General features: G+C 43.5%; 2 protein-coding genes across 2 annotated transcripts; both read left to right on the top strand.

The window, feature by feature from the left end:
* The first annotated feature begins 3,470 nt into the window (after positions 1–3,470).
* Positions 3,471–9,409, top strand: LOC143403712 (intelectin-1a-like). The gene is made up of 7 exons (XM_076861853.1): positions 3,471–3,528; positions 4,986–5,087; positions 6,163–6,410; positions 6,734–6,892; positions 7,585–7,705; positions 8,721–8,824; positions 9,257–9,409. Exons 1-7 carry the CDS (start codon positions 3,471–3,473, stop codon positions 9,407–9,409), a joined length of 945 nt encoding a protein of 314 aa, XP_076717968.1.
* A 26,060-nt stretch (positions 9,410–35,469) lies between these two features.
* On the top strand, positions 35,470–53,653 carry Cd48 (CD48 molecule). Its single transcript, XM_076861709.1, has 4 exons — positions 35,470–35,673; positions 44,805–45,122; positions 49,139–49,405; positions 51,622–53,653. Exons 1-4 carry the CDS (start codon positions 35,583–35,585, stop codon positions 51,714–51,716), a joined length of 771 nt encoding a protein of 256 aa, XP_076717824.1. The 5' UTR covers positions 35,470–35,582; the 3' UTR covers positions 51,717–53,653.
* Positions 53,654–72,089: the final 18,436 nt, after the last annotated feature.

Below are 72,089 nucleotides of genomic sequence, written 5' to 3'. Positions count from 1 at the left end.
TGAACCCAGGACCTTGTGCATGTTTAGGCAAATACTCGAATTCTTTTCTATACCTATCAGCACTCCCTCATCTCCCAATAACTTTCAGCTCATAACTACATACAACTTAGCCTTAAACCAGCTCCCTCCTGTACCCCAACATAGGTTATATTGTAAGTGGAAAGTGCATTTAGCTGCCATTGCTATCTCCTGCTATTTTTCTCCTCTGCCCTCAACATGTCATTGCCAATGTTAAAATAGTCCTCACTGGTCCTACAGTTATCCTCTTAACTCCTCCGATTCCTGTTTTCTGAGGCATATGAAAATTCAGTGATGAAGGAAGTTGAGCTAAAATACAAATAAGACCCAAAGTGGGGAAGAGAACGACTGGAGAGAGCAAGTGTCCAGCATCCACACAACCGCCCTGGCCACCAGCTATGGGCTCACTGTTGCTTCCAGATGTCTGAATAGTTCAACCCTAAAATCCCATCCTGATAGTCTATTTATAAGTGAGTGAACATAAGAGAAGACACTAATATGTTTCAGCTGATGTGCAACAGAAAGAAGCCACACTCAAATTGCAGATGCATAAGCAAAAGAAATGGCTGCTGTTGTTTTAAGCCACTTCATTGTGGAGTGGATTGTTATGTAGCAATAAGTAACTGACACAACTCCCATGGTGTGGATTTTGACCTTGGTTGTCCAGCTGATGCAAGAGGACAGGGGTATTTTTAATGGGATTGTAGGGATGGTTTGCTTTATAAGGATCCATGTTGGCACAAGTGTGGAGAAGGGATTGAAGGGGGCCAATACTAGAGACAGAAGAGGGTTAGGTCTGAAATAGAGGCCAGAGAAAGCCTTGTTATATGATTCATCAGTGTTAATCACAATCCCAGATGAATGGTTTTGGGCAATCTGGACAATTATTTTCTCATTTTTATTTGTTGAGTTGGAATGTGATGGCATTTGAAGACAGGGTTTTTAAAGAGGCAATTAAGTTAAAATAAGGTAATTAGGATGGACTCTAATCCAATATGGCTGGTATACTTATAAGAAGAGGAAATTCGGACACACAGAAATTGGACCATGTAAAGACACAGAGAGGTGGCTACTACAGCTAAGGAGAGAGGCCTCAGAAGGAACTAGAGCTGGGCATGTGTACCTTCAACTTCTAGTCTCCAGTCCTGTGAGACAATAGGCTGGCATTGTTTAGAGCACCAGTCTGAGCGTGGGTAAAGGAAGCCCCATGGAGCTAGTGCCACATGTGAGCATCTCAGGCCAATGAGACATTAGGAACAGGAAGCTGGGGGACTCTGGAGAAAGCTTGTTTCTCCTGAAAAGGAGCCACAGGAAAAGATGAGCCCTCCTCCCTGGGCTTGTAGGTAATGCCTGGAATACCAGTCGCCATCTTGAACTCAGTCGTAGGATGGAGTCTGGTGGAGAGAAGCTAATGAGTCAGTTAAGCATAAATCCTACCCTCTTTCTAGATTTTTTACTTCATTAAGTGATATATTTACTTTTTGTTTAAGCCACTTGGAGACGGGATTTCTATTAATCACCACTGAATGTGTCCTAAATGATCGAGACCTTAACTAAACAAGTGTCAAGGGCAGTGGGATTTGGAGGAGGTGGCATGGGGAACCTAGTGCAGAGGAAGTAGGAGGTACAATCAGTGGGACACAGTCACTGACTGGATGCTGGGGGTTAGAAGGGATAATGTCCCTCAAGCAGGTCTACCATTTTCCTAGACTCTTAGGTTCAATCAATCAATTGTAGACTGTTCCATGATGTGTGTGCTACTAAAGATGAGATGCAAAATGATACTAAAGATGTCAAAATATGAAAAAATATATCTCAGAATTAATTTAAAAAGAACTAAAAGAAGTATATATTTTCTCTGTGTGTGTGCACACAGTTTTTCTGGGTTTATTTAAGTACAAATGAAATACACACAGGAGTCTCCTATTCATTTCCTTCACTGTGCAGCCTGGCATTGGAGCTGGTGGCTCTGAGGGCCAGTAGGGTTTCTTTTTTCACGATGGCTCTGAGGTTCGTGGAGGAAATGCTGTGAGCAATCTCACACAATAAGACTCGTTGCTCAGCAGCAGCATTTCCAGCTCTTTGACATTGGGGACCAGGAACTTCCAGAAGCCACTGGAAGCCTGGACTTTTCTTCTTTGTTGCTCCCATAACCAATGTTGGGAATCAAGCTGTGACCCTGGAATCTTCTCTGTACCCAGTTGTGGCTATCCCTGGGTTTCTGTTGGTTATACTTTTGACATATCAGCCTGACTAGAGCTGAATGAGCTTCTTGTTCCTCTTTTTGATGACCTTGGACTTTGTGAGAGGTCTGACTGTGATAATGCTGAGCAGGAGATTGCTGGTACCCCTGCAGGCAGTGCAAGGAGGGGAGAGGGACAGAAGTGGGCATTCCTTCATGGGCACTGTTTTATTTTATTCTCTCAATATCAATGAGTGTTTTGTGCAAATCTATACTACAGACTTAAAAAGATAAAAAATACTAACTTACTCAAAGAGAGGTTCACAATCTTTTCCTATGGGTTGCAATGTTATCAGTACTGTAATGAATTAGGGATGTGGTGTCACTGAGGAGGATCCATCACTTCGTTTATAAGCTGATGGGATTTGGATAACATTGGGACAGGAATGATATAGGAGCTTTGACGCATCAAAAGTTTTTTGGGTTTTTTTTTTTTAATGAATTCAATCCCAAGTTCAATGTGTAGTAAAGTTTCACTAGTTTCTGGCAAAATGAGAAAATTAACAACCAAATAACAAAACTTTGTATGGAACTACATTTATTGGAGCTAAAGACTTCTACTGATTCTGAAATGGTACCTTTCCTCTTTCATTGTTAAAGTTTCTTTTTTCTATGAAATGATGATGATAGTAGATATTTAATAGGAGGAAAAAGTTTTTACTTAGCAGGAAAGAAAGGCACAAACAAAACCCCAAATCAATACCAACTCTTGAGAGCCTCCCGTATTATTTTTTTTAAGTACACAGGGCCATGAAATCCACAAATCTAGGAACAATGCTAGGAAATGAGCTTTACTATTTGTCCTGCTAATTCCATCATCATCACTGAATATCTTTCCTGTCATAACCAGAGGCCTCACCTCCTTGGGCATCATGCCAGGGGAGGGTGAGTCTGGAGACCTGGGCTGTGCCCCCTGTGCTTTCTCCATAAAGGGCTCAGCTCTCACCTCTCATTAGGAGCCTCTGCAGAGAAAGACCCAGTCTCCACTCAGCTGGCAACTTCAGCTCCTGGCCCTGTGTTGGCGGAAGGGGTTTGCTTTCTGTGAGTTTGGGGAGCCCTTATTTTAGCTCAGGTCTGGTTTAGTTTCCAGAGATGTGTGGAGTTTAAAAAAAAAAAATCAGGGGAACTTTGAGTCTTTGTAAGGAGACAGGAGTAAAGAAAAAAAGGCAATCAAGACAGTGACTTTCATCTTGCTTTTTTTTAGGCTACCATGACCCAACTCGGCTTCCTGCTGTTCCTCATTGTGGCCAGCAGAGGATGCAGTGCTGGTGAGTGTCCCTGTCAGGGGCCCAGTTCCCCAGCTCACCTGCACACAGCTTTCAAAGAACACACACTAGGCAGGGCTGCTTCCAGGAAGGGGGACTCTCCTGAGCCAGGGATGATGTCTTTGAGAGGCACAGAGGCCACCTTGTTGCTGATTTCTGGCCTCTGGAGGGACCTGGTCTCTAGCAGTGAGAGTATTGCTAAGACCTATCCTGGGTCTGGTTCTTTGTCTCTGTGTGGTCCTGAGGGGACCCTAGTAAGAAGTGTGGCCTCTCTTCACTATTTCCCACTACCATGGCCTGCAGTGACCTTGGTAATTGTGTGGTATACCCTGTGCCCAGAGAATGTTCTCTTTATAGTCTTCTCTATATAAGAATAGCAATGGCATTTTAAAATCTGTAATTCTTTTAATTGTTATTTATCTATTCTTTTTTAAAAGAGAAATATCTGTTTCTTTCCAGAGTACTGGGGATTGAACCCAGGGCCCTCTACCACTGACCCACATCACCAGCATGTTTTATTATTTTGAGATAGGGTCTCACTAAGTCACCAGATCACAGGTGACTGGCTGAGAAAAGCATGTTTCTACATATTATCTCACTTGATCTTTACAAAAATACTAGTAATTAGCTTCATCTTAGGCAGAAGGAAACTGGGGCTCGGGTGTGGCAAGTAGAACCCAAGGACTGTCCCCTGGAAGCCTGAGCTACTTAGGCCTGCATCCCTCTGACTTGAAAGCTTGTGATGCTTCCAGCCCTCCAGACTTTTAGACTGGTTTGCAGAGTTGACACTCGTGTACAAGGTTCTTCATTCTGTGCCCCTGCTGGTCTCCTGGCTGGAGTCTCAGCTCTGTCACCCTCACCCTCTGCCTCAACCACCTTAAGCTACCTGTATTTCCTCCTCAAGCCGGGCTTTGCTTCATTCTTTTCTCCAGGTCTTTGGACATGTTTTTCTCCTGCCTTGAATTCTCTTTTCTTTCTTCCAACTGATGAATCATGTCTATTCTCTCAGAGTACACTGTAGTGTCACCAGAACTAGAAAGCCTCTGTCACTAGGTCATCCTACCCCAGACAACCCCCGGCTCCCTTCAGACTTCTCTATTCTCATCTCAGAGTCTTTCTCTTGTTCTCCTGAGCTTATCCTTCATTCCTTTTAATAAACTTTTCTGTTGGTTTTGGCACCTCCCTCTAGAGGTAAGTTCCTGGGGATGATTAATTTCTTTGAATGCCGGGTGCCCAGGGCAGGGCTTGGCCCAGCACAAGGTCCTGTGGAGGGAGGGAGGTAAACCTGTGCTGGATGCTGGCTCAGATGAGCTGATGGATGATGCTGGATAGCTCAGGGTCTTTCCACCCAGGCAGCGAGGCTCTGCCACAGAGGTGGAGTGAGTTGGGGATTAGTGGCAAGGGAAGGCTGGGTTTTGTGTCAAAGCAGCAAAGAGAATGAAACTCTGCATATTCTCTAGCTGTGAGCAATGCTGTTTCCAAGGAATGGACCTGGTCATCACTGTCTGCATCTCTGCCTAGAAGCTGCAAAGAAATCAAAGAGAAGTACTTTGGTGCAAATGGTGAGTAAGGAGCCCTACCAGGATTTTGTCTTCGGTGAATTTTTTTTTTTTAAAGTTCTTTTTTGATACTGGGGATTGAACCTGGGGCACTTTACACTAAGCTGCATCCTAAGCCTCACCCCCCTCACCTTTTTGAGACAAGGTCTGTCTATGTTGCTGAGGCTGGCCTGATCCTTCTGCCTCAGCCTCCTAAATTGCTGGGATCACAGGTGTGTGCCACTGCACCCAACTGTTTTTTTTTGTTTGTTTGTTTTGGATTTTAGTTTAAATAAATGTGGTAAAAGGTATATACTATATATAGGATAAGCTTTGTCATTTTAACCAGTTTTAAGTGTACACTTCAATGGCATGAATTACTTTCTCAGTGCTATGCAGCCACCACCACTATCCATCTCAAGAAAATTTTCGTTATTCCAAACAGAAATTCTATGTTCATTAAGTAATGAACCCGTATTCTGCCTTCCCGAAGGCCCATGTAGCTGCTGTTGTACTTTCTGTCTCTATGAATTTGCCTATTTTAGTTTCTTCATGTAAGCAGAATCATAAGGTAACTGTACTTTACATCTGGTTACTTCCACTTAGCATAGTGTTTTCAAGGTTTATACATATAGCATGAATAACTAATTGCTTTCTATCAGTTGTGGATAGATATATATGTCAATATATGCACAATATAGATTTTATATGATGTGTGTATACACACTATTTTATTTTTCTGTTGAGTACATCAGTTATTTCCATGAGTCCTGTGACTAATCCTGCAATAAATGTTTAGTGTTTGAATCCTGTTTTTAATTCCTTTGGGCATGTACTAGAAGTGGAATTGCTGGGTCATATGAAAATTCTGTGCTTAATTCTGAGAGGAACGTTGCTGAGAGCTTGGATAATTCTGTGTTCTGCAGTAGGTTGTGTTATTCAAACTTGGGGTGTTCCACTACACCCAGGGATGCATAGTGACAGGACTCAGGAGAGGAGCCCTTAGGCCATGTTTCTAGTTCCCAGAGCTGTCCTGGTCATGGCACTGAGATGGCATGAGCTCCCAGACAGGGAGGCTCGGGGCTGGTTCTCTCCACAGATGGCCTGTATCTCCTCCGGGCCAAGAATGGTGCCGTCTACCAGACCTTCTGTGACATGACCTCTGCGGGTGGTGGCTGGACCCTGGTGGCCAGTGTGCACGAGAACAACATGGCTGGGAAGTGCACGGTGGGCGATCGGTGGTCCAGCCAGCAGGGCAACAGAGCAGACTACCCAGAGGGGGACGGCAACTGGGCCAATTACAACACCTTCGGGTCTGCAGAGGCGGCCACCAGTGACGATTACAAGGTGGGTGCCACTGGGAAAGGGGAGGACCTGAGTGTGGCTGGGCACAGCATGCAGGAGGGGGGTTGGGAGGGGGGCTGTGGACATGGGGCTGGAGCAGAAGGGAGAAACAGTCACACGCCTCGCATCCCAGTTTCCTCCCACAAGGCCATGAGGCAGTGGGGTGGTGGGGGGTCATGATCTGCTGGAGGTGGGTATGTGTGAGCACGGCTGGCCATCTGTCCACCTGGAGCCCAGAGCTGTCAGCTCAGCTGAGGGAGCCCATGTGTGTCTTTTGCCCCTGCGGGACCTGGGCTGGTCAGTCTCAGTGTTGGTTGCTTTTCCAGAACCCTGGCTACTTCGACATCCAGGCTGCAGACCTGGGCATCTGGCATGTGCCCAACAAGAGCCCCATGCAGAACTGGAGGAACAGCTCTCTGCTGAGGTACCGCACCAGAACTGGCTTCTTCCAGCATCTGGAACATAATCTGTTTGGCCTCTACCAGGTACACAGGGCTGCTGGCTGGGACTGGCTCTCCTGGGTGTAGAGAAAGGCAGGTGTGTGAGGTTGGGCAGGAAGCACCTTTCCATGGCCCTTTCATGTTGCCTCATCCTAATTTGCTGATGGCTTCTGTCCCACTATCATCAGAAATTCTTAACCAGATGACTCATAATGGCAATGTGGGGGGAAACATGGGAGGAATGGAGGAACCTTAGATAGGGCAAAGGGGAGGGAGGGGCTCGGGGGTAGGAATGATGGTGGAATGAGTTAGACATCATTACCCTAAGTACATGTATGAAGACACAAATGGTGTGAAAATACTTTGTATACAATCAGCGACTTGAAAAATTGTGCTCTATATGTATAATATGAAATGAATTTCATTCTGCCATCATGTATAACAAATTAGAATAAATAAATAATTTAATAAAGAAAAAAATAAATTCTGAGCCAGAGAAGATAAGAGACCCAGGAGAGAGAAGATTTTGGGCGGGGGTGGGGAGGGAGAAAGGGAGGGAGTGCACCAGTTGGCCTGGTTGTAGGAGAAAAGCAAAAAGGAAAGATTCTTATTTTGCCTGGTTTTGAAATAATCTCATTTACTGAGAGAACATTGCTTTCTCTTAATAAATGATAGTAACTCCCCAAACCAAAACTATTGTCCTTATCCAATGATTTTGTTGTTGTTGTTCCTTGTAGAAATACCCAGTGAAATATGGAATAGGAAAGTGTTGGACTGACAATGGTCCAGTGATACCTGTGGTGTACGATTTTGGTGATGCTCAGAAAACTGCATCATATTACTCACCCAATGGCCAGAGTGAGTTCTTAATGCTCCTTGAACTCTTAATAGCAAAGGTGATAAATTCAGTTATGATAGGAGGTTACTTATTAACACAGCTCATTCTCTTCAATGAATGTTACATGTATTGTCACATTTAATTTGCACAAGTACCCTTGAGGACTATTATGAACCCCACTTTATGAATCAGAAAACTGAAGCACTGAGAGGTTCAGGAACCTACCTGAGATCACGGTGCACAGGCAGGAGAGTAGCATGTGGGCTGGGGAAGTTTGACTCCAGATTCTGTTCCTAGCTGCCCCATTATCAACCCCTCAGCAACTTATTGAGACCAAGATTCACGTATACAGGGCAAATGATGAGACAATTTTACTTTTATTGTGAGGGGTAAATATTTATTTAATGTTCATCTAAGTTTGGCGGCATCTCCTTTGTTAGATTGAGCCCTAGTCTATAAAGTTCAAAGATGTTGTAAATACATCTAGGATTTAAAATTTTAAAATAAAAGAGAAGCCAGACATCCTAGTGTCTGTCTATAATCCCAGATGCTCAGGTGGCTGAAGCAGGAGGATTGAAAGCTTGAAGCCAACCTGGGCAACTTAATGAGACCTGTCTCATAGAGACATAGAGAGGGAGAAGGAGAAGGAGAGGGAGGGAGGGAAGAAGGGAGGGAGAGGGAGAGAGGGAGGAAGGGAGAGAGAGGGAGAGAGAAAGAGAGAGAGAGAGAGAGAGAGAGAGAGAGAAACTAATTGCTGCAACAGGCCTTTTTACCTGTTTGTTTGTGATTTCCCAATATTGTTGAATTTCTCCATACAAGTGCTGGTGAACAGAGACCCTCTCTGAGATCCACTTCTTGAGTTCTGGGGTTGGGAAAAGGTTGGTGAAGTTTGGGGCTGGGATGCACCAGTCATGACCACAGATGTGCTGGCCTCTACTCTTGAGCCTCAGCCTGGCGTCCACACTCTCTGGGCAGCCTAAAGGAAGCTATTTCTGGCATCCTCCTTGAGTGCTGTTTTCTGCATCTCATTTTCAGAGGAATTCACTGCAGGATTTGTCCAGTTCAGAGTATTTAATAATGAGAGAGCAGCCAATGCCTTGTGTGCCGGAATGAGGGTCACCGGATGTAACACAGAATTTGTGAGTCTTTGTTGGGACCAAAGGGGCTTGTGAATGAGGCTGTGAGTGTGTGTATGTATGTGTGTGTGTGTGTGTGTGTAAGAGTGTGGTGTGAGCATGTGTGTGGGGGGGTGTAACTTCCCTCCTCCTTGCTGAGTCAGACAATCTATATGAGAGAGGGAGATGTGCCCCCTCCTAGGGAGCAGCACTTAAGGAATTCATGAAGGAAGAGTCCATCCAGGGAATCCAAGAACAGATATTCATAAAAGTTGCAGGAAAGTCAGGAGGAGATGGTGTGTCACTAAGCTAAGGGTTGAGAAGTCTCTGGGAGAAGATCAACACTGCCCATGGAGAATGGATGGGGACCACAGATCCCTCTGGATGTGGCCATTATTACCTTTGGGCTCATCAGCAGCCCTCTCATCACCACCTCCTCCTCTCCTTGTTTCCTAGCACTGCATTGGTGGAGGAGGATTCTTCCCAGAGGGTAATCCCAGGCAATGTGGAGACTTCTCTGCTTTCGACTGGAATGGACATGGAACTCATGTTGGTTACAGCAGCAGCCGGGAGATCACAGAGGCAGCTGTGCTTCTCTTCTATCGTTGAGAACTGCAGACTATGGGGCCCAGAGCTCTTCTCCCAGGGATGGGGTCCCAAGGATGGAGAACCACTTGCTAGGAGCCGAGGAAAGAAAAATAAATCATATTAATTCATGCATTGGTGTTTGTTGGTTGGCTTTGTGACACTGTGACCCTTTGTTGATCAAGAGCAACTTAGAGGAGGGAAAGTCTATTTGGGCTCATGGTTTCAGAGGTTCAGTCCATGGTGGATCAAGTCCATTGCTCTGGGCCCAAGGTGAGGCAGAACATCTTGGTGTGGAGGAGGGAAGTTACTCTACTCATGGCAGCCAGGAAGGAGGTAGAGAGAGAGTGAAGACAAGAGGAGAGAGAGAGAGGAGAGAGTGGGCTGGGGCCTCAAGAAACTTCTAAGACACACTCCCAGTGACCCACCTTCTCCACCATGCCCGACCTGCCTCCCGTTACTTGCCCAATCAAATTAGGATGAACTGATTGGGTTACAATGCCCATAATTCAATTATTTCACCTCTGAATATTCCTGAATTAACATGGGATCTTTGGGGAGAGACACCTCAGATCTAAACCACAAGTGTTTTATGAATTCTTTTCATGTAGGCAGTGAGCACTGTTGGAGATTTCAAAAGACCGTCAATGCCTCTGAACAATTCTACACCAAACACTTTTGCACTTGGAATGTTGGGGCTTAGGAATCCTGACAGGGAATATGTCATCCCCCAAAGCCCTTCAGGTCACTCTCTCTTTAAAATAGCCAGAGGAGTAAAAGGAGGAGGCTTTTTGTCGTACTCCTTGTTACCTTACCCATATGGATGCTCAGTTTGCATCTTCAACCCGAAACTCCTAAGGAAGAAAATAGTCTTTGGGGGGTGAATGAGGGTGCAACAAAGAAGGAGGAGATACCCAATATCCATATCTGGTGTCTGACAGCCTTGGTGGTGGGTTTCTCCTTAGGGAAGGATGGGCTGGCAGGCCTCTGAGGATGACTCTTCTAGGGTAGTGGCTAACCCTCCTGGATCCCATCTTCAGGGCCTTGTTCAAAAGGGGCCAGGTGACCCAATCATCCCCACTGGGTTATCAGTACAGGTGGGATGGATGACATCAGTACTGGCCCTCAATTAAATGTTAGGCATTTTAAAGCGGGGAGGGCTTTATTGGAATTTATAACTGGATATTCAAAGCAGATCAGGGACTCTGGAGAGTGAATATAATAAAATAAGGAAGTAATACACAGAGGGATACCTGGGCTGGAGGCCCTAGCCAGAGCACTCCCTCTGTGAGCAAAGTGGAGGGATAAAGGAATTAAAGGAACTGCACTTTTAGGAGCCCTGAGATGTGTCTGGGTATGGAGTGTTTAAAGATCAAGGACATTGCCTGGTTAAAATGCACAATATCCTTGTACGGGAAAGAAGCTGCCATCTCTCAAGAGAGCTTGCAGAAGACAAGGGAAGGAACGATTTTGCAGCCACTGGGTGGGGTCTGGCACCTGGCAAACCTGGGATGGGCCTGAAATACAGGTCCAGTTAACACACGCTGCACGACAAAGAGTGCACTTAAGTGACCAGCAGAAAATCAAATGTGGAGAGAGGTTTACACAGGGAACAACTGGTCATGAAAACCCACCCAGCTCTACCCCTGCCCCTCCAACTTGGCTGCTTGCAGGACAGGCTGGAAGTGAGGTGTCTGGTCATGAATTCAGAAGGGCAGGGACAGGAGAGATTGAGTTTGGAGACTGAACCCAAGACCAGGAAATGTCGGGGTAGGAGGTGACATAGTGGACTTAGAATTGAGTCCACTCCACCACAAAAGTGGAATCCAGGGGAGATCCTTGGGGTACGGTCTTCCAGAGTGCTCTGGCAATTCCTGGGCCCTGAAGGTGCAGATTTAAAATCTCCAGACCAATTGATATTCAGTGAAGAGCCTGGATCCTACATAAACCTAAACCCTGCCTCCAGGAATCCCACCAAAGGATTACCTCTCCCACTCCAGCAATCCAGTGGGTGGAGCATCATGCTCAAGAAGACCCCACCTAAAACTACTGAGAATCTGAGAACATTCTGTACTCTAACAGGAAGAATTCTTTAACTTTGCATTGAGATTTTCTCCCTCTCCCTCTCTCTCTCTCTCTTTCTCTGTTTAATTCTGACCTTAACAGTATGTGAACATTTACACATATTCATATTTGTTTTTTCTCATTTCTAGCATTTTTAAAGCCAGTTATTTTTATATAACCCTTTTTATAGAAACTAGGATGTTTGAAGGTATATTTTAGTTTCTCCTTTTTAAAATTTTTTTTCTTTTGTTATTTTTTTATCTTCTCTCCTTCTCCCTTATAATCATTATATCCTCTGTCATTTCTGTTCTCTCCCTTACCACCTTATGAAATTGTAAACTCTTTTGCAAATGTGCTGGTTTTTTTATTGTAGGCAATAACTAATCCCATCATTGCCTTTCATTGTGATAATTAACAGTGTTACAGTGGGAACTATTTGGTTTAATTCTGTATATTGTTTGCATTGGTGGTGGTTGTTTTTATCTCCCCCTAAACAGTGAGGTACTGGAAACCTTCAGGGAAGAAACTCTACTGCCCCAGAGCCATATGTTAGATGAGAAGACACACAAACAACATGAAAAAGCAAGGGAACAAATCACCTCAAACAAACCAAGATACTCTAATAACAGAATACCACAGTGGAAGAAATATCAGAGAAGGAGTTTAGAATGTACATAGTTAACTGATCTGTGAAGTAAAGGAGATATAAGAAGTGAAATTAGAGAGAAACTACAGGAAGTGAAATATCACTTCAATATAGAGATAGAAATTCTGAAAAAGAATGCAGAAATATTTGAAATGAAGTAATCAATCAACCAAACTAAAAATTTAATTAAAAGTATCACCAAAAGACTAGATTACTTGGAAGACAGAGTTTCAAGCAATGAAGACAAAATATATAATCTTGGAAACAAAGTTGACCATGAAGAAAAGATGTTAAGAGACCATGGATAGAATGTCCAAGAAATATGGGATAACCCCAAAAGACCAAATTTACAATTTATACAGATATAAACGAAAAGAATGCACACTTTTCAATGAAATAGTATCAGAAAATTTCCCAAGTCTAAAGAATGTAATGGAAAATCAAATACAGAAGGCTCATTGGACCCCAAATATAACAAATTAAAACAGACCCACACCAAGGCACATTATGATGGAAATGCCTAACATATAGAATGAGGATCAAATTTTAAAGGCTGCCAGTGAAAAATGACAGGTAATGTTTAGAAAGAAACCATTGTGGATCTCAGATATTTACTTCAGCCAGACCCTCAAAGCAAGGACAATAATCTAATACCAATCTCTGCAATAAAATGGATATCAACCAAGAATTCTATATCTAGCAAAATTAAGTTTCAGAACTGATGATCAAATAAAGACCTTTCATGATAAACATGGCTAGAAAGCCTGCACTACAAAACATTCTCAATAAGATATTTCATGAAGAAGAAGAAATGAAAAAAAATGGATACAAGCAAAGGGAGGAACTACACTAAAAGAGCAGTGAATAAATGGAGAAATTAATTCAAATTAAAAACTAGAAATAAACCAAAATCATCAGTAATAAAAATTATATCTCAATAATATGGCCTTAACTCATCAATCAAGAGATGTAGACTGGCAGATTGGATTATAAAACAAGACCGATATGCTGTCTCCAAGGGATTTATGTCATAGGCAATGACATCCACAGGCAGATGGTGAAAGGATGGGAAAAATATATCACTCACATGGATCTTATATACAATGGAGTTTCTATCCTTATATAAGATAAAGTGGACTTCAAGCCAAAGTTAATTAGAAGGGACAAAGAAGGACATTTTGTACTGCTTAACGGAATTATATATCAACAAGACACAGCAATTGTAAATATTTATGCCCCAAACAATGGAGCATCTATGTACACCACACAAACCCTCTCAATTTCAAGAAGCAAATGGACCACAACACAATAACACTGGGTGACTTTACCACACCTCTTGCACCAATGGATAGATCTTCCAAACAAAAACTAAATAAAGAAGCTATTGAACTAAAATAGAACAATTAATAATTCAGACTAAATAGACATGTATATAATATTTCATCAATTAACAAAGAACAATTAATAATTCAGACTAAATAGACATATATAGAATATTTCATCAATCAGTGACTGAATATGCTTTCTTCTCAATAGTACATGGATCCTTCTCTAAAAGAGACCATGTCTTGGGCCACAAAGCAACTTTTAGCAAATACAAAAAAAAAATAGACATAATACCTTGCATCTTATCAGACCATAAAAGAATAAAATTATAAATCAACAATAGAATAAAAAATAGAAGCTACTCTAACACCTGGAGACTAAATAATACACCATTGAATGATGAATGTATAGCAGGAAAAATCAGGGATAAAATTTTAAAAATTCTAGTTGTAAATTAGAATAGTGATACAACATATCAAAATCTCAGGGACATTATGAAGGCAGTTCTAAGAAGAAAGTTCATTGCATTGAGTTCATTCATTAAAAGAATAGAAAAGTCGACAAATAAATAACCTTAAATTACATCTCAAATCCCTAGAAAAAGAACAAATCAACACCAAAATCAGTAGAAGATGGGAAAAAATTAAAATCAGAAACTGAAATCAATGAAATTGAAACAAAGAAACAATCCAAAAAATTGACAATACGAAAGTTGGTTCTTTAAAAAAAATTAATAAAATTGATAAACCCTAGACAAGATAACAGAGAGAAAACTTAACTTACTAAAATTTGCAATGAAAATGGAAATATCACAATAGACACTACTGAAATACACATGATAATCAGAACCTATTTTGAAAATTTATACTCCAACAAAATAGAAAATCTTGAAGACATTAACAAATTTCTAGAGCCATATGACCTACACAAGTGGAATCAGGAGGACACATAAACAGATCAATTTGAAGCAATGAAATGGATGAGGCCATCCAAAGCCTACCAAGAAAAAAAAGCCCAGGAGCAGATGGATTCTCAGCTGATTCTACAAGACCTTCACAGAAGAACTAATGCTAATCCTCCTCAAATTATTCTATGAAATAGAAAAATAGGGAACCTTTCCAAACAAATTCTGTTTTTCTAACTATCAACCTGCTAGCAAACCCAGACAAAGACACATCAAGGAAAGAAAACTTCAGACCAATATACCTGATGAACATAGATGCAAAAATTTTTAATAAAATACTGGCAAATCACATATGGAAACATATTAAAAAGATATTGCACCATGATCAATTTAGGTTCATCTCAGGGATGTAAAGTTTGTTCAACATAAGGAAATCACTAAATGTAATTTATTATATCAGTAGACTTAAATGCAAGAAGCATATGATTATCTCAATATATGCAGAAAAAGCTTTTGACAAAATACAGCACCCCTTTATATTCAGAAAATTAGAAAAACTGGGGATAATAGGAACATATCTCAACATTGTAAAAGCTATATATGCTAAGCCCAAGGCCAGCATCATTCCAAATAGAGAAAAATTGGAAGCACTCTCTCTAAAAACTAAAACAAGACAGGGATACCCTCTTTTACCACTTCATCAACATGGTTCTGGAAACTCTAACCAGAGCAATTGGAAGAAAGAAATTAAAGAATTACAAATAGGAAAAGAAGAACTCAAACTATCCTTATTTGCTGATGACATGATTCTATATTTAAAAGACTCAAAAATCTCCACCATAAAACTTCTAGAACGCACAAATAAATTCAGCAAAGTAGCAGGATATAAAATTAATACCCATAAATCAATTGCATTCTTATATATCCATGATGAACCCACTGAAAGAGAAATTAGGAAAACTATCCCATTCCCAATAGCCTCAAAGAAAATTAAATATTTGGGAATCAATATATCAAAAGAGGCAAAAGACCTCTACAATAATAACTGCAGAACAATAAAGAAAGAAATTGAAGAAGACCTTAGAAGATGGAAAGATCTCCCTTGTTCTTAACATTGTCAAAATGGCCATACTACCAAAAGTGCTATACAGATTTAATGTAATTCCTATTAAGGCTCTAATGATGTTCTTCATAGAACTAGAAAAAGCAGTCATGAAATTCATTTGGAAAAATAAGAGACCCAAAATAGCCAAAGCAATCCTTAGGAAGAACAGTAAGCAGCAGGCATCATAATACCAGACCTTAAACTATACTACAGAGCCATAGTAATAAAAATGGCTTGGTATTTGCACCAAAACAGACACATAGCCCAATGGTACAGAATAGAGGACACAGAGACAAACCAAGACAAATTCAGTTATCTCATACTAGACAAAGGCTCCATAAACATGCATTGGATAAAAGACAGTCTATTCAACAAATGATTCTGGGAAAATGGAAATTCATATATAATAAATGAAACCAGACCCATATATCTCACCCAGAACAAAATTCAAGTCAATGTGGACCAAGGATCTAGGCATTAGATTAGAGACCCTGTGTCTACTAGAAGAAAAAGTAGACCCACACCGCCATCATGATGGCTTAGTACCTGAATTCCTCAGCAAGATTCCTAAAGCACAAGAAGTAAAATCAAGAATGGGATTGTGTCAAACCAAAAAGCTTCTTCACAGCAAAGGAAGCAATCAAGAACATGAATAGAGAGCCTGCAGAATGGAAGAAAATCTTTGCATCTGCACCTAAGATAGAGCATAATCTCCAGGATAGATAAAGAACTCAAAAAACTTAACAGCAAATAGCCCAATCAATAAATGGGCAAAGGAACTGAACACACTTGACAGAAGAAATATGATCAGTCAACAAATACACAAAAAAAAAATGTTCAATATCACTAGCAATTAGAGAAATGCAAATGAAAACTCCACTGAGATTTCATCTCACTCCAGTCAGAATGGCAATCATCAAGAATACAAGTAATAATAGATGCAGGCAAGGATGTGGGGGGAAACATCACACATTGCTGGTGAGACTGCAAATTGGTGCAGCCACTCTGGAAAGGAGTATGGAGTTTCCTCAGAAAACTTGGAATGAAATCACCATTTGACCCAGTTATTCGACCCCTTGGCAAATACCCAAAGGACTTAAAATCAGCATACTATAGTTACATGGCCTCATCAATGTTCATAGCAGCTCCATTCACAATAGCCAAGCTATGGATCCAACCTAGATGTCCTTCAACAGATGAATGGATCAACAAAATGTGGTACATATACACAGTGGAATATTAATTATGGGAAGAATAAAATTATGGCATTTGACAGTAAATGAATGACACTGGAGACTATTATGCTAAATGAAATAAGCCAATCCCCAAAAAACAAATGCTGAATGTTCTCTCTGATATGCAGATGCTGACTCACAATAGGTGTGGAGTGGGGGAGAGGACATTCATCAGATTGGACAGTGGGGACTGAGAGGAAGAGATGGAGGATGGGGGATGGGAAAAACAGTAAAATGAGCCTGACATAACTTTTCTTTGTTCATATGTGAATACACGACTGGTGTAACTCCATACCATGCACAACGACAAGAATGGGAAGTTATGCTCCAAATATGTATTATATGTCAAAACGCATTCTACTGTCATGTGTAACTAAAATGAGCAAATAAAAAAAAATGGAAGGAAGATGAGCCAGGCACAGTGTCACACACCTGTAATCCCAGCAGCTAGGGAGGCTGAGACAGGAGGATTGCGAGTTCAAAGGCAGCCTCAGCACTTAGTGAGGTTCTGAGTAACTTAGCCTTAGTAAAAATAAAAAGGGCTGGGAACGTGGCTCAGAGGTTAAGTGCCGTGAGATTCATTTCTGGTCCTAAAAATAAAAAAAAAAAGGAAGATGAGCTGTAAAGGTTCATTAGAGGGTCAGCTTTTTTGCTTCTGTGACTAAAGAACCCAACCGGAACAATTGTAAAGGAGGAAAGATTTACTTTGGGGCTCACAGTTTCAGAGGTCTCAATCCATAGACAGCAGACTCCATTCCTTGAGGTTCAGGGTAAGGCAAGACATCATGACAAAAGAATGTGGCAGAGGGAAGCAGCTCACATTATGATCAGAAAGCAGAGAACAAGGTCTCCACTTTCAGATACTAATATATACCCCAAGCCACACCCCAATTCCCGCCTCCTCCAGCCACAACCCACCACTTCAGTTACCTCTCAGCTAATCCCTATCAGGTGATTAATCACTGATTGGGTTACAACTCTCACAGCCCAATCATTTCTCCTCTGAACCTTCTTGCATTGTCTCATACATGAGCTTTGGGGGACATCTCACATCTAAACCATAACAGGGTGTGAGTGAAGGCTTATAATCATCTCTGAGAATAGGGAGAAGCAGCTCACCAGGTACAAGTACCTGGAGAAGGTACAGCTGAGGCTTGACATGTCACACCTGGAGTGCTGACAGTCAACAGCACTCAAATCCATGGCCTCCTCCACCTGCCTACACATCTTCTACAGTGTGGCTTTCGCTCCCACTGCACACCTGGATTTACCCTCTTAAATTTTTCACAACCTCCTAAACAGCCAGTGTAATGTAAATATACTTGGTGCTGTATACCAACTTCAGTCCTTATTTGTTTTGCAAACATGAACTTGCTTGGCTTATCGGAGCCTCGGTGTTTCCATCTGTGAAAACAGGACAATAACTGCCTACTTCTCAGAGTCCCTATGGAAAAAAAAAAAATGAGCCCACATATGCCAACCCCCTTGTTCAAAATTTGGCTCAAGTGCTTGTTAAACAGTAGCTCTTTTCCCTCAGTTCTGCCAAATCCTATAATTTTTCCTCAGCTTTCTTTATCTTCCTACTTTTAGAGTAACTGACAATATTCTTTTGTAATTTGGTGGTTTAGCATTGTTGGAAATAGTGTCCCACTATATCCACCCAACTTCCCTTTCTCAGGGGGACATCAAATGTGCTAAGTAGAGCCTGCATGTACTTGGAACCCATGCTCTGTCCCATTTAAAATTCAGGCACATGCAAATGGGCCGGAACTTGTGGACATCTCCATTCTAAATGGTTTTGAGTTTCATCAACTTTGAGGGAAAGTACTCAAAGAATTCTCAGATTACCAGGTAGTCACAGTCTAACTTCCCTGCTTGGGAAAAGCTATCACATCCGGCCACATCCACGGGCCAATTATTCTCCAAATGTAGTCTGGGCTTTTGTTATGCCGCCAGCCTTTTCATTAGGCAAAATGAGACATGAAACTGTATTTGTTCTTCCAGTTGCAATTAAAAAATGCTCAGAATAAAAGTACGTTGAATAAATAACTATCGGCATGTGTAAATACCACGATGATCAGATTGCCAGAACAGATGAGAGACCTCATTCAGTCAGAACAAGGAAAAGTAAAGAGCCAGCCAAGAGGAGAAAGGGTGCCAAATCACCTGGGGGTCGGGTGTCTTTGGAGCAAGAGCCCTAAGTGCCAGGAGCCTTATGGAAGAAAAAAAAAAATCAGGTTCAATTATGCTTTGGGAAGGCACCCACCACAATCTGGCTGCTGTGAGTCAGTCAGTCACTGGGGCTGGGAAACAATCCAACAGTGTCCTCAGAATAAACTGCTCAGCCACACCGGGCAAGGGTTGCTGTGATTTCCTTCCAGCTCACGGGCTCCTATGGGGAACTCTTATCGTTACAAGGTCTAGTGCCTGGACACATTCAGGGACTCCACTACAGCTGGGCCCATAAACCTTGGGACCACACAATGGTTATTCCATCTGTCACCGTTTTCTACAGGCTCTATTGTGTCTTGTGGCATATAACCTCAGCCTGTGTTCCACGTGCCAAAGTAATATTAGGCGTCACCTAATTGAATTTTTACCCTTGCCTAGTGGAGAGGTTTCCTTTCTCTCATCCATTGGTGCTGCAGAGACCTCCGTTTTATCTCTTTAAGAAATGGCTCACAGCTGGGAGCAGTGGTGCAAACCTGTAATCCCCGGGACTAAGGAGACTGAGGTATGATAATTGACAGTTCGAGGCAAACCTTAGCAATTTATCAAGACACTGTCTCAAAACAAAAAATAAAAAGGGTTGGGGATATAGCTCAGTGGTAAAGCTCCCCTGCTTTATTCCTAGTCCAAAAAAAAAGAAAAAGAAAAAGTGTCCCACAATTATCTCCTTAATTTTCAGCTCTGTCTTTTCTGTTGACTCTTCTCTGGCTGATAAATGGGTTCAGTGCCTCCATCCCAGAATTTATCAAAAAAAAAAAAAAGCTGGCTGGGAACAGTGGTGCACACCTGTCATCAAAGTTTACACGGGGATTGAAAGTTCAAGGCCAGCCTGGGCAACTAGTGGAGACTCTGTCTCAAAATAAGAAAAATAAAAAGGACTGGGGATGTAGCTCAGTGGTAGAGCACCCCTGGGTTCAATTCCCAGTACAAAGAAACCATTCCTGGGGACAGTGACAAAGTTCCCTACCTCTTTCTCCTTTCCCTCAGATTCCTTTCCTTACCTTAATCACCAATGAGCTTTAATCACATCCAGTTTTATTAAAAATACTTTACTTAAACAAACAGCATTTCAAGCAAGACATGGGCCAATCAGCAATAGCAATAAATAACCACACTATAATGCTCCCTCTGTGAACTACCAAATGTAAGAAGTTCCCAAAAACCCAGTGATGTCTTTATCTGATGCTCTAAACAGGGCCATTTAGTGTGATGGTCCTCACTCCAGGGACATTTGACAATATCTAGAGTCACTTTGGTCATTATAACTGGGGCCCAGAGTGTGCCACTGATATTTGTGGAAGCCTGGGATGCTGCTCACATTCTTCAATACACAGGATCTCCCCTCACGACAAAGAGTTAAGAATTATCCAATCCAAAGCATCAATAGTACCCCGTCTGAGAAACCCTGGTTTAGAGTGAGGCTGTCGACATTTCTTAAGCCAACTTGAATTTGGATGAAATAAAACAAAAGCTACAGAATTCTCACTCTTCAAAATCTAAACAGGGGTGGGGCATGGTGGCACACACCTGTAATCCCAGTAACTCAGGAGGCTGAGGCAGAAGGATCACAAGTTCAAAGCCAGCCTCAGCAATTTAGCAAGGTCTTAAGCAACTCAGGGAGACCCTGCCTCTAAACAAAACATGAAAAAGGACTGGGGCTATGGCTCAGTGGATAAGCACCCTGGGTTCATTCCCTGGGGAGCCACAGCCTGAGTGATGTCCTTTCCGTGATGTTGTCACTGGGTGGTCCAATTGTCTTTGTCTGGTGTCTGACACAGTTGATTTAGTGGGGCATATTTTGGTTTAAGGAGAAGAGGAGAACATTTTTTTTGTTTTTTTAAATTTTTTAATTTGTTCTCATTAGATATACATGACAGTAGAATGCACTTTGACACATCCTACATAAATGGAGTATAACTTCTCATTCTTCTAGTTGTACAAAATGAGTTTCCCCACCCAGTAAGACATTTGTGGAGAATGGTAGATGCGTGTTAGTTTCAAGAAATTCTTCCTTCTCTGGATTGTATTTTTTTTATCCTTTTGTTTTTTTGCAATAGTGGGGGCTGAAACAGGGGGTACTTTGCCTCTGAACTACATCTCCAGCCCTTTTTATTTTTCCCTTTGAGACAGGGTCTTGCTGAGTTGCTCAGGCTGGCCTTAAACTTGCAATCCTGTGGTGAGCCGCTTCTGCAGATTATGGTCGCCATTGCAGGATGGCGCTGGCTCCACTGTGGTCTGTAACAAACAACTCCTTGTTTGGGAGAGTTGGTGTATGGTTTTTCAGCACCCTGTGAGAAAGTTCCACGTGGCAGCTTCGCACTGGGGCTTGGGATGCTTTATTAAGGCTGGGAGGGGCATCCGACCAAAAAGGAATTAGAAGAAATATCAAGGGCCTGAATAAACTGCTGAAAGAAGATTCCTGAGTTGCGTCTTCCTTGCGGGCAAGGGGTCGCGACACAATCCTATTACTGCAGCCTCATGTGTAGCTGAGATTGCCACCACCATGCTTGGCTCACGTAAATCTTTCCCAGTCTCATTTGTATATGACTGTCCCTTTGCTGTCACTTAAATATTTTTACTACTGGGAGATTCCCTCCTTAGTTACCCTTTCACTTCACATATTCTTTCTGAGTGAGATCTTTCATGTATGTATATATGGCATGACTTCAGCCACAATTTGTATAGTGGTTGTTCATATATCTGGTATGCAGTACAGATCTCTCTCTCTCTCTCTCTCTCTCTCTCTCTCTCTCTCTCTCTCCACCCCAGATACAAATATTCATCTGTGTCTCAGACATTTTAATCTTTCATGTGTACTGGGTATTGAACCCAGGGTCAATTAACCCCTGAACTGCCCTCAGCCCTTTTCATTTTTTGTTCTGAAAGAGAGTATCACTGAAGTACCCAAGCAGGACTCAAACTTGTGATCCTCCTGCCTCAGCCTCCTTAGTCACTGGGATTACAGGTGAGCATCACTGCACCTGTCTAGACAACTTAATCTTAAAATATTCCAAACTGAACTTAACATATCTCATGTCCCAACTTGGCCCTTCTCCTGACTGCTGATTTCATTACCCAAGCCATTCCCTCCACCCCCCTAGACAACCAGTTATCAAACCGTGCTCATTCTGGCACCATCCCTTCATATCAACAGCTCTGCCTCAGGTAAGGGTTGATGGCTTAATTGTATTCTTTCAGTAGCTTTATAAAGCCTCCTTCCTTCCATCTCACTTTCCTCTCATTGGAGTATTCTTTCTAATTTATGAATCTGAGTATTTCACTCATCTGCTCAAAATCTTTCGATTGCCTCCCTCACAAGTCCTTAGTATGGAATTTAAATGCTTATTCATGTGTGCTACTAAAGATTACTAAAACTTTAATAATCTTGGCATGTTTTTTTCTTTATTTCAGTCACACTAAAATATCCTCATTTTCTGGAACTAGTAAAGGTCTTTGACTTCTCAGATTTTATAGGTGTTCACTCTTCCCAAGTAACACACTTCCTCTATTCTTCAAGAAAGCCACTCCTGTTTCCTGGTCTCCTAGAAACCCCCTGTGATCATAAACAGTTTGCAGTAGATGCCCTTTCTACGTGACTCCATGACCTTCCCATTTCACAACCAGTTTGCTTCTCTGCTCTTGCCGTGATGTTGAGAGTTGCACATAAGCAGGACTGGCCTGGATGTAGCTCAAGAAATATTCGGTAGGGGAGAGAGGAAGGGAAATAGGGAGAAGAAGGAAGAGAAGAGAAAAGGAGAATATAATTTCTGTCTCCATAAGAATGCCTCCCATTGAGGTCAAAGGTAATAAGGACCACGTGATTGCTAAATACAACGGACATACTTTTTGCTAACTTGGATTTATTGCAGGGTGACTAGCACCCTGACAGGATAGGTTGCTGCTCAGGAGGTGTGAGCCCCCTAAGAAATAAAAAGTCTGAAATAATTAGTAAGAAATAAAGAGAGAGCCAGAAATTATATATAAAAAGTGGAGCACCTGATGGGTCTTCCAGTCCTGATAGGAGCTGGAACTGAACAATCAAAAGTGACCCCGATTCTTTATTAAAGGGGAAGTACATGAAAGGCAGGGAAAGGGTTTCAGTCTTGGGTCGTGGTAGTCTTGGTTTGGTGCTGGTTTCTCAGTGTGGCAGGGGTCTAAGAAAACAGGTTGATTGACATTTTGGCAAGCCACACCCATATCCCAGAGGTTGTGTGGCTCCCGTGGGTCACCCCATCTCAGAAGCTGTGCTGAGCTTGGGATGGAGCAAGATAGGAAGCTACATGAACCAGCAGGGTTGCTGCTGAGAGTTCCAATACTAGGCTTTCCTGCCTAATGGCTTCAACATCATTTTAGTTCAACATCACACAGTTCACAGATGGCTCCTGGCATGGATTCAGTTTTGCAATGTTCCCTTGGCCTTTTGAGATATTGTTTCTCTGTCTATCCAACTGATCCTTCTCACTTTCCTTCTCAGAATCCTTTTCTTCAAATTTCTTAAACATTAGGTTTACCTCAGGAGGATACTGTCCTGCCTTGTTCTGTTATTTTACCCTCCCTGGGAATGTCCTCCAATCCAGTGCCTATACTGCTCTCTGCTGGAACCAGTGAGAGGCCAATTGGCTACAGTAGTGGCCATAGTCTTCGTGGGGTTTGAAATAGCTTTTGTTGTTCTTTGCTTACTAAAGCCTCAAATACTTCAGCAAGACTCCTGGCAGCATCCCTTTGGAAGACTCCAGACAGAAGGACTGAATTCTTCTCCCTAGGTTCTCCAACCTGAAGTTTCTCTTAGCCTTACCCTTTAGAATCTGGAGCCTGGAGGAGGCAGGTGTCCCTTCTGCATTCTAGCTGCTTGTTCTCAATTGTGTCTCCTGGGAGATATACTGTGTTCCTATCTTTGCTCTCTTTATTTTGAATAACTTTTATTGGAATGGCTTGGCTTATTCGCACTCTGCATGCACTCCCAAAGCAGTGTCCATTATGGGATTCAAGGTCCTTCTTAATCTACTTGGTTGTCTGTCTTCTTCTGTCCTTGATACCAAATGCCTGGTTCTTGTCCCTGATGCTAATTCAATAATGAGGTCAAGGTTTTCAGAAAAAGGGAAGAAACTTATTCTTTTGCTAGCACAGGAGAAACACAGGGAATTCCTGACCACAGACTGTGAGTCTATCAGGGACAACAGAGAGTTTTAAAGAGGGGGTACAAAGGATGCACCCAGCTGTGCCCTGTCAGGAGTCATGATTCATTTGTAGCCATTTCTTGGACCTTCTGGTGCCAGCCCTTCATTCCTGTGGTCCCTGAGCTGAAGGACAGTTAAACGCAGACCAAGATGGGAAAAAGTTCAATCTTGCTTCCACCGAGGTTAGAAAAGAAGAGAGGGAGAAGAGGAAGAAAAATAAGCAGTTTTATATGTTCGTTTTAAAATAAGCCACAGTGGCAAAGCAACAAGGCTTGTATGCAAAGCATGGAGTAGACTCCTCTTACATTCAGACTCCTTCTTAAACATTTTTGGACTACTCAGGGATTCATCTTCTCGAATTCCATAAGTTCATATTGGCCGGCTTCTGTTATATTGTTCCCTGTGTATTAGCCACAGGCATGCTGTAGACTCCCCCATGCCGGGGACCTTGGTAACCCCAGAGGCTGTGCATACAGTAACGATGTGGCTTTGAATTTTGACTCCGATTAGCTCAGCACTTTGGATAAGCTTGATTTCTCTGAACCTCCGTAAAATTGGAATGGTATTTGCAGGTGTCCTCATGGGGATGTTGGGGTTAAATGAGACAAGATAGGTGAAATCCTGGCCAGTACCTTAGTACGTAGATAATAGCTCTGTCATGACTATCAACTTCTTAATGGCAGGCAGTAGTTAGAGTTCCCTGAAGGACAGCTACTTTGAGGAGCTGTATTTTAACTCATATGATGAGGTTCGTGGACTTACACATCTCTTCTGGGGTTTCTGCAGCCTATCTCTGGACTTTGGGGACTTTCACAACCAGGGCTTTAAGACCAGACCAGGTGATTCACCCAAAGACAGGTGGTGGAGGGAGCTTCTTTTCCTTTACCTGTTGCATCCCCCAGACTTGTTTTTGTGTCTGTTCAGAGGCCTAAATAGCTAGCTTGTTCCTCACAGTGGGTGAGCACAGTGAGAAAGTCAAGGGCCACCATGGGGACAAAGAAAGGGCTAAGACCCTCCTGGGCCTTGACTCATAGCCTGAAGTCCACTAAAAGATAGCATAAGCTCTATCCTGGATGGACAAAGAAAGTGTAGTATATATACACAATGGAGCTTTAATCAACCAAAAAGAGAAATAAAATTATGTCATTGGCAGGAAAACTAGTAGAACTATAGACCATTATTTAAGCAAATTAAGCCAAACAGAGAAGATTAAGGGACATATGTTTTCTATCATATGTGGAAGCTAGAGATGAAAAAGAAAAGGAAAGATGGATGGGGACATCTTATAAAAATCAAACGGAGATCAGTAGAGGAAAGGGACCAGGACTGGGAGGAGGGAGGGGAAAGTGTTGAGGAGTGATATTGGCCAAACTATATTGCTACATTTTGTGCACATATGAATGCATAACAACAAATCCCTTCGTTACGTACAACTATAATGCACCAATTAAAAAAAAAAAACAGTAGAAAGAAAATTCCTATTCTCCCACCTTAACTCAATTTGTCAAACACCAAAAGCGTGGTAATGTGCCTTATTTATCTACACTCAACCTAACCAGCTTCAAACCCAGGTGCACTGCTAAGGACGGGATGCTCTCGGTATGACTTTCGTGAGGGAGACAAACTGTTGAGGAGCCATTAAAACAGGAAATTCCTAGGACCCTGAACTTGCTGGTTCTCTTCCCCAGCCCATCTGTTTTCCTCACCCCGCAGACAATGATCTTCCACTTCCACGTTTCCTCTTTCTGTCTTATCCTCCCTCTCCCTCCCTTTTCTCTTTCTTCCTTTCTCCCTTCCTCCCTCTCCCCCCACCCACTTCTCATTCTCACTTTAACTCATCTCCTTCAAGACTGAAGCACCTTGATTCACACTTGACTTGTTACAGCTCCCTTTTTGGGTGGCTGGGGAAATCTAAAGCCATGCAGATTCAAGTGGCAATCAGGTGACAGTAGACACTGTCCTCTGGGACCTGGTGACATCTTTGAACTCGAACCATGCAGGAGTCTGCTGCTCTTTGATCCGGAAATCTTCCTTTTCTCTCCTTTCTCCCCTATTTTTAAGTAGGGCAGCAGGTAAAGAGGCATTTGGGGGTAACAGGAAGAATTTGAATCTGGCAACACAGGAATCCCTCTCCAGGTCTGATCACCCTGGAACCTTGTGGGGAGCCACTCCAAATGCACGCACCTCTAAGTCCTGATGCACCACAGGGATCTAAAAGATCACTGTAATCTAGCACACTAGTGCCCTGACTCGACTTTTCCCTTGCTCAGATAACAAAGCAAGGTCCTCGGAGCAGGTTGCACCCAGAGGGACTGAGCTACACTCACCTGTTCCTTTGTTATCCTACCCCTTTGCCCTTTTGGGAATACAATGTTCCATGAAACCTCCCCTTGTGTGTTCCCTATATAAGAATAAAGAATTCTGGTGGCTCTCTCTTTTTCCACAGACCCCTGAGGTCAGAGGAACCATCACAGGACCCAAGGGAAGAGGTATTTCTCTATCTCTGTGTGATCATTTCTTGCAGCCCCTTTCACCTGGAGGGACCTTGAATGTTTAGTCATGTGACACGACAGAACCTGCCAATGAGAAAACAGGACTGATCCCTCAGAAGAAGTTGGCAGGCTCATGTGAAGACAGGGTTCTAGTCCCCTGACCAGCATGTGTATAGGAATCAGGTCCCCAATTGGCATATGTATGGGGGTTTGAATCTCCTGAGTAGCTGTAATCTGTTCTTTTCTTTCTCTCCCACTCTGGCTTCCATCTCTTCTACACTTTATTTATTTATTTATTTTGCAGCACTGTGTTTGAGCCCAGGGACACTCTACCACTGAGCTACTGCTCCAGTTCTTCACATTTTGAGACTGGTTCTTGCAAAGTTTATGCAGGCCGGCCTTGAATCTTGCTCCTCCTGTCTCGGTCACTGGGATTAGAGGCTTGAGCCTCCGGGCCCAGCTACGACTTTCTTCAATAAGCCTAGCAGTGTCTGCACTCTCTGTCCTTTCCTCTGGGGAACAAATCCCTTGGCTCCTCCTCTGACAGTCCAACCAAGCTCTTTCAGAACTTGGCCACTCCATGGGCTCTTGGCACCCTGGTCTGGGTGGTCTCGAGGGTGGTCTTTATTACCCCAACTTCTCCACTTAAAGTTTCCTGCTCCTCCTTCTAAGACATCTTGTCTTCTGCTTTCATGTCCAGAGGAGAGGTCTAGAGTTGGGCTCTGACTGGAATCGATGCAAAAATCACAACTTGTGGGATTTCCTCTGGGCTGGGGACCCTGACTCTATTACCTTGGGCACTGGAACCCCCAAAGCTCCTGAGTTAATGCAGGAATATTCAGAAGTGAAATGATTGGATTGTGAGAGCTGTAACCCAATCAGTCCTTCCTAGTTTGAATGGACTGGCTGGATGGTAACTGTAGGCAGGTGGGGTGTTGCTAGAGGAGGTGGATCACTGAGGGTGTCCTCTGAAAGGATTTGTCTCCCTGAGGTCCCTTCTCCTTGCTATCTCTCATCATTCATTCACTTACTTGTTTTGGTACTGGGGATTGAACCCTGGGGTGCTTAACCACTGAGCCACATCCCCAACCCTTTTTCTTTTTAATTTTGAGACAGGGTATCGATGATAGATTGCTTAAGGCTTCATCACTTGCTTGGTTTGGGGACATGGAAAAGTGCATCGTTAAACCTGCAATTTAGGACAAAGTCTGAGAAATCTCTCAAGGAAGGCATGGGACTACAGCTGTATTCCTAATCAGGCTGCCAGAAGCTTTGAGAAAATATACTAATGTAGATCCTAACTCAGTGGAAGGAAAACCCCTGATAGCCATAGATTTCGATACTCAGACATCTGGAGAAAAATTACAATAGGACACCAAACTCCTACTGCTACCCTGATTGGGTTTTTCTTCCTTATTAAATTATTTACGTATTCTAACTTGTCATACACGATGGCAGAATGCAATTCATTTTATATTACACATATAGAGCACAAATTTCTCAAGTTGAAACTTGGAAGTCACTGACAGCCGTGGGGCCACACTGTTTGTACACAAAGTATTTCCACACCGTTCGTGTCTTCATACATGTACTTTGGGTAATGATGTCTAACTCATTCCACCATCATCCCTACCTCCTTACCCCCTCCTTTCCCCTTCCTCCTCTTTGCCCTATTTAAAGTTCCTCCATTCCTCCCATGCTTCCCCCTTCCCCATCGACATTATGAGTCAGCACCCTCAAATCAAAGAAAACATTCGGCCTTTGTTTTTTGGGGACTGGCTTGCTTCACTTAGCATTATATTCTCCAACTTCATCCATTTACCTGTAAATGCCATGATTTTATCCTCTTTTAATGCTGAGTAATGTTCCACTGTGTATATATACCAAAGTTTCCCTATCCATTCATCTACTGAAAAGCATCTAGTTTGGTTCCATAATTTAGCTTTTGTGAACTGTGCTGTTAGAAATACTGATATGGCTGTGTCCCTATAGTATGCTGTGTAAAGATTTGCTCCCATTCTGTAGGCTCTCTATTCACCTCACTGATTGTTTCTTTTTAAGCCCTTAGCAAGAAGGGTGAAGCTGGTGGCATCACTATTCCAGACCTAAAACTATACTACAGAGCAGTAGTAACAAAAACGGCATGGTATTGACACCAAAATAGACCTGTAGACCAATGGTACAGAATAGAGGGCACAGAATCTAACCCACATAACTACAGTTATCTTATATTTGACAAAAGCGCCAAAAACATACCTTGGAGAAAAGATAGTCTCTTCAACAAATGGTGCTGGGAAAACTGGAAATCCACGTGTAACAAAATGAAATTAAACCTCTATCTCTCACCATGCACAAAACTTAAATCAAAGTGGATCAAGGACCTAGGAATTAAACGAGAGACCTTATGCCTAATGGAAGAAAAAGTAGGCCCAAATCTCCATCATGTCAGATTAGGGCCTAACTTTCTTAATAAGACTCCTGTAGTACAATAATTAAAACCAAGAATCAATAAATGGGTGGATTCAAATTAAAAAGCTGCTTCTCAGCAAAAGAAACAATCAGTGAGGTGCATAGAGAGCCTACAGAATGGGAGCAAATCTTTACCACAAGCACATCAGATAGAGCACTAATCTCTAGGATTTACAAAGCACTCAAAAAGCTTAACACCAAAATAAATAAATAAACCGATCAATAAATGGGCCAAGGAACTGAACAGACACTTCTAAGAAGAAGATATACAATCAATCAACAAACATATGAAAAAAATGTTCAACATCTCTAGCAATTAGAGAAATGCAAATCAAAACTACTCCAAGATTTTATCTCACTCCCAGTCAGAATAGCAGCTGTCAAGAATATAAACAACAATAAGTGTTGGCAACGACATGGCGGAAAAGGCACACTCATACATTACTGGTGGGACTGCAAATGGTGCAGCCAATCTGGAAAGCAGTATAGAGATTCCTTGGAAAACTGGGAATGGGACCACCATTTGACCCAGCTATCCCACTTCTCAGTTTATACCCAAAGGACTTAAAAACTGCTACTCTGATTGTTGAGGCCCTAAGTTGTTCAGTAACAGACAGGGCAGGAGACAAACTGGATGAGCACCCCTAGAAACTTGGAAGTCACTGACAGCCGTGGGGCCACATCAGTGTGCTCACAGCCACAAGGAAGCTCTCTGGTAACAGGAGTGCCTTAATTGTCCCCGCCCAGGGTGACTCAGTGGCAACCCAAGCCAGAGGCTCTTCTTGGTACTGCTGGAAGGTGACTTTGCTGCGGAATGACAGGACCTGAGTGTCCACCTGGCTTCAGGATCCAGCATCACATATGGGAACGACCTTCAGTGATCCTTGATATGGCAGGACTGTCCAGACTAACTCACATACACTACTTAAGAACCTCAAATACTGTTTCTTTCCTTTCTTTCTTTTTTTTTTTTTTGCAAGGATGGGGGTTGAACCCAGGAGAGTTCTACCACTGAGATATACTATCAGCCTTTTTGATTTCTTATTTTTGAATCAGGTTCTTACTGAATTTGCATTCCTTCTGTCTCAGACTCCTGAGTCACCAGGGTTATAGATGTGCCAGGCTCTCAAGTTCCAGTTTCAAGAAAGTTAATCCACCGACAAGAGAAGGAATGTTAAGATAAGAAGTCATGTTAAGATAAGTGGTGATATCTTGCAGGAAGTCTGGTTGTAGTTATCAAGTTATCATACTTACATTGTCATGCTTACATTCTTTGCCATTTTGAACCAAGCCCTCTTTTCTGCCCCTACTGAATTTAGAAAGGGACCTAACCCCATTACTACTATGTTTCCTGTGATGCTATTACTCATAATCCCAACAGGTTTTTTGTTTTGGTTTTGGTTTTGGTACCAGGGATTGAACCCAAGGGTGTTTTATCACTGAGTCATATCCCCACAACTTTTTAAATTTTATTTGGAGACAGGGATCGCTAAGTTGCTTAGGGTCTCACAAAGTTGCTGAGGCTGGGTTTGAACTTGTGATCCTCTTGCCTCAGCCTCCCGAGCCACTGAAATTACAGGCATGTGCCACCATGCCTGGCCTTCCCATTTGCTTTTGTCAAGAACCAGTGGGAAGAAAACTTTCTTATTGGTCTCTAGGATTGTAGCTATAGAAATGGCCTTTCCTACTGTGGATTTCTTATTCCTATCTACATCATAACCAGGAAGCCACAATTTCTCCCTGTATATCACCTAAACCTAAACCTCACTCTAGTAAATGGCTCTGCAAAATCTGCACTCTTCCTTATTAACCTTGCAACCCTTCAGTCTTGACCCACACTTCCACACCTAGATCTCACTCCATGTTTTAACCACTCAAATAAGAACAAAATGCTCCTCCTTAAGTGCTGAAATCTCTCAGTAGGGGACTAACACAGGGTCCACCAGCAGGGACAAAGAGCGCATGCATTCCTGGGCCTTAACCCATAGCCTGACAGTCATTAAAAGATAGTAAGTTCTTTCCTGCTTCCAACATAAAGGTTAAATAAAGCTTTTGAAGGGACCAAAACGTGGCAAATTCCCAAGACACTTCACTTGTTACTTGCCATGCTCTGAGTTTTTTTAACAGCTACAGCAAGTCATCGTCTCACCAGGCAGAGACTGTCTATACAGGATGTGGGTCAATGTGAAAAGCTGGCATTTGGGTCCAGTATGACCTACTGACCAACTGTGAGTCACTCAGAGTCAGTGTCCGCACAGGAAAAGAAAACAAACCTTTCAAAGGCACGAAAACCACTTCGCATTCCTAAACCTTAGCTCCCCCTTGCAATCAGCCCCTTCACAGGAATAAAACTTGCTCCCTTCATTCAGAGAGGCCGGCTTGGCGCTCCCTCGGGCAATGTTGAGTCTCCCTTCTCAAGTAGAGGTCGAAATTAAAGTCTTGCCTGTGCATTCACCCACCTGACTTGTTTTCGTTTTCTACCGTCACCAAGTTCCCATGCCCAACACCAGCAGTACCCCAGGGCATGCTGCCATCCGAGGGAAGGAGAAAGATTCTCTGGATTAAGTTTGTATTTCCATTCTTTTCTTTTCACGACAGGCCACATCATTTGGACACCAGTGGACCTTATCTAAGCAGACCTTTGAGAATCACATGGCATTCTGTTTACTTCTCATGGCAGTCAGCAAGGGAGATATTATGTTCCCAGTTTCTCTTTGGGGTAAAGGCAGACTCAAAGCAATGATGTCATTTTCTTGAAGGGACACACCTTTTTTGGTCCAAAATAGTATCCTACTGCTATATTCCCTTCTTAAATTAAGATGGTAGGGAGATAGAGTCTACATAATCAAGTAGACTACCCCTTGATACAGACTGAAAGATCCTCCTCCGAGTTGTTTGATGCCTGCCTTGACACAGCTGCAGGGTCCACCCATAGGTCCCCACTAGGTTGCTTACACGGATAGGGCTCAACCTCTGAATGCGTTCTGCCACCCACAGACCTGCTCTGACTTTTCCCAGGTGCTGTCCTCCATTCAGACCGCCCTTCCCTTCTTTTTTTTGTTCTTTTTTTTTGGTGGGGAGGATCAGGGATTGAACTCAGGGGCATTCCACCACTGAGCCATATTCCCAGCCCTATTTTGTATTTTATTTAGAGACAGGGTCTTGCTGAATTGCTTAGTGCCTCGCTTGTGCTGAGGCTGGCTTTGAAATTGTGATCCTCCTGCCTCAGCCTCCTGAGCCTCTATACAGACATGCATCACTGTACCCAGCTGCCCTTTCCTTCCAACAGAGACTCAATTGATCAGATTATGTTTTGTGCATGTATGACTATGGCATAATGAATCCCATATCACGTATAATTTTAATGCACCAAAATTTACATCAAGGGACTGGGGTAGTGGCTAAGTGGTAGAGTGCTTGCCTAGTACGTGTGAGACACTGGGTTCAATCTTCAGCACCACACAAAAAATAAATGAAATAAAGATTTTGTGTTCATCTACAACTAAAAAACATTTTTTAAAATTAAAAAAAATTACATCAAATATAAATAAAGTGAAAATAAAAGGGCCTTGACTACTCTCACCTCCCATTTCCCCACTAGCCTCCGGCAGTCATTTCCCACTCCACTTTCTCAGTGTTATTAGCCTCTGAAAAGCGTTCTATGCAAATACAAGTTAAAAACAACCCAAAAGAATGAAGAACAGCTTAGGTGCAGTGTGGCTGTATTAACAAATATCAGGCTTCTATTCAAGATCTTATTTTTGAAGAAAGCTGGGATAATGATCATGACAGAGTGACAAAAAAAAAGTCATATATAAAGTACATATGCCATAGGAGCCCAGTTATCTAAATGAATGTGAATAAGCATAGTAAGACACTAGGAAAAGTTACTTTGTACCAGAAAATTAACAGTGCTCCTCCTGTCCCGGGTAACGAGGTCATGAATGAATGTACTTTTAACTTTATACTTTTCATACATATGTGTATATTTATATATGTACATATAATATTTATACATATACGTTTTATATATGTATATTTTTACACATATGTATTTATTAATATATATTTATTTATATATGTATTAAATATATATATAAATACATATTTATTTATATATACATACTTATATGTATATATTTATATATGTACATACATATATTTATATATTTATGTGTATATACATATATTTACATATTTATATGCATATGTATGTGTGTATATATATATATATATATATATATATATATATATATATATATACAGAGAGAGAGAGAGAGAGAGAGAGAGAATGGGGATTGATCCTAGAGGAGCTTTGCCACTGAGTTACATCCCCAGACCTTTTTATATTTTATTTTGAGATAGGGTCTTGGTAAGTTGCAGAGGCTGGCCTTCAACTTGCAATTCTCCTGTCTCAGTCTCCCCCTCTATATTTCCAATCCCCTTGCTGGGATTATTACAAGAGTGTAGCCTTGCATCCTGCTTGATCAATTTTTCTATAATATCCACATATGTCTTTAAATTAGAAAGCTTTTTTAATAAACAATTGAGAAACCTTTCTTACAATGGCCTCATCATGTCTAGAAGCTTGTACTGCTCCCTCAAGACCAGCAGTTTCTATTCAAGTGATAAGAACAAGACGCCAGGGGGAGCCAGAAACAAGGATCTGAGCGCAAGGGAGGCATTCTGGAGGAAGGGGGTAAAACTTGAGCTACTTTCAAAGGATGGATGACCCGTTGGTTGGGTAGAGAAGGGCAGGGAGGTCTCCAGGCAGAGGAAACAGCCGGTACAATGCAGGGAGACAAGAGAAAGGGAAAAATAAATCAATCAATAAAGTGGATGAAGCCGTGCAATTGTATTTATAGAATACACCCACTGAGCACCCCACGGGCCCGGGGGGGATGCATACGGAATGCATGGGGTAAATGACCACAACTTACATGGGCATCCTCCTCCACACATTATAATGTGTTGTCCCACGCTCTCTTGCAAACCACACACATTTTAAAAGGAAGGAGATGACGTGGAATCATCACTTGCCATACCCTTCCTTTCTTAGCTCAGTTCCTTTAAATAGCCACGCCCTCGGATATGGATTCAGGGAGTTGGATAATAAGCTCTCGGCCATGGGGCACTCTGGGGTGCATGGCCTTGGGGACCAAGCCATCAGGAAGGCCTGGGGTGAGTGGGCAGGAGAGAAGGAAGGGAGAGGAGGAAAGCAGGGGTGCCCTAGGGCCTCCCCTCAGCCCTCCAGGGCCCTCTCTCCCCTTCTCAGGGAGGCTTCTCATGAATGGCTGCTTCCAGATTGCTTTCAGCACCTTCTCTGGGCTTGTCTACTCACCAGTCCTGCCCTCTCTCCTTTCTCCCTCTGTCAAAGGAGACACTATTAAGGTGGGTGGGAAATTGTTTCTCAAGAGGCTCCAGGACCTGCGGGGCACACCCACAGTTGACTTCTGCCTTTGACCTGCCCCCCTCATATAACCACCACCACCCTCCTCCTCCTCCTCTTCCTCCTCCCTCTCAGTTCCTTTTAATGGTTTGCTTTAAGATCTCACCACGTAATTCTGCTTCCGTCTTGCTCACTTCAGTCACATCTTCTCTTCTGGTCCAAAGACTGGCTCTCTCCCGTACTGGGAGAAAATCTAGCTAAAGCAGGACCTTGGGCAAGTCTGACCCCGAGTTTCAGTAAGGTACAGGTAATGGTCTCTGCCCTGGCCACCTCTCGGGAATCCAAGGTGTCGTACACAGCTTCGGGTACCGAGTGGACCCGGTTTCCCCTCTGCTGATTCTTTGAGAGGTGATTGCTTCCAGACTGAGAGGGGATAGCCACATTGTATGGGCCACCTCTATTTTGAGAATGAGAAACATCCCCAGTTCTGAAATGACTACAAATACGCTCTCTCGGGGACGGTGGCTTTTCTCATGAGTTCCCCCAAAGTGTCCTCTCAACGTCCATTTAGGTTCAAGGAATTGGAATGAGAAATGGGTTTGAAACTTCTCAGACCACAAAGGCGGGCAATCCATTCTCTTGGGCCAAGAAATCTTCCACTAATGTTCAGTGGATAGGCCAATGTAAAGGGTCCAGCTGAATTGATCGCAAGGTCAGAAGAGTTGGGGGTGGCAGGTGCGGCAGTTATTGTCTAACTTTCTGTTCCGAATGAGACCTAATCATGCTTGGATAGGCATCTGCTTTGTATCGTCCCCTGATTTAATCAAAGTGATTTCTTCCTGGGAACTTATCACCATCCTTCACGGCTTCTGAGCATTGACCCCTCTGAGAACCTAGTAGAAGCTCTGAACCTTCTCCCCACTGGAAAAGCACTAATACATATTTTTAAAAATTTTTATTCTGTTGCCATGGTGCTTTCAAATGAAAAACCTCATAAACTTCCTGTTCTTCTTTCCGCCCCTCCTCTGCCGCAAGTGTACTGGGTGTGGAGAAAAGTTCATTGGGTATTTTCCTCTAACCTTGCTTCTTTTTGAGTTGCCTTTCTACCTTTGGTCTCTTTCTAGCCCAGCTCTTGGCTGTCTCCAGCAATCCTGCAAATCCATGGAAAGTACTGTGCGCTCCCGGCGATGGAACTGGTGGCCGGCTCCAGGACTGTTACTGCTGTTGTCTCCTCTGGTGACCAGTATGCAAGGTACTTTCCACCAACTGCCTGTGACTCTGCACCAAAAGCATGGTCAGACGGGAAAGGAGAGACGGGACGCGGCTCAGCCCTGCAAGTGGGGGTCTGGTCTTTGAGGCAACAGGCGTTCCTGTACCCGTAGAAGTTTGGGGAGACTTCCTTAGCTTTGGAGAATCAGGCTCCATCTCTTTGCCTTAGGTGTCATTCCAAAATAGGACCTGAGGCCACGGGAAGCCGTACAAGAGTCAGGACTGCTGAAGCTCACCACCTCGTGTGCTCAGGGTCAAGGCTGCTTTTCATTTCCCCAGTGACCACTTCCAGATCATCTTTCTTCCTCTAGTGTTGGAATTCCCGGGCCACAAAGAAGGAGTTAAGCTTCTGTCTTTCTGGCTATTTCACCCATTAGCATCTCAGGGTTTTTTTTTTTTGTTGTTGTTGTTGTTGTTGTTGTTGCTGCTGCTGTTTTCACTTAAAGGTTTTTAGTGCTCACCATTATGCATAAAAATGAGAACAATGAACAGCGTGGAGAAGTTCAGCAAGCATCCTAAAATTAGGAAGGTATGCAACTTTTTGGAAGAAGAGTTAGTAATACCTGGAGAAAATCTAGTCAGTCCCTCATACAGGGCTGTCTGGGCAGGGGGGATGTGGGGGCAATCTTTTGGATCTGGCCTGGTTCTCATGACTCTCTCTGTAAACCTAGGGACATACTATATTCAGGGCCTTTTGTAATTATATGGACCCCTTGGGGCTGACTCAGTGCGTCGGACACTGGCATGGGCTCTGGAGTGAGGACTGTTATGAAGTATTAATCCAACTGCTGGGATCCACACTACCAGGAGAACTGGAGTGTTTCAGAACTCTCTTTGGTTAAACACACCCTGACCGTTAGACATTGTCTGACTTTTCCATGTTGGACCTTCTTCCTGGCCATTTATTCTCCTTTGGCCCGAATGTACAGACGACCTCTGATTCTAATTTCCCAAAGGAATTTCCACACATCGATCTTTATCAGGATTCTAATCATGTTCCTTCAGGCCCTTCCTGGCCATCCAGGTTTAGATCCCAGTCTGTGACTTTCGGAGATTTTCTTAATCTCTAAATTTAATTTTGCTGTTTGTCTTGAAAGAGGTGCCCTCTCTCTTACCTCGGGGTCTACATACACACCTTTGTGTCTGCCAGGCCCAGGCCTCTCTGACTGTGTCTCCCTCCTGGTATCCATTCCCTTTGTTGACTCCACGCCACCCACCCTGGCCTCCCTGCTGTGTTTAAATATGGCAGACATCCCCCCACACCGAGGGCCTTGGATCCAGTCTCTTATACCCCATTTGCCTATTTGGCTTCCTCTCTAAGTTTTCTCTTTTTGTTATAGCAATTGTCACTTCCTAACAAACGGAGAGCATTGGTTTTGATTAGGTTAGCATCATACATTTCCCTAACTTAGAGTAATTAAAACGAACATCGAATACTTACTGAGTGTCAGGCATTACAGTAGGCATTTTTAATGTTATTCCATTTAGTTTCCGTAAGAAGTTTGTAGGTGATGATTATTCTCTACATTTTCCAGACGAGAACGCTATATTTCAAAGAAATTAAGAAATTCTCCAAGGACACACAGATCTAACTTCCAAACCGTGTCCATATGATTAGGCTTTCCTGAGATTAAGCCCAGGGAATCTTGATAAAGGCCAATGAGTCTAAATCCTTTTGCGTATAGAATATGCCTACGGATGATCATCTGATCCCGACTCTCTGACTTTAGTCCTATTAAACACACTCAGGCTGACCTTAATCTTTCTGTATGCCTTTAAAAAAGTTGTCTTCCCTTTTAGCTCTGAGCTTTTTGTTCAACCTAGAATTCTCTGCACCCTCTTCTCTTCCTGCCCTTTTGGCTTCCATTTTCATATGATTTCTTCCTGAAAACCTTAGATTCCAGATTATGGTTTGTGAATTGCTTGTTTGGTTCTCTTTTCTTGAGCTTCATGAAGATAGGAATCATGTTCGGTGTTAATGCTGTTGAACTTGGCACAGTGACTGGAATATAGCAAGTGCTCAATAAATAATTGTTCAATAAATGAATGAATTGCTTAAAAGAACTTCCTTTTAGACTGTACATCTCTATATTCCAGAGGAAGTAAGTAGTTTTCTTCTTCTAGTGAGGAGTGATTTTATGGAAAACTCTGAGAAGCACTCTCAGATCTCCTCAGATTGAGTTTCTCAGCTCTCTAATTTCAAGGCAAGCTCTCTGATTCAGAGTATCCTCCACTGCTGGAGGACATTTTTTTCCTTCCCACAGCTCTTAGCAAGATGCAGTACAAACCGCACTATAATAGAAATTGGAAAAACTATGTTCCATCTGGGTTCTATGCTATGGGATTTTTCTGTAAGATATAAAGCTTCAGCCTCAGCTTCTTCAACTCTATAATGGGTATAATAGCATGCTTCCCATTTCTTTGAGAGGTCGCTATCAAGATCAAATAAAATAAAGAATGTGAAATTACAGCCAGGATTGGTGGTTCCTACCTGTAACCTCAGCTACCAAGAGGCTGAGGCAGGAGGATCACAAGTTAGAGGTCAGCCTAGGCAACGTAGTAAGATTCTGTCTCAAAATAAAAGAGCTGAAGATGTAGTTTAGTGTGGGGGGAAAAAGTGAAACTGCAATTGTGACACACACGCAGTTTGAATAGAATTCATTTATTGGATGTGAGAAGCAAGGGAAAGAAAGGTATTGAGAATAACTCCTAGAATTCTGGCTCAAGCAACCAGAGGCCAGCCTCAATAACTTAGTGAGACCTGTCTCAAAATAAAAAATAAAAGAGGCTGGGGGTGTAGCTCATTGGCAAAGCACCCTAGGTTTAATCCCCAATATTGCAAAAAATAAAAATAAGAAAATCACAATTATTTATTTTGTCCACAAATCTATGGGCAAACTGTGCTCAGCACTTCTCACATATGACCTCTCATATATTTGCAGAAAGATCCTGGTTGTCTTAGGGGCACCTCAAAGGCATCTTCATTCACATGATTGGTGAATGAAGAGGTGCCTGTCACCACCCAGCTGAAGCCACCTGGAGTGTGTTCCAAGAGAAACAGGCAAACACTACATGGTCTCTCTCTCTCTCTCTCTCTCTCTCTCTCTCTCTCATTCTTTTTTTTTCTTTTAGTTGTATGAAGATTGAATCCAGGGGAGCTTTACCACTGAGCTACATGTATATTTTGAAACAAGGACTCGCTAAATTGCTGAGACTGGTCTCGAACTTGCAATCCTCCTGCCTCAGCCTCCCAGGTTACTGAGATTAAAGGCATGCGCCACTGCACCTGACTGCATGGTCTTTTGTAATCTAGTTTTGCAAGTCAGAGTTCTATATTCAGTTCATTGATGCAGTTATCAAAGCCAATCCAGGCTCAGAGAGAGAGAATGCGAACCCTGTCTATAGATGGGAGGAGTGTAAAAAAAAAAAATTAGACTTTTAAAAAAAACTGCTATAATCAAACTTACTGCTCTTCCACCATTCCTTGCCTTTGGTTGCTCGAGCCAGAATTCTAGGAGTTATTCTCAATACCTTTCTTTCCTTTGCTTCTCACATCCAATGAATTAATTCTATTAGTTCCATCTTCAAAAATACCTCTTCAATAGGTCCCATCCCATCATCCCAATTGCCAGCCATTCATTTTCTTTTATAACCAATACCACAATGACCACTTATCTTGACTTCCTTTTGACTTCATTCTTTCTAGCTTATTCTACACACGGTCATTGATATTCATTTTCTAAACTGACTGTTTATTTCACTCTTCTGCTTAAACTTCTCTGTGGCTGCTCTAGTCCATGAGAAAGCAGAAACTCTTGAGTGTAAAACTCACACCTCATAATAAAGCTGCCTCCTGCCCTCACCTAGTCAACTCTTTAAATGAGTCTTGCTTTTGTGGTCTTTAAGCATTTGAGACTTTTTTTTTTTTCCTTTCCCCCTCTGGTTGGAACACCTACTATTGCAGGCCCTTATCTTTCCCTGGCTTAATCCTGTTGATGTTAATTCACTTCTACAGAAGTCGTTCCTGACCCCGAAACTCCAGTGATGTGTTTCCTTTTATGTGCTCCTTAGAGGCCTGCATTTTCCTCATCCTAACTCTTCTCAGCAATGATAGAATCATCTCATTCCCTCTTTTCCCTGGAGTGGAAGGTCCTAAGGGAAAGAGCTATATCCACCTATTATATGTGCCGGGAGGTCGGCCTGTAGTGAGTGCTCACTCTGTAGTTATTAGATAAGGGAACAGTGAATAAGTGACGCACCTACTGTGTCTGCAGAGGTGGATGGACAGAAGGAGATGGAGCAAGTTAGGAGTCCTTCTTTCAGCTGAGCTGGGCTTTCAGACTCGTCCTGCTGGCCCTGATCAAGTCTCTCTCTTATTTCCCACAGTGGCCACTTCAAACTTTCGCCCCCATCTTCAAAGTATCTGACCTCTGTCTGGTGCCTCCCAGCAAAGAACTTGCCTCTTTGCTGGAGGAGGAAGTGGCTTAGAGATTATTAGGCAGAAAACCCTTGAGCTTTCTGTCCACCATTTCCAAACTGGAAACTTCTCGACTATCTTCTTTCCTCCCTTTTCCCTCAGAGGATAAGGTCTCCCCACTCCCCAAACAAGATCTGTGCCTTCCATGTTGTGCTGAGCCCTGAGAAGCTCTTGCCTTTGGTTGCTTGAGCCAGAATTCTGGGAGTTATTCTCAATACCTTTCTTTCCCTTGCTTCTCACATCCAATGAATTAATTCTATTAGTTCCACCTTCAAAAATACCTCTTCAATAGGTCCCATTCCATCATCCCAATTGCCAGCCATTCATTTTCTTTTATAACCAATACCACAATGACCATCTGTCTTGACTTCCCTTTGACTCCATTCTTTCTAGATTATTCTACTTACTGTCATTGGTATTCATTTTCTAAACTGACTGTTTATTTCACTCTTCTGCTTAAAATTTCTCTGTGGCTGCTCTGGTCCATGAGAGACCAGAAACTCTCTCATGGACCTATCTGTCCCCTCCTTTTCCTTCAGGCCTCTCCCTCCACTGGCTTTATCCCATGACTGTCTCAGCTCAAGGCATTTCCTTTCCTATAAAGCAAAACAAAAAAAAAATGATCTTACCTTCCATGCAGTGCCCTTTACTCAATGCTCTATATTATCCTTCCCTTTCACACAGAAATGTCTTCAAAGAATTGCTCATTTCTCTGATTTCTCCTTCCTTACCTTTAGATTCCATTGCAATAATACCCATTAAACTCATTATATCACCTCTCTCAGGAAATAGCAGCCTGATTATTTTGTCACCCAAGTCACAAATCTAGGGTCTTGATAGCCATTGACAACTTGCTTCCTAAAAGGGTTTGAAAGAATTTTTAAATATCTGATATCACTAGAGAGCTCCAGGTAATGCCACATCAATATCTTTATGATTCACCTCTTTTTTTTTTTCTTCCTTAAAGTTTCACTAGACACACAAGACTTGTATCTAGAGTAATTAAAACTTGCTGTTTAGCACCCCCTTCTCTTTCCTGGGTGGTTTTTCTGTTACAAGATTAAGGCTTCTTTTTTCTTTATTATTTTTTATTTATATATGACAGTGGAATGCATTACAATTCATATTACACATATAGAGCATGATTTTTCATATCTCTGGTTGTATACAAAGTATGTTCACACCAATTCGTGTCTTCATACCTGTACTTTGGATAATGATGTCCATCACATTCCACCATCCTTTCTAAACCCCTGCTCCCTCCCTTCCCCTCCCATCCCTCTGCCCTATCTAGAGTTCCTCTATTCCTCCCGTGCTCCCTCTCCGTACCCGATTATGGATCAGCCTCCTTATATCAGAGAAAACATTTGACATTTGGTTTTGGGGGGATTGGCTAACTTCACTTAACATTATCTGCTCCACCTCCATCCATTTACCTGCAAATGCCATGATTTTATTCTCTTTTATTGCTGAGTAAAATTCCATTGTCTATATATGCCACATTTTTTTTATTCATTCATCTATATACTGAAGGACGTCTAGGTTGGTTCCACAGTTTAGCCTCTTATAATTCTACTTCCCTACAGACCAGAAGCAGGGGTTGGGCACAGTCAGGAGCTGCTTCTGTTGCTACTAAAAGATGCAGGTCAACATTATAACTTTCATCCTAAGCATCCAGACACATCACCAACTGCTTTATTCTGTTTCCATTCCATCAGAATAGTAGGATTTATTTTTCTTCTTTCCTTTAAGATTGCTTCACCTACCATCTACAAGACAAAATTGTTAGGAAGGCAAAGGAAGAATTCAATCACCAATTACCAGTTTCTTATTTCTCAGTAAGAAGTCACAGCCAATCACTAAGTCAGCCTTTCTAGAACTGTTAGCCACGGAGAGACGGAAGATGCAACATCCCACACATGTTTGCATCTCAGCACTCATGACATATTGAAATGAATGCTGACTATTTGTCACGATGTCAGACCTTGAAACATTCCATCTCCTGAGCATATGTCTGAGACTTCTTGTAGAGTTTGACAAAGATGATCTAAGCCAGCAGTTCTCAATGAGGGTGGGGAGTGGGAATTTTTTCCATGGAGGGCAATAATGAGAGTCTGGAAGACATGTCTAGTGATTTAAAAATCCTTGAGAGAATGTCTTTTTAGACTGTATGGTGTAAGAGGCCAGAACCTCCATCTGCATTGCTGATATCAGAGCACAGCGCCAGGCACACTGTGGTTGTGCAATGACTATTGCTTGGACTGAATCAATTCTGTCAGAGGACTGGACCAATCAGAAGCACTGTGGGAATGAATGCCTAGGAGTGTGTGCCTAGGTACCAGGACAGCGTAGGCATCCAATGAATGTCTGATGAATTGACAGTTGGATAGTTGGAAGGATGAATGGATCTTAAAAGCCCTGGGACACAGATATTTTTATCTTTTAGTGGCTGAAGAAGATATTTTTGGAAATGACAGACATGTGGGAAGTGAACAGCTAGGTATATACGTTGTTGAATGAGATGACTAAGTGTCTGTGTGATGGTGTAGGATAACAGAATGATGTAGGAAGTGTTCCTCCTTTTTTCTACCTTTAATATTTGTTTTTGCAACTCTTTCCCAGACTGCTTTGCAGCTCTTTCCCAGGCTGCTTTGCAGCTCTTTCCCAGACTCCATATACATAATTTTCATTCCTCTTTTTTCAGACCTCCCTTCACCTTCCACCCTCTAGTTATCGTCTTTTCTTCCTCCTGTAGCACCTAAGTCTTACATAATCTGGAGTATCCTTGTGAAAAAAAAAATATTAACAAAACTGTAAATACATTTGGGAACAAAAACCAATTCAGTTTGAATGAAAAAAATAAATAAATTCCAACAAACGACAAATTTTTAAAAATGGACAAATATGTCATAAGTCACAAAAAGCCAGAAAAATGGCATTATAATTTTAATTAGTTAAGTGACTTCATGTTTCTATAACATTTTGCCACAGAATAGCTCTGGCTATTGATCATGTCAAACCTTGTCTTTCCTCTACTTCCCTTCTATGGTCTGCCAGCTGGCCTGGTACAGGAAGCAGGGCAGGGCCCAGCAGCAATGTTCCTCTGTGCCACTTCTTCCTTCATCAGCGTAGCTGGCAGTGACCTTGCACAGAACAGTCTGAACCACACAAATACACCCCAGGAGTTCAGACAAAACATCCCCCAGTTCCAGTTCCCCTTAGCCAGATTCCAAACAGCTACAAGCACGACACCACCCAGCACAAGTAGAAATGTGACGAAAAAAGACTGGAAACAGGGAGTGGTCCAATTATTTCTGTTTATTAAGACATGAATACACTATTAGGGCCCCTCTAAGGCCATACAAGAGACCCCAAAGCTTCAGTTTCATCCCTTTCATAGTAATTCTGCCTCCATCCAAATGTTGTCAACTATAGTAGGCATAAATGGTCTCCACTTTCTTACCATCTAATAACTTACTTCAAAATAAATTAAATGCCATAGGATATATAAGCCACTTTTACAGGGAATTTAAAAAAAAAAAAAACAGAGCAAAATATTATCAATGAAATGAAAATATCTTTATCCACTCTCCCCAATCCCAACTTTCCCTGTGACTGTCTCAACACCCATTCCCCTGGCTCATTCTGTGCCTTCTATTCTGACCTCCTTGCTGTTGTTTAAATATGGCAGACACCCCATCACCACCATCACCACTACCACCACCACCACCACAGGGCCTTGGCTGTAGCTCTTCCCTCTTCCTATTTTACTCTTACCCCAGATGTCTGCCTGGTTTTCTCTCTCCTTCTTTAAGTCTCTGCTCAGATGTGACCTACTCATCATCTAGTAAATGACATCTCCCCCCAAACTCTACTAGTACTCAGAGCTCCCCTTACTCTATTCTAGGTTCCTCTTTTGTTAGAAAAACTACTACCACCTACCATATACTATATAATGCATTTAGTTATCATATTTATTGCTTGTTCTAATGCTAGCTTAAGGATCTTTGCTGTTTAATTCATTGATGGATCCCAAATGCCTCAAACAGTGCCCAATACAGGGTACTCGACAAATATTGCCTTTTAAACATTCTTTGACTCATCCTTGTGGTCATCTTCTCCAAAAGAGACTTCCCTAGGATTTCCTCCATCCTCTACCCCTACTCCCTGGACAGGGGCAGATTCCCTAACACTTTGTATGTATCTTTGTTGTCGTATCCAAAGATATTTACACATCAGGATAATTGGTTTGGGGGTCTATCCTGAAGGGTGTTAAATCTTTCAGGATAGAAACATGTATTGCTTATGTCTACACCTCCAGAGACGAACATAATGCTTATTGAACTAGATTGAACTGACACGAAACCCAAACCCAAAGAAGGGATGTGATTTTCATCAATTTATTTGAAAATTTACTGGTATGAAAGGAAGGGAGAGACCCAAGGCCAACTCAGCATCTCAAGCCGCAACTGCCACTGGATTCCTGATTCTGGGTCGAGTACCTTTGACAAAAATCTTACTCATTATCCCCAAGCAGAAATCCCTTCCTTCTTCCCTGGTCCACCAGCCCAAGAGAAAGCCTGGGCCACTGGGGGGTACTGCTTCCTCCAAGGTGGGTCTCTGGTTTTCATTGGCAGATCCTTCAATGCCTGGAAAGACGGTGGTCTCTGGCAGCAATGTAAGTCTGCAAGTCCCCGAAGATTCACTGGGTAACTACAAGCAACTAATTTGGTTTTACAACCCCCAACAAAAGATTGTAGAATGGTATGTGTCGTCGTCGTCCTCTCCTACCTACTACAAGTCTCCACTGAAGCCCAGAATCCGCCTGGATCCTCAACGTCCCGCGCATCTGCACATCCATCAAGTGCAGAAAGAGGACAGCAGTACCTACATCTTAAGAGTGTCGAATGACGATGGCAAAGAGCAGGAATGGAAGATACCCCTGCAGGTATTTGGTGAGTTGTGGGAACCGGGGCGAGTTCCTATTCCAGGGCCTCCGTGTAAACCACAGGGAGACTTCTGAGAGTCATGGTGACACTTTCCAGTGGGACAAAGAGAAGAAAAAACCTCAGGGAAGGCTGAATTCATGTCCTCCCAGAGCCATTTCTACTTGGGGGTAAGCCTGAGCCAGCAAGCCCTAAAATTGGTGGCCATAGGACATTTAAAACCTCATCTGAGCCTGGCATGGTGGCACACACCTGTAATCCCAGTGACTCAGGAGGCTGAGACAGGAGGGGATCACAAGTTCAAAGCCAGCCTCAGCAGTTTAGTGAGATGCTAAGCCACTTTGATCTTGTCTCAAAAATCTAAAAATTAAAAATAAAAAGGACTGGGGACAGAGCTCAGTGGTAAAGTGCTTCTGGGTTCAATCCCTGGTACCCCAAAAATTAAAAAAAAAATCTGAAGTGAACCTAAGAGAAAGAAAACAGTAGGTTATTTCCAATTTCCTTCACCTTTTCCTATAATCCACCCCAATCTGTTCTGAACTCGTCTTAATTTATATCTCTGAACTTGGACTTCATCAGACCCATGTAAAAAGATACAAGAGCTGAAGGACAGAACAGGAATATTATGGAGAGTCTCTTACCTATCAGAATGAGTATAACAAAAACTTCCACTTACAGTTCCAAGCCAACCAGTGTATGGACAATAAGAACTGAGACAGATCTGGATTCAAACTCTAGTTAAGTGAAATAAGCCAGGCACAGAAAGAGAAATACCACATGCTCTCACTCATCTTGGTATGGTGGCACATGCCTGTAATCCCAGCAACTTGGGACCCTGAGGCAGTAGGATCACAAATTCAAGGCCAGTCTGGGCAACACAGTGAGACACTTTCTCAAAACAAAAAAAATAAAAAGGGCTAGGAATGTTACCTGGGACGTAAATCGCCCTTGGGTTTGGTCCCCAGCACTGGAAGGCAGGGGGTGTTGATCTCATAGAAGCAGATGATAGAGGGCTGGGGGTTCAGCTCAGTGGTGGAGCGCTTGCCTAGCATGTGTGATGCCCTGGGTTTGATCCCCAGTGCGCGCACACACACACACACACAAGGAAGAAAAAAGAAAAAAAAAAGAAACAGTGGAAAAGTGGTCCTTAGAAGTTAGAAAGGGCAGGGAGAGAAGAGATACAGAGACGTTGATAATAAATGCCAAAATATTGTTAAATAAGAGGAATGAGTCCTAGCATCATACAGCTAAGTAGGGTAACTAGAGTCTACAACATCTTATGAAATATTTCAAAATAACTAGAGTTCAAAGTTTCCCAAACATATAGAAATAACCAGTATTTGAGAATATGGATGCTAATTATCTGCTTTGATCATTACATATTTCACACAGGTATCAAATTATCATACTGTACCCCCATAATATATATATATATATATATATATATATATATATATATATATATATATACTTACGTGTCCATCAAAACAAAAATAATCTCAGGTCAGTTACTAGCTGTGTGACTTTGGAAAATTATCTTAATATCTCTGTGCCCATATTAGGTAAGATCCTTTTCATGGTAAGTTACAGAAACCAATTCTCTGTCCCTTAAGAAAGGAGAAGTTATTTTTAAGAAACCAGATCTATTTAAAGTAATTCAAGCAGTGTAACTGAGTCAAGTAGGACAGAAGAGGAGGAAGACTGAGAACAGTGTCAGCCCAGATTCCCCACGTTCAGGAGTCTATGGCTGTGCCTATGGATTCCTGCCATTAACCTGACTTATCAAAGTTTAGACTTTTTTTTTTTTTTTTTTTTTAACCCTGGGTTTAAATTCTCAGTAAATTTAATGAGAGAAAAGCTGATTTATCCAGCTTGATTTGGGTCTGTGTTTTTGATCTATGTGTCTGTGTATCTGATGTAGAAATGTGGTTCTCAGGGGGCGTCCATGGCGTGGAGTGGGCCATTATTGCAGAAGAGGGGCCTCACCCATATCCAAGGGGATATTCATACAGAGCCTTGGCTCCTCATCGTATTATGATGACAGTTATATTATCCTTTTAGAGTGTTATAAGGATCAAAATGGATAATGAGAAATTTTTAAAAAAACTTTTTACTGCTGACATAGTGCAGATGAGGAGTGTTGTATATATTCACGTCCCACCAGCCCAGTGGTTCCCCCTGGTCTAAGAGGCCACATTCCCCTCTCATTCACTTCCTCCATCTCATATGGCTTGAAAATTCAGCAGGTCCTTGGGAGGGGAAAGTCTCTTACCATGGTGTTTTGTCCAGTCAAGGACACAGAATAAACAAAAATTAAAGGCCCCTGTATGTACCGTTTACCAAACTCTGTAATTTTTGTGATGTAAACATCCCCCCTCCATCCCACACTCAGCTGATTCCAAGTAACTAAAGTTTTTCAAAAATGAAGAAATTGCAAATTTCCAGAGTTCCTACGAAATCACAAATGGTTTAGCTCCAGCACACTCTGTGTCTGAAGGTGAGATTCCCCAGGGTGTGATTAGCAAAAAGAGTCATCTTTCCGTTCAGCCCAGGCGTCCATGATCACTCACAGCGGGTGGATCCAGACCACCCTGGCTGCCCAGGGCTGTGCTGTCTGTGGGAGGAAATGAGGAAGGAGTCTGAGTGGGGAGGCTAGAACACAGGAAATGGTGTAAACGCGCGGTATACAGATTGCTCAGTGTAGCCTGTAGGGGAAGTCCTGCAACCCAGGAGGGCTCTGAGGAGGAGCTGAAATTTGAGCGCAGGGGGCCAAACTGGTAGTTCCTATATTGTCCTCACACATACAACCCAGAGACAAGCTCTGGTCGGGTAAATTCTCTGCCACATTTTAATCCTATGGGGTCTGACCTACACTGATTCTGCAGGACCAGATGCAGGGATTACCTCTCACCGCATCTGGCAGCAAGACAGCAGAGTGATAGTGATAGGACCTTCAGCATGTGTGCGATTCTCACAGGCTGTGGAAAGCACTTCTCCATGGACCATGGCACGTGTTCTCGCTGACACTGGTGGTGAGGTTGAGTCATTTTACAGATGAGCTCAAGGGAGTGGACTCCATTACTCAGTGTCACCCCACCAGAGTCACGTCCAGGACCCAGGCTGGCCTTGCTTCAAAGCTAGTGTTTTGTTTTTTGTCTCATAACCGCTTCATCCATCCATCCGTCCATCTCTTCATCCATCCACCTATCCCACCCTGCCGTGTGGCAAACACTATACTAGACACTTGAGATCAGAGTTTATAGACCAAACACCACTGACACATGCTGGGGGTTACAGAAAGTTCTCTGTAGCTCTGCTAGAGGCCACACGGATGGAATTTCCCCTGGGTGGTTGTGTCAAGTCACACGCTGGTTGGTATCCCTTACCTCAGGACGCTCCCAAAGTCTGAACTGGAGAATTTTGGAAGGACAGATGATTGGGCCCAAAGTGCATGGTTGGCACCCCCTCTATAATTCCAGCAACTTGGGAGGCTGAGGCAGGAGGATCACAAGTTCAAGGCCAGCCTCAGCAACCTAAAGAGACCCTAGCCCAAAATTTTAAATAAATAAATAAATAACAAGAGGTGGGGGTATGTAGCTCAGTGGTAGAGAGACCCTGAGTTCAATATTCCAGTCTCACACACAAAAAAATGGGGGTACCAGGCTGAACATCTGGGACAGTTGGGATCCCAGGTCTCACCCCAGCTGATCTCTCTGGGTATTTTGTCTGGGACATCACCCCACTTGATCCTGACTGCATGTGATGGACTCTGGCTCCCCCTGCTGGAGCCAGAAGAACTCAGGAAGTAGTAGCCCCTGAAGCCTCCAGAGGTCCAAGCTGCTCACTGGCTCCCTCTGTAGGACCCTCTTCTCCACTGCTTTTCTCCTGTGGCCCTCACCAGCCCTCCCGGGTTCCCCTTGTACTGTGTATGGTTGGCTAAACCGTTGCTGTAAAAAAAGGAAAAAAAAAAAAAAAAGAAGAAAAAGCCTCAATTCATTGTCCCGTAATATCCTCCTCATTTTCAGACCCTGTTCCTGGGCCCGTCATAGAAATTGAGAAGGCAGAAGAAGTAAACGGCAATTGTTACCTGAACTTGTCATGTGCGATACAGGACGAGTCAGCCAGCTATGCTTGGTATGGGGACTCGGGGCCCTTTCCAAATGAGTTCCAGAAAAAGGTGCTCGAGGTCTCTGTTAATCCACAAAACCAGTCCAGGTTTTACACCTGCAAAGCCAGCAATCCTGTAAGCAGCAAGAACGATACGGTCTACTTCATTCCGCCCTGTACTTTAGGTAAGAAATGATGTCCCCAGGAGCTGAGATGGGCACAGGGTGACCAGCTGTCTTTTTCATGAGAGAAGGTGAGGGATCTGCTCAGCCCTCCGGCACAGAATGTGGTAGAGAACCCCGGAGGTGTCTGGGAGACTTGGGTTCTACTCCGGAGTCTGCCTCCACCTCTCAGTTCCTTCACCTCACTTTTGTGAAGCTCAACATCCTTGGATGCCAAGGGTATTTAGCATAAGATCTCTGATGCTCCCCATCCCGCTCCACTCTCATGATCCACAGTCTGAAGCCCGGCTAATTGTAGGACAGACTGAAACATAAGGGTGAGCGGGGAAGACAGATGGAAAGCTGTCCAGGCTTTGTCGAGCAAGAGCCCAAAGCTTCAAGGCAAGAAGGAAAGGGAGGTGGGCAGGAGAGGGGCTCTCCAACAGGACTGAGAGCCTCACCCTTAGGTGGAGACTCTGCCCGGTTTGGGTTCCTGGATGAAGACAGAAATGCAAACTCTGAGTTTTATGTTTCCGATTCCTCTGTGTCTCTGGAGAGGACCCACTCTGGAGTATCGCTCCTGGCTGTAGCTCAGGCCTCCCCAGGGGTTATCCAGGGACAGCTGAGCTTGGAGGTTTTAGAGTCGGTCACGCTTGAGGTCAATCCTGACACTACCGTTTACTAGCTATAAACAAATTACTTAGCTTCCCCCAAGTCGTGTCTTTCTTGAAGATAAAATCATTGTTCTCGCCTCATGATGTGATAAGGAATAAGACAACGCATATAACCGACCTCACATCATGATTGATGAGTCCTCAATGAAAAGTGGCTGAATGGGGTTCATTCCCTTCAATTCTGGAGACAATAAGATCACAGTCTCCAGCACTCTGGGTCCCCTACCCTCCATGCCTCTAAAGTGATATCCCTGAGCCCCTGTATACATGTTCTTCCAGAATAACTCATACCTGTGGTGCTGATGTTCACCTGTAGTCCTCAGCTATTAACGAATTACTTAGCTTCTCCAAGTTATGCCTTTTTTTTTTTTTTTTTTGGTGGTGATAGTGGTGCTGGGGATGGAACCCAGGGCCTTGGGGAAGCTAGGCGAGCACTCTACCAACTGAGCTACATCCCCAGACAAGTTGTGTCCTTCCTAAAGATAGGAATGATAATCCATTCATGTTTTTGTGATCTTCCTGGGCTCAGTCTTCCCCTCCACTGATTACTCTGTTCTCACAGGTGGGCTATGGGACCTGACCGCTCTTCTTTCTTATTTCCAGCTAACTGGACATGTCTTTTTAACCTGTCCTAATATGCCCTGCTCTTCTGCCACCCCAGACCCAGTGTGACAGGTCGCTGTCTGACCATGAGATCACAATTTGGCTGGGCAGGCTCAACACCACTTTCATATCAATACCACCTGTGGAGATCCAAAAAAGAAAGAGGCACAGTCCTGTCCCTTACAGAGTGGGGTGGCTGCTCATTTGCAGAGGGATAACAGTAATCATGTGCCCATTGGGGGGGGAAGGGCTAAATCAGCACTAAATCAGTTTTGTCCCTTTTTAGCCATCCAAATTACCCTAGAAAGTACTCCTAACCTCATTTTCCTATTTTTCTATTCATCTCCTCTTATGATTTCTCCTTCCTTTCTTTCCCTTCTTTTTAAATCCTTCTTCCTTTCCTTTTTTAAAAATATTTTTAGTTGTAGATGGACCCAATGTCTTTATTATTTTCATTTTTAGGTGGTGCTGATGATCAAACCCAGTTCCTCACGTGTGCTAGGCAAGCGCCTTACCACTGAACCACGACCCTAACCCTCCCTTTCCTTTTTCCTTCCATCTTTTTGCACAGATGGTTACTGGGGTGGAGGAACAAAGCCTTCCCCGAAGTCAGCTGTGCCTAGCATTACAGCGTCACCTGTCTAGGCCTGAAATTCTGTCCAATCTCTTTGCTGTCAAGTATATGGGCTCAGCCTTTTCCAGCCCCATTATGCCAAGGGAAACTTCAAGCACAGGATTCAGCTGTTAGTGATATCTAAGGGATTTCTGTATGCTTTACACTTTACATCTGGAGGGATTGAACTCTTGAGAGGAAGAGGATGCCCCAGGCACACTGAGATTAGATGTAGGGAGGAAACTTTTTTCTTTGATTTATACTTTCCATGCCAATGTCCTAGTGCTCCTGCCCCTTCTCAACGCATTAACCAAGACACCTTAATGTTTGGGGTTTCTTTGCTCTTTCAGCCAGATCCTCTGAAGTAACTTGGATCATAAGTTGGTGGATGGTCATGGTACCCACTGCTGCTGGCTTCCTACTTACTCACTATGAACTCTTCTAATAATTTAAGAGTGAAACTTCAAGGCCATTGGATCTTACCTTCATCAGCAACCATGTTCTCAACCAGGACAGGAGCTCTGTTACATGGGATGAGACAAAGTATTTTTGCTGAAGCATCTTTGAAGATTCTCAATGAATTTTTTTATATGTCTGGGAAATATTTCATGTTATATTTCATAATTGTTTTTCAACACACATCCATGGATACATACATATTCATTCTTTCCACAAAAACAACATGATCATACTGTGATGTTTTTATTTTGTTGTTTTTACTTATTTATATATATATTTTTTGTGGTGCTGGTGATTGAATCCAGGGCCTTGCATACGGTAGGCAAGTGCTCTACCACAGAACTACATCCTCAACCCTACGAACATTTTCTTACGGTTTAAATAAACATTCGGTTTGACCATTTAAATTCCTGAAGTTGTTCCAAATCTAATAGTGCTGGTTCCACCAGCCTGGGCAGACTGGAAAGAGGACACACAAAAGAAGAGTGACAACAAGGTGTCTATGTGTCAGCACAGTTGAGAGTTAAATCGTACTACTTCTGATCTTTATTCCAACATCCATGCCAAGATTCCTGGGGTTCCCTGTCTCCAGCCTGCTCATGGAGAGTGATCTGAGTTCTTCCCTTCTTTTGTCACCATTGTAGCAGTGTGAACAACGTTTCAAATCTTAGTTGTATCATAGGATCAAATGAAACTATTTTTGTGTACTGGGCATTGAACCCGAGGGCCATTCTACCACTCAGCTCTGCCCCCAGCCTCTTTTATTTATTTACTTCTTAAATTTTGAGACAGGGTTTCACTAACTTTCCCAGGCCGTCCTCAAACTTGCAATTCTCCTTCGTGGGCCTCCCAAGTCACTGGGATTCCAGGTGTGCACCACTTTGCCCTGTTGAAAGCATCAAATCCCCACAATGTTTTTAATCAAGGTCTTCCATTATAAGCAGGAAGGACTCTCCAGGTCCACTACTGCATATCTCCTAAGATTTTTGCTTTATATTCTCCTCTAAGACTCCTCACAGACCTGGAGCTGGGAGGTCAGCCAAGGATGTCCTTTCCTTTCAGGGAACTGCCCACCACTTCTTATACCAGACTGGCCTCCCCTCTCTTTTACTGGCTGCAAAGATGCCCTCCCCTCCACACCCCATCTCTTCTGTGGTGTTCACCAAACCCTTTCATTTCCCCTTGAGGTCAGCAGAAAATCTCCTTCTTCCGGCTCCCTTTGCAGCTAGCTGGGGTCACATGACTGGTTTTGGCCACTAGCAAGTGAGAAGAATTGATGTGACAGGAAGTGAGGGAGCCTGGGAAATGGAGTCCTGTAATGCAGGGAGCCTGGGAAATGGAGTCCTGTAATGCAAGGAGCCTGGGTGTGAGCCATTGCTTGGAAAGCGACTACTTGGTCTGCATTGCATTTGCAAGATATGAAAGTCTGGGCCTGGCTTCCTAAAACACAGCTTTTCTCTCAGCCCCCTTATGGTCCCCCCGACCCCAATCTCAACTCACATCAGCCTGCATGCGTTCTCCAACTGGACTTTCTTAGGCTTCTTTCTGGAAATAGCACCCTCTGTTTTCCCCTCACTTTTGTCAGTGGAAGAGGAGGTTTTCTTGGGAAAACATGTAGACACATGTGCACATATATGTGCTCATGCATACACACAGAGGAACGGAATAAAAGCACTTTCGGCAGGTGTGATGATGCATGCTTCTAATCCCAGTGACTACAGAGGCTGAGGCAGGAGAATTGCAAGTTTGAGGCCAACCCCGATCAACTCAGTGAAACTCTGTCTCAAAATAAAAAAATACAAAGGGATGGGGATGTGGCTCAGTGGTAAAGCACCCCTCAGTTCAATCCCAATACTGAAAAAATAAATAGAAATGAAAAAGTTAGTAAAACATGAATATTTTCCTTTCTTCCTCAGTTTCTCTTTCTGCTTGAGATGTTATTTTTATTTGTTATTTAATGTTGGTCAAAGTGAAATGAAAATTTAAATTTTAAATCATCATGAATGGTCTATGATATGTGATATGTCTTAACACAAATACAAGAACATTTAATTTTAATGTGGAATCATTAAAATTACTCAATTCATATTTTGAACATGTACGTGCATTTGTATCTTGTTCTTACCAGAGGAGTGCAAATGCTACAAAAATCTAATTTAAGGCTGGACATGGTGGCCTATGAATCCCAGCAACTCGGCAAGAGTAGCACAAGTTCAAGGCCAACCTAGGCAACTTAGGGAGATCCTGTTTCCAAAAACAGGGGGGCGGAATTAGGGAGGTAGCTCAGTAGTCGAGCATCCCTGGGTTCAATTCTTATTATGGCAAAATAAAAAAGCAAACAAACCCTAACTTAACTGTAGTTTTCTACTTTTTGTTTTGTACCAGGGATTGAATACTGGGACACTTAACCACTTGTTGCGAGGTATCGAGCACCTCAGCAGGGTAATTTTTCCTGTTCAGGCAGGCATAAGCCACCTGAGAAAGTAAAATCTGAAATAATTAGTGAAGAAATAAAAGACAAAGTCAGAAAGAGTTTTAAATGCAAAGCGCCTGATAGGTCCAGCCCACACAGGAACTGGAGCTGAACAACTCAAAAATGGCTCTTGTGGTTTATGTCGGGGGCACATCCAAGGCAGGGGTAAGGTCCCAGGAGTGGAGTCTTGCTTCATGATGTCTTGCAGTCAACAGGTTGATTGGTTGATTGGCTTCTTGGCAGGCTACCTCCATCTCTGAGAGGCTACAGCAGGTCACCCCATCTCTGAAGCTTGCGGGATCTTTTTGAGCAGAGCTATTAAGTTCAGGGCGATCTTAATTAATTGCTGCTATAAGTTACCAAATGCCAGATCTACCCTCCACCAATGGCTCCAATGCTGAAAGATCCTCATGCATAGTCCCCAGATGGCTCTTGACAACTACTGAGTCACATCCCCAGCCCTTTTTGTTTTATTTTGAGACAGGGTCTTGCTGAGTTGTTTAAGGCTTCACCAAGTCCATGAGTCTGGCTTTGAACTTGAGATTCTCCTGTCATAGCCTCCCAAGTCACTTGGATTACCACACCCAGCTTTTAGTTTACTTCTTGATGGCAGACACATTCCCCCGACCACCAAGGGAAGCTGGTGACTTTTATTTCGAACTCTCTTTGAGTTTCGTTGACGTCCCACTATTGCAGGTCCACTAGGACGCTGTGCTCAGGGAAAAACATGCATGCTATCCTATGAGTGGGACAACAGTTGGGAACATGCATATTTCATATATCTCCTCTCAATGGATTTCACTTAAAAACACAGTTGAAAGGCACAAATATTTAGAATCTCCAGATGGTGTCAGCAGAGCACCTGCTCAAGCACAGTACCCCTCTGAGCATGTGGCTGTGTGTGGCTGCACAGGTTGCACACCCACAAGCCTGGATTTGCCTCAAAGTCTAAAGGACACCAGTGCTTTAGGCCAAGACCACTCCCTTCTTTAGAAGTTTTGATGCAAGGATCAAGCCTGATGGTCTGCATTCCCAGTTCCTCAGCTGTTTCCATATATCAAAACGTAGTGGGTTAGAGTACAGGGGTCACTCAGTGGTACAGTACACGCCTGGCAAATGTGAGGTCTTGGGCTCTATCCTAAGCACTACAAACAAAAAAAAGAAAACCTAAGTGGGTGAGCAGGTTCACTCTTAGTGAACTCGAGCCACTTGTCCTTATGCAAAGAGGATAATACTCCAGCATTTGCCCCCAATTCTTAACCATGAACTGCCTCTCTGATGGCTTAGGACGAAAAGCTTCACACTGTTCCTCTGCTTGTTCTGACAAGCTCCGCAGCACTGCCCTCTGCTGGAACATTCGTGTCATTTTAAAACCTTGGATTAGATGGGTGCTTCTCAAACTTTAACTTACCAAAAAAAAATCACCTAAGGATCTTGTTAAAATGCAAAATCTGCATCAGCAGGTCTGGGATGGAGCTTGAGATTCTGCGTTCTTACAAGAATCCAGGAGATACTGCTGTCTGTGGGTCACTTTTTGAACTGCCAAGCACAAGATGTCTCTAAGCATCCCTACTGTTCTGACCTTTAGCTTCATGGTTTAATCCTCTTCATGGATTGTGGTTCTTTCTTCCACTCTCTGCCCTGCTCTGCTCCTGGCCACCACAACGTCCTTCTCAGGTTAAAATATTCAGTTGTCCCTCCCAGGTCCTAAGGTCCTGGATGCACCAGCTATGCCCCTTGGAACTATCTTGTCCCAACAGTTGGCACAGAGTTAGTTTCATATCTTTGCTTTTCACAAATGAATGGTTTGGATTGGGCCCTGGTGATGGGACCGGGTAGGGGCACACATAAATTAGACAGGACCCCTCAGATCAAGGAGTGGTTATTCATCTTCCACAGTGACCAGGTGCCCACCCTTGCCAGTGGCTAAAGTCCTGGGCTGGGAACTGCTTAATGAAAAGATTCATAGAGTCTCTTGATTTGATAGACTCTATTCTGCTGGGTCAGGCTTTACCTGATGTGTCCTTTACAAAAGAGGGCTGGGTATTGGGAGTGGGGTGAAATTTTCCAGACTTCTCCACTGGGAGATTTGGACTTCAAATGGCCTTGGTGAGATTCATTCTACACAAGTGCTAGTGAGGCCATCAAAGTAGCCTTAGAAAGGTTCTACCACTCATCCTCACTTCTTGTCCAAGAACAGAAGGAACAACCTCCAATGGTGCTCAGTCCCCCTGGGAAATGAAACTGACCAAATTATATGGTTAGGCTGTGCGCATGTGTGAATAAGTAACAATGAGTCACGCTATTATATAAGGCACCCATAAAAAGGAAACAAAAAAAGTGGTACCCCCTGCACCTGGAGGGGTGTGTTCTACCCTTCCCCCATCTCCCTTCCACTCCCCTCCCCATCCCCCTCTCCCCTCTACTCCCCCTCCCCATCGTCCCTCCACTCCCCTCCCTATCTCCCCTCCACTCCCCTCCCCCATCTCCCCTCCCCCATCTCCTCTCCACTCCCCCTCCCCCATCTCCCCTCCACTCTCCCTCCCCCATCTCCCCTCCACTCCCCCTCCCCATCTTCCCTCCACTCCCCATCCCCCATCTCCTCTCCACTCCCCCTCCCCCATCTCCCCTCCACTCCCCCTCCCCCATCTCTAACTTCAGAACACTGCCTGGTGGGGGAGGGGACAGATTTGCCCACCTGCACCAGCTGGCAAATGGTAACCCTGGGCCCTTATTCTCATCACCAGCTGCTCTTCCCTTCCCACTATGCTCTGATGGGGCGGGCTATAGCCCTTTCCCTCTAACCCCAGCCACTGGTCTTTTCGCCTCTCTCCTCCATTGTCTTTTCTCCCACCGATTTCTGTCTCCTTCATCTTCTATCATCTTCCGAGCTCTCACTTTTCCATTCCCCTGTGGCACCCCATCCCGTTGGTATGTGTCTTTAACCACTTCTGCTTTTCCCCAGGCCTCAGTTCTGCTTCTGCTGTCACATCTGCCCGTGGGGGTCTGCACAGACCCTGGTGAAGGGTGCCTCGGTGGTTTGGTTTGGTTTTCCTCCCTTAGTGAAATAAGAGATGTGCTTTCCTCCGCAAGTGCCTCCCAGTCCCGTGACCTTTGTGTCCTGGAGCCCGGCTTGGACAGAGGCTTCCTAAGCCGCAGACAACACAAGAAACACGTTGGTTGGCTCTTGCAGCAGGTGGTGGTGATAGGAATCTGGGAGGGACTTTTCCTAATGCCTCATATTTAAAGCTAGGATGAAGCAACCTCGCGTTCTAAAGAGAGCTGCAGATTCATTGGGGACCAAATCACCTCTAGGGCTTAGTGAGAGGTGACTGGACTGGTTCTATTGCCCCAATGCTTCCCCGCTCCACCCCATGCTATATAAACAGAGGACTAGGGAGGGAGGAGAGGAAGGGAAATAGAATCAAAGTCAGCCACTGGAGTTGACATCAATGCCACAGGAAAGGGTCCTCCAAGAGCACCATTTGAGAGGTGCCAGGTATGCCAAGGAACAGGAGACTCAGTACCTCTTTTCCTGCTTGGGTAGTGGATCTGTGAATCTGTCAATCTTTCATAAGGTAGAAATATGACACTGGACCAATATGGGAGACAGCCCGCACACCCGCGGTTTGGCAGGGCAAGGGCGTAGGAGTTTTCACAGTGGGCACTGCATATGGTTCTCAGGCTCCAGGAGTTTTGTCACTCTGGCTACTAGGGGGGCAAATCCCAGTCTAATGAGGCTGTATGATAAGTCACCTGTGGGAGGTGAGTGAGAGGAAGGTCAGAAGAGGCCAAGCCAGAGATCTCCCCACAAAGCCCCACCCTACGGAAGTCCCTAAAGTGCTCCGACCTGGGTACCATAAATTTGCTGAGACTTAGAAGTCTGTCACAGAAACCATCCACAGGGGACCAGGATTAGCCAGAGAAACAGGGTCAACCACCTGCAGCCTCCTCGGGCAGAGTTTGACCCCTGCCCCTCACCGCGTCTCATTTGAGAAGCTGTAACTAGATGAGGTAAGACAGAAGGAGAAAAAATCAAACCACAGGCTCTTCCCTATTACAGATCTTTAGACTATGAGACAAGTGACAGGAAGAGGCACACGGGGAGTTTTGCCTTGAACTGCACTGTTAAATTACTGGAAGTGGTAAAAAGGAAACCAAAGGATTTGTCTAAAACATCCTGAAGTGTTGGAGGGCAGCTTTGACCGGTCCTCACGTGAATGGGGAAAAAAAAATTTTTTTTTCTTTGTTTTTAGTACCCAATGAGCCAAGTTCAGACTGTCCATAAAACTTATCTATTGAGCAACTGCTATGAGTCAAACACTTTTCTAGACTTAACACTGAGATAGCGCAGTTCTTGCCATCCCATGCTAAGGTGACCATCAGAGAACCATAAGGAAGACTATGGATTTAATGTCCGTCATGACAAGAGCTCTGTGTGTCGATATGACAACCACCGCGCAGAACTATGGAGGACCCAGAGAAAGTAAAGCAGAAGGATCGCGGACCGAGTTTTGAGGATTGGAGAGAGCTTTGCCTTGGGAATCAGAGACTGAAAACTGAGAGGCAGGAGATGGTTCAGAGAACTGTGCGTGGAAAAACCTTCAAGGCAAAGGAAAGAGGAAGACACCGGAGGTGCCCTGGAAATAGTAGTAAATATTCCTTAGCATAATAACCCTGAGGTTGTAGTGAAACCGCCAGTTACCACTGCCAGTCCTTGCTTCCCCGGATGCTGAAGCACAGATAGCACCAAAGAAGCACCACAGGAGGCCAGTGGAGAGTGGAAAGTGAAAGGCTTCATTAAAGGATGGCAGAAAAGACTCCTCTGCCCCACAGGAAGAAGGGGTCCTGAAAGCTGGAATCCATAGGAAGGTCTTCTTTTGTTCTTCCACATCCCTGTCCTCTCTGGGGCTCTTGTCCCTCTATCCTGCCTGTGGTGGGGGATGCAGGTGGCAAGGTCAGAGTGTGGAAGACACTGGGCAGATGGGGCAGGGGAGGAGTGGTGTGGGCAGGAAGGGCCGAGGGTGATCTGATGAGCGTCTCCCTGTCTTTCTGGGAACTGTTTCATTAGCAGTTCTTTGGGATGAGCCGAGGCCTTGGGAACATTAAATTTTCAGTCTCCCAGGTGCTGTTCTGGTTTCCCTGGGCTCAGACTGGACTCCATTTTTTTATGGACTCCAATTTCTTTATTAGATTCCATATTCGACCTGATTTACCTAACTACTCTAACTGCCTATCTTTAAATCTGGCTTCAGTAGTTTCCAAGTCAGACTCATAGCAATGAGAGAAATCCCTCTTCCTAATGTGACTGAGGCCTAATTATTTCTTAGGAAAACTAGTGAGAAAATTAGCTGCAAAATCTCACTAGCACCTAGAATGGAGGGGACCTAAGATTCTCCCTAATCCTTTAGACTAGAGTTGACCATTCCCCTCTCTAAAATCAGCTTTGAAGGAGCAAAGAATTTCAATTAGCCTCTGGCCAAAGCGGAGGCATTTGCATCTGAAAAGATGAGTCATGATCCAAAGGAGCAGAACCTATGTCAATTGGTTGTATGCAAAATGCATAAAATTGAAGGCCTTCATTCAGAAAAAGAAGGAAGCCTGTCCAATCACTGACCAGCTTTTAGCACATATACCTGCATATGTGCTATAAAGTTATTCCACATGCACATCAAATTTAAATACAAGTGTACATATCTGTGTCTTGGCTATACACATATGTGCACTTGTATTTAAATATATATATACACATACACATACATGGGAGAGAAAACAGGTTTAAAGTGTTGTGGCTCAAATGGATTAAACCAAAGAAGGATTTGAAAAAAAAAAACTAAACTAAAGAGTCAACATTTCCTCAGAGCCTCTTTTATCATTGTCATTCTTAATTCAAATATGCAGGATAACTTGATCGTACCTTTGTAACTGATGCTCAGATCAAGAAACAGAACACTTAAAACTTTTAATAAATGTGAGGAGATTTTATTATGACACTTTTCTCAGACAAAAAAGGAAAGCATATAAGTTGCTAGATGTCTCCTCATTCCACCTGACTGCCAGGCACACGTGTTACATACATACACACATTTATCTTCTATATCTGAGTGCAAAGACGTCTCCTCTTGCTTGGTTGAATCATTCCCTGGGTGCCAGAAACACTTAGTCTGCAACCAAATAAATGTTCATCTTTCTTTTGTTTCCCCCTCAAATTAATAAGCCCTGATATTTAGTTGGACACATTGCCACTCATCTAAAAGCTGTATTTCCCACATTCTTTACATCATTAGTGTAGCCATTCCACCAAGTTTTAGCCAATGCTATAAAAATGGAAACCGTATGGGGCCCTCTGGAAAGAAAGGGGAAGGTATCTTTCTCGTCCTGCTGTCTGAGACAAAAATGTCACACAGCTACAAGAGCTTGGAAGTCAAGGGCCAGAACCTAAGGATGGTAGAACCTAGAGCTATTCCAGACATCCTAGAGCCTGAGGGGTGCGTGAGGATTCACCATGTAAACTTGAAATGACTCACCTTTTGTTGTTGTTGTTTTGTTTTGTTAAGGATCATTTAACCACTGAGTCACATCCCTGCCACCCCCAGCCAGCACGGGCAGCAGACCTAAGATCGCTCCTGTGAATTTGCAGGGACACAAAATAAAACACAGACACAATTTGCCTTTACACAAGCTTCAGGATGGCTTCCCCAGCTCTTGGCCTCAGGTTCCCAAAAAGGGAGAGCAAGAGAAAGTCAGGAGAGGCTGATGGGGGGGTGGCGGGGGAGAGGGAGAAGGAAAAGAGAAGGAGAGATCAGAAGTGAGCTTTTATTGGGGGAAAACTGTTCTTAGAAAGTTCTATCCATAAAAGGGCAGAAGGGATAGAATTACAAGGGAACAGATGAGTGATATTCAACCCTAGGATTACACCCACAAAGAAGACCTCCTTACTATGAGAGGGATCTCTGCTCAAGCCATAATGAATGCAGTGGTTGGTCAGAGCCTGAAGCTCATTCAGTGTGGCTCCCCACACATCCCCAGCCCTTTTTTAAATGTTTTATTTTGAGATGGGGTCTTGCTAAATCTTTAGTGCCTCCTTAAGTTGCTGAGGTTGGTTGAACTCCCAATCCTCCTGCCTCAGCCACCTGAGTCCCTGGGATTATGACTTATCTTCTTTTAATTGAGAGAATAATAAACATTTATCTTATTTAAACCATTCTTTTTTAGGTCTGCACAGTTCCCCTAATCCTAATCCTGACTGTTCTCCATGTGTATCCTCTATTAGTTAATTCGCTTATTTCCTTATAGGAACCATTTCGAACATTTAGCCAAGTCCCTGTAGATTCAGGCAATGCCAAGAATACAATCTTCTCTGAATTCAGGTCCCCAGAATATGGTAATTTTTCTTGGGATTCTACTATATATTACAGATTAATCTCTCTTACAAACAGAAATAAATCCTAAATAAAATAGTGCTAAGTTGGATTCATTAACATTATAAAATATGCCATAAAATTTATCCCAAGAGTGTAAAGATGGTCTATCATAAGATATTATTTGAACTTGTACTATCATAAGTATTATTTAAATAACTAACCACATAAACATTAAAAGGAAAGATTGCAATCACTTTAATAATTGAAGAAAATGTAAACAATTTATATCAGAGAAAGTGTTAGAATACTATTGAAATTAAAATAACTGTCATCTGTTAACCAACTACTAAGAAAATAACTTTTAAAAATAGAGTAGTGTTGGGGTATAGCTCAGTGGTAAAGCACCTGTCTCGCACATATGAGATCCTGGATTAGATCCCCGGCATTACAAAATAAGTAAAGAAATGACTAGGGAATTTAAACAGTACACTAGAAATTATTTAACATTAAAAGTGTAGTAATGGGGAAACAGAAGAACACAATATATATATATACACACATACACAGAAAACAAAGAACACAATATATATATATATATATATATATATATATATATATATATATATATATATATATACACACACATACACAGAAAACAAATAGAAAAATGGCAAACAAAGTCTACCTTGTCAGGAATTACATTAAATATAAATGGATTAAACATTTTAATTAAAAGGCAGAGATTGACAAAATGGATTTTAAAAAAATGATCACCCATATGCTATTTACAAAAAATAGATTATATTCAAATACACCAAAAGATTTATAATAAAGGATGGAAAAAGATAAACTATGTAAGAAGTAATCAAAAGAAACCTGAGATATTGGCACTACGATTAGCTAAACTAGTATTAAAGATAAAAATTGTTCTAAAAACAAGGAAAGTCATTTTATAATGACAAAAGGATCAATTTATCAAGAACATATAGCAATCACTAAAGTTTATACTCAAGGATTTGTAACAAAACCTTAAAGAGCCAGTATTTTCTCAGAGTTTGCCTTTTATCCTTATCCATTTTTTATTCAAAGGTCATTATCATCCAGGAACAAAATTCAAAAATACATGGAGCAAAAAGAGAATTTAAGGAAGAAATAGACAATTCAACAATAATTAGAGAATATTAACTAGAATATATTGAAATTAAATACTCTGTACTCTAATTTTAATAATGGATTGAACAATTGACAGAAGACCAACAAGAAAAAATATTTGAATGATACTATAAATCAACTAAAGAGACATCTATAGAATACTCTACCCAACAACACAAAAGACATTATTCTCAAATATACATGGAACGTTCACTCAGAAGAGACTAGAAGTTTGGCTGTAAAAAAAGACTCAATAAAATGATAAAATAAAAGTATGTTTCTGAAAATAATGGAGTAAAATTACATTTAAATCATTAATAGAGAAATATCCATAAAACTCCCAGTTAGGTGAATTTAGCAACACATTCCTAACTAACTAATGAGTTTAAAAATAAATCATAAAAGAAATTGGAAAATACTTGGAGATTAATAAAAACAAAAATTACAATATGTCAAAAAACTCATCAGATGGAGTGAAAGCACTGCCTAAAGGAAAATCTATATCTATGAATGCCTATATTAAAAGAGAAGAGCTTGGTGTGGTGGTACATGCATCTCAATTATTTGAGAGGCTGAAGCAGGAGGATTGCAAGTTTGAGGCCAGCCTCAGCAACTTAGCAAAGCCCTAAGCAACTTAGTGAGACCCTGATTCAAAATAAAAAGTACAAAGGGTTGGGTATGTAACTCAGTGGTAAAGCACCCTGAGTTCAATCCCCAGTACCAAAAAGAAAGAAAGAAAGAAAGAAAGAAAGAAAGAAAGAAAGAAAGAAAGAAAGAAAGAAAGAAAGAAAAGAAAAAATTAGAGAGAATATGTTCTTAGGGTATGTCCATGTCATAAAGGAGAAAAACCTGACTATGGAAATGTTCCACATTAAATTGTGGAGCGCCACCTGTGGGCTATGTGTGGACCACACCAGTGTTGTAACCCTTGAATAGGAAAATCTGGTATTTGGAAACTTCCTGTGGCAATCCCACTGGGTAAGATCTCCTGGACACATGAATAGAAAACTATTCAGCTCTGCCATGTCCCCCACAGCACCAGAGATGGTGACCTGCTGTAGCCACACAGCCTCTCAGAGATGGGTGTAACCTGCCAAGATGCCAATCATCCTGCAAGGCATCATGAAGCAAGACCCACCGCTGAAACCTTATCCCTGCCTTTGATGTACCCCCTTAAATAAACCATGGGAGCTATTTTCTAGTTGTTCAACTCCAGTTCCTGTGTGGGCTGGACCTAGCAGGCACTCCAAGCTCCCTTGAAGCTATAATTCTGACTTTGCTTCTTATTTTTCTCTAATTATTTCAGACTTTAATTTTCTCCACTGACTTAGGACTCCCTGGCAAGGCACTGGTAGCCTTGCAGTATTAAAGGTTACTGAAGACCTATGACAACTTGATGTAATGCTTGTTTACATGACAACTAAATGATGCTAGACTGGTTTTTGTACTAGAGGACAAAACATGGCTATAGAAGACATTATTGACTCAGGCATGGTGGCACATGCCTGTAATCCCAGCTCCTTGAAAGGCTGAGGCAGGAGGATCGTGAGTTCAAAGCCAGCCTCCGCTGCATAGCAAGGCCCTAAGCAACTCAGCAAGACAGTGTCTCTAAATAAAATACTAAAGAGGGCTGGAGATGTGACTCAGTGGTTAAGAGCCTCTTTCAATCCCTGGTACCAAAAAAACAAAAACAAAAAAAATAATAGACGACATTATTGGTTCAGCTGACAAAAGTTGGAGCATGAGCAGTGAATTAGATAAAACTATTGTCATTAATGTAAAATAGTGTAAATAGTGGTGGTTATGCTATGGTTGTGTAAGACTTCTCATTCCTCACACTGAAGTTAGGGATAAAGGGCCATGATACATGCAACTTACCCTCAAATAATTCTGGAAAAATCATGTGTGTGTACATGTGTGTGTGTGTGTGTGTGTGTGCACAGAGAGAAAGAGCTGATATTAAACCTATAAAATAGAGCTGGATGTGGTTGTGAAAGTCTATAACCCCAGCAACTCGGGAAACAGAGACAGAAGGATTGCAAATTCAAGGCTAGCCTTAGCAATTCAATGAGACCCTGTCTCAAAATAAAAAGGACTGTGGGTGTAGCCCAGTGGTACAGCATCCCTGGATTCAATCCCCAGGACCAACAAAAATAAAAATAAAAATGGGTCAAAGCCAGGCATGGTGGTGCATGCCTGTGATCCCCGCAGGTCAGGAAGTTGAAGCAGGAGCATCACAAGTTCAGTCAGCCTCAGCATCTTGATGGGGCCCTCAAGAAAGGTAGCAAGACCCTGTCTTGAAATAAAGTGGTTCAGTGGGTAAGCACCCCTGAGTTCAATCCCTGGTACCAAAAGGGGGTGGGGACATTAAAAAACAGCTATTCACAGCCACAGACAATTTGCAAATTTGTGGGCTGGTTATTAGCTTTGTACTATTTTGTGTAACTCTCTAAATTTAACATTTATTTATGTATTTATTTTTTAGTTGTTGATGGACCTTTTATTTATTTCATTTTATATGCATTGCTGAGAATCAAACCCAGTACCTCACACATGCTAGGCTCTACCATTGAGCCACAGCCCCAGCCCCTAAGGTTGACATTTTAAAATAGAAAGTTAAAAGGACAAATTACCAGGGCACAGTAGCACATGACTGTAATCCCAGTGACTCTGGAGGCTGAGACAGGAGGATTGAGAGTTCAAGGCCAGCCTTAGCAAATTTGTGAGACCCTGTCTCAAAAATAGAAGAGGGGAGCCCTGGAGATGTGGCGCAGTGGTAAAGTTCCTCTGGGTAAGATCCTCAGAACCAAAAGAAAAAAAAGGAAAAGAGAAAATTAATGAACCATATGCTGGGCTTGTTTCTCACTGGTGATCCTTAAAGTTGCTGAAGGCCTGTTTTGTATATACCCTACTACCCTCTTCCCCTATATAGGCTCCTCTTCTCTTAGATCTACAGCTCTTAGTATGTAACTATTTTCAACCTTGAACACCTACTGAATCATCTACCAGGAGAAGACAGTATTTTTTTTCTTGATCCAATCAATGGGAGGTGAAAGCGTCCATGGACAACATCCGGCAATAAGTTGTCCATTGCTCTGCCCCACCTCTCTTTCCTTTCTGGATCGGCCTCACTCTCTCTATAGACATATGTGAGATCAGGCAAAGGGGGGTGACCAAAAGAGGCAGATTTAAAAAGACCCCCCAAACAAGGCTTTATTTGAGACTCACTCCCAGGCGAAAATCAATCAGACCAACAGAGTGGACAGGAGAAGGGTCTGAGGAGAAACCACCGGACTGGAATTTAATGGGGCTTAGGCAGGAAGGGAAGGGCTTGGGACAGGAAAAGGTGTCTCTAGGGTCCCTTGTGCCACTGGAGGTAGATGGGGGAGCTAAACTCCAGGATTGACCAGGGGGTCCTGCTGATTGACAGGTGTTAGTCAGGAGATTCTGCTGATTGACAGGCATTTCTGAAGGCACCTGATTGCATGGGCTGCTTTGTCCTAAGTCACCGCCACCACCAACCTGACATCCTGGCCTTTTTGATGTTATAGGGCAGCAAATTTCATCTGGCTACTTCCTGTTGGCTTAGGAGCACTGGGGGGAAGGGGGTGGCTCGGGTGTTGGGTTCGGTGGGGAGGTGACTGTAGGGATGTTGGAGCATCTGGTTGTAGGTCACTCTGGTGATTTCACTCCTGCGCTTTCAGATGAACCTGGGGAGGCAGAGAGCAATCATTAATAGAAGACCTATGACCAATATAGGAGCGAGAAGGGAGTCAGCCACGCAATGAGGGTTGAGTTTGGCCAGCCTGGCCAAGGGTCTTTTGATTGTTGCTGTTTAAGCCCTTCACCCAATCGATGGAGGGTGTCAACACTCTCTTGGACCAGTCCAGTTTCATTGATATAGTAGCAGCATTCTTCTTTCAGGAATAGACAAGTTCCTCCTTTGTCTGCTGTCAGGAGATCTAGGGCTCCACGGTTCTGTAATGAAACTTGGGCAAGAGATGTTATTTGCCTTTGTAGGGAAGCTAGAGAGGTGGCCGATGCCTCTACTGCTTCCTGAAATTGTTGTTCAACCAAGTCCTCCTGCCCCGAGTCCAGAGGCAGCAAGGGAGGAGGCCGGGGAGAGTCCAACTACTACTGGTAGAAAAATGGCCCTTCTTGTCCTGGAAAGGGAGGTAGTAACAAGCCATGTTAATTCAACCTCACTGCACAGAGTTAGTTGAGGGACCAAGGTGGAAGGAACACAGAAAGCAAAGGGCATGCTGAGGCTTAGATTTTTGTTAGAGTATCATTGCACCAGAAAGAGGACCCGGCAGAGCAAAGAATGGGGAAGAAATTCAAACAATCGATCAGGGTGCTGAACCAGAGGAAGTGTAGCAGCAAGGAAATTCCCTGATGAGTTACAAAAAAAAAAGTACTTCCTCAATGGGAATCACAATTAACAGAGTACAATCCAAACCTGTGCAGAAGAAGACAGTCTGAAATGTTATTCACTTTGGACAAATTGAGAAGCTGAAGGCCCCGATGTATTAGGGCTATCCATGAGAAAGGGTCAGCTCTAGGATGGGCAACTGCATCCAGCTGGTGTTGGAGTGCCTTCTCTTGCTCCTGGGTGGTTATGTGAATTTGAGGGAACACCTGTATATAAGTTCTCCATGTTCTTATAGAGGCTGAGGGGTGTTTGGCAAAACCCCACGAATAAAATTTACCATCAACACCAGAAGCCCATTTCGGGTCTCGTGGGTCCCAAATAGTTAATTTGGTGTATGCTTGATTCTCTTAGCCAGGCTTATGTAGGAAGCGTTTCTTGCATGAATTATAAGGGCTCCCACCATAAGTGTCAGGCCAGTGCTTACAGGATTCCTCAGTTTGGTCTGCCAGGAAGCATAGCATTGCTGCACACAAATGGGACGAGGTGGCCTAGTTGAATCCAGCAATATGAAGGGTGACCACCAGATTGCAGCCAGGGGAAGGGCAATCGCCTTGACCCATAAACTGAGAACAGGTGGTGACATCCTGCTGCCATGTTGCTTGGATGTAGAAGTGCCATCTATGGGTTGAGATAGAAACTTGAGAGAGATTAATGATTAGTAATAGAAGGAGAGTTTGGCGAGAAATCTTGAGTTTGGTGGGCCCCAGCATAGTGGAAGTCCAGGACTGGACATTTGGAACAGGTTTTTTCTAAGGTGGGAGACATGGTACCAGGAGGAGTGGCCCAAGAGCTTGGCTGCCATTGGGGTAGTAAGTATGACTGTGTGGGGTCCTGTCCAGTGAGGTTCCAATGATTGAGGATGCAGCTGTTGAAGTAAGACTGCGTCACCTGGTTGAAGAGGGTCCGGTTCATTTCCTGATTGTGCTGGGATAGAGGTGATGGTGCAGGAAGACACCGGTCTGCGTGTTTCCTTAGGAGTTTGTGTGGAAGTATGAGATAGGGCAGGTGGGACACAAGGGGAGGAGGAGTGATTGGAAAGCTTTGGTTGTTTAAGAAAGGACGCCCATAGCGTAGCCCAAAGGGGCTAAGGCCTGAGGGGATTCTAGGGGTTGCCCAAATTTAGGTGAGGGCCAATGGCAGGAGATTGAGCCAGAACAGCCTGAGTTCCATAGCAAGTTTAGAAGATGACCCTTGAGAATGCCGTTAGCTCTGTCAACCTTACCCGAGGATTGGGGTCAGCAGGTGATGTGGAGCCTCCAAGTGATGTGGAGGCCTTTGGAGACTAGTTGAACAACCTGAGAAGTGAAGGCCGGACCATTGTCTGAGTGGATAGAGGTGGGAAGTCCAAACCTGGGAATGATCTGCTCAATGAGGATGGAGGCGACGGTGTCAGCAGTAAGAGAGTGCTATCCCCCAAGTCACAAGCAGTTAGATCCCGTGCCAAGGCTTGCCAAAGAGGTAGGGACTGTCCCTGAAGCCTTGGGGTAGGACTATCTATGTCAGCTGTTGAGACCTAAAGAATGTAGGGTCTTCCCACGTGAAGGCAAAGAGGTAGTAAGAGTCAGGACGGAGAGGCACTGTAAAGAAGGCATCTTTAAGATCCAGGACAGCAAAGTGAGTGGTCAAGGGGGAGATATGGGAAAGAAGAGTGTAAGGGCTGGGAACCACCAGGTGGATGGGAATAACTGCCTCGTTTATTAGGCGGAGGTCCTGGACTAAGTGATAGGCACCTGAGGGTGTGCGTACCAGTGATATGGGAGTGTTGCAGGGGAAGTCAGTAAGGATTAGGAGTCCCTGGGCAAGTAACCAGTCTATGATGGGTTTAAGTCCCTCCCTATGCATTTTGGAGATGGAAAATTGGGAACAAGAAGGAAATTTAGTTTGGGGTTTCAGCTGGATATGGACTGGCTTGTGGTGGGAGGCTATGACCACTTTGGAGAAAGACCTGGTTTGTGGTTGTGCTGGAATAGAGGTAACTAGGTCAGGGGGCAATGGGACAGTGGTTACTGTAAGGTTATTAGAGAGAGTAAGGATTAGAGCAGAAGATGGGTGGTAGTATCTGCCATGCGACCATTGTTGGCTTCATGAAAGAAGGTCGGTTCATAAGTAATTGCTAGGGAGTTTTAAATTAAAGAGACAAGACTCTCATTACCTTTAATACCAGCTCTGAGACGGCTTCTCCCAGCTCCCGCCTCCAGCCACCTAATGCGGTGGCGAGGTTTACAGAAGAGACTAGTGAGAGAGAGAGAGAGAGAGAACACGCCAGGGAGTGGGCTTTTATTGGGGAACAAAAACTTCCGGGGAAAATCCCATCCAATGAAGGATAAGGGGGACAGCATCCCAAGGTCAGGGGCGACGATTGGGTCTTCAGGGCAGTGGCCAGGCACGCCTCTGCATGGACAAGCCCTCGGACCTGGAGAAGGGTGGGGAAGGCTCTGACATAGCTGTGTCTAAGCGCCTCTCACCCAGCCAGGGAGGTAACTCAAATCACGTGCGAGGATGGCCTCCCAAAGTAGTATTCTTGGGGTGTAGTTGGAGAACATTTCTGCCTAGGAGAGGAACCGGACAGGATGGAATGACCAGAAAAAGAGTGTGAATGGGTGTCCCTCCAGGGCCCAGGCCAGCTTAGCAGTTCGGTTCGGGGAGGAAGGTTTGCCATCAATCCCCATAACTGAGGCCTGGGAAGGAAACAGAGGCCCAGAGTGGGCAGGCAAGACCGAACAGGTAGCTCCTGTGTCCACAAGGAAGGTTATGGACTTACCCACTACCTGGAGCATTACCCTGGGCTCGGCAAGGGTGATGGGGGACCCGAGTTTGGGCTTCTTCAGTCTTCTGTGAACCCCAATAGTTCAAGTGAAGGGACTGCCTGGCTGACCATACCCCTGCGTGGAGGCACCAAAGAAGGGCCAGCCATGGGGCAGTCGCTCTTCCAATGTCCCGTCTGCTAACAGGTGGGGCACAGCCTGGAAGGAGGCCTTGGGTTTGGACATTGACGAGCCCCAGTGACCTTGGCATCCACATTTGAAGCAAGCCCCTGGAGGAGAGGAATGCTGGATCCCTGGGAAGCTCTTGTTTGAGCTGTAGGCCTGGGTTTGCAGTGGGACCTTTTTCTGTAATTGAGCCTGCCTGGCTAGTTCAGCTGACTCCTCTTGGGCGTTATAAACTTTAAAGGCCGTTTTCATCAGGCCTGGAATAGGGATCTGAGGGCCCTCCTTAGCTCATTTGAGCTTCTTCTAATATCATGGGTTGATTGAGTAATGACATGGGTTGTTAACACTGTAGCCCTGGTGGGAGACTCAGCATCCAGCTTAGTGTATTTGGTGAGGGCATCTTTAAGGTAGTTGAGAAATAAGGCTGGAATTTCATCTGGATCCTGGGTGATTTCCTCTCAGCTTATTAAAGTTAACCCCCTTATTGGAAACTGCCTGCATGCCTGCTATAAGGAATTGGACCATGGGAGCACAATGATGGCGACCTTATTGGCCATCCTGATAGTCCCAGTTGGGTTCGGTTAAGGGAAAGGCTGCTTCCCCTGTGGGGAGAGTCATATCTGTTAAACAAAGTTGATCAGCATGCTCTCGTGCAGCCTGCTGGATGCGAGCTTGCTCACCGGGGGTCAGGGTGGAGGAGAGAACGACATAGACGTCATGCCAGGTAAGATCCTAAGACTGGGAGAGATACCGGAATTCCTTAATATAAGTAGAAGAGTCAGCAGAGAAGGCCCCAGGTGCTTTTCAATCTGGGAAAGATCTTGAAAAGAGAATGGAACGTGGTATCAGCCACTTCCCAGAGAGGACAAAGGAACTTTGGGTTATCTGATAAGAGGAATGAATAAGGTCTAGGTGGGGGGTTGAGGCTTCCCAGCAGCTCACTCAGGGGCCCAAATGGATGTGGGGTGGGGGGCACACAGGAGGACTGGGACATCTCCACAGTTCCTGGAGCCCTGAAAGGAATGGGCGGGGCCTAGGGTACCTGTGCGCCTGATGGATAGACCTGCACATGGAAAGGGGCTGGAATTTCGGGGGAAACAAGGGAACTTACCCCACTCCCGTGGGCCTGGATGAAGGGAGAGGGAAAGAGCAGCTTAGGAATTTCCCAGTTCATTTGAAGCGGGAAGGGATGGACTTAATCCCCTGCGGGAGAAGCCGGAAAACCCCTCCCAGATGTGAGATCAGGCAACAGGTGGCGACCAAAAGAGGCAGATTTTAAAAGACCACGTAGTGAGGCTCTGTTTGAGACTCACTCCCAGGTGGAACTCAATCAGACCAACAGAGTGGACAGGAGGAGGGTCTGAGGAGAGACGGCCTGGGAGCTCTACCGGACTGGAATTTTGTGGGGCTTAGGCAGGAAGGGAAGGGCTGGGGACAGGAAAAGAGGTTTTCAGAGTCCCTATTCCCGCTAGAGTTGGTTGGGGGAGCTGGCTGCACTCCAGGATCAGGCAGGGGATCCTGCTGCTGATTGACAGGTGTTTCCTTCGGGGCCTGATTGATGTTTCTTTCACTTGCAGGCTGGTTTGTCCTAAGTCACCGCCACCACCAACCTGACAATATATATATATATCCCATAGTAACCATTTCTAAGTGTATCCTAATCCCCACAAAACAGCACAAGGCTCATTTTACAACATAATTTGATGATCTTGTGCTCATGCTTAAACTTTTGAAGGACAGGTGCCTATACACACACACACACACACACACACACACACATATATATATATATTTGTTGTTATATAAGTATTGAACCCAGGGACACTTAGCCACTGAGCCACTTCCCCAACCTTTTATATATTTTATTTGAGACAGGGTCTCACTAAGTTGCTTAGGGCCTTGCTAAATTGCTGAGGCTGGCTTTGAACCCTGCAATCCTGCTGCCTCAGTCTCCTGAGCCACTGGAATTAGAGGCCTGCACCATGGCATCCAGCAGGACAGGACTTTT

Source organism: Callospermophilus lateralis, chromosome 7, assembly GCF_048772815.1.
Source record: "Callospermophilus lateralis isolate mCalLat2 chromosome 7, mCalLat2.hap1, whole genome shotgun sequence".
Classification (NCBI taxonomy): domain Eukaryota; kingdom Metazoa; phylum Chordata; class Mammalia; order Rodentia; family Sciuridae; genus Callospermophilus; species Callospermophilus lateralis.
This window is presented reverse-complemented; position numbering and strand designations above follow the sequence as displayed.

Bases quoted from the DNA above. Each gene is read 5' to 3' on its own strand.
- LOC143403712 (XM_076861853.1), top strand. From the start codon at position 3,471: ATGACCCAACTCGGCTTCCTGCTGTTCCTCATTGTGGCCAGCAGAGGA. The intron at 6,893-7,584 runs GTACACAGGGCT...TGTTCCTTGTAG, and splicing joins ATCTGTTTGGCCTCTACCAG to AAATACCCAGTGAAATATGG. The intron at 7,706-8,720 runs GTGAGTTCTTAA...TCTCATTTTCAG, and splicing joins TTACTCACCCAATGGCCAGA to AGGAATTCACTGCAGGATTT.
- Cd48 (XM_076861709.1), top strand. From the start codon at position 35,583: ATGGAAAGTACTGTGCGCTCCCGGCGATGGAACTGGTGGCCGGCTCCA. The intron at 35,674-44,804 runs GTACTTTCCACC...TTTCATTGGCAG, and splicing joins TCTGGTGACCAGTATGCAAG to ATCCTTCAATGCCTGGAAAG. The intron at 49,406-51,621 runs GTAAGAAATGAT...TTGCTCTTTCAG, and splicing joins CATTCCGCCCTGTACTTTAG to CCAGATCCTCTGAAGTAACT.